This window comes from Magnolia sinica, chromosome 14, assembly GCF_029962835.1.
Source record: "Magnolia sinica isolate HGM2019 chromosome 14, MsV1, whole genome shotgun sequence".
Taxonomy (NCBI): domain Eukaryota; kingdom Viridiplantae; phylum Streptophyta; class Magnoliopsida; order Magnoliales; family Magnoliaceae; genus Magnolia; species Magnolia sinica.
The window spans coordinates 72918022-72990110 of NC_080586.1; the positions used below are offsets into that span (position 1 = coordinate 72918022).

General features: G+C 39.3%; 2 protein-coding genes and 1 non-coding gene across 5 annotated transcripts; 2 read left to right on the forward strand and 1 right to left on the reverse strand.

Moving 5' to 3' along the window:
• The first annotated feature begins 5457 nt into the window (after window positions 1-5457).
• Window positions 5458-39332, forward strand: LOC131226167 (pyruvate, phosphate dikinase 2). Of its 3 annotated transcripts, XM_058221893.1 has the most exons (20): window positions 5458-5742; window positions 7668-7724; window positions 7850-8083; window positions 13144-13281; window positions 14033-14195; window positions 16036-16271; window positions 28434-28562; window positions 28786-28965; window positions 29132-29269; window positions 29607-29771; window positions 29844-30005; window positions 30274-30363; window positions 30701-30839; window positions 31217-31394; window positions 33844-33973; window positions 35435-35563; window positions 35715-35852; window positions 38452-38529; window positions 38878-38969; window positions 39081-39332. In XM_058221893.1, exons 1-20 carry the CDS (start codon window positions 5488-5490, stop codon window positions 39121-39123), a joined length of 2874 nt encoding a protein of 957 aa, XP_058077876.1. In that variant the 5' UTR covers window positions 5458-5487; the 3' UTR covers window positions 39124-39332. The 3 variants fall into 3 exon arrangements, with proteins under 3 accessions (XP_058077876.1, XP_058077877.1, XP_058077878.1); XM_058221894.1 differs by lacking the exons at window positions 7668-7724; window positions 7850-8083; XM_058221895.1 differs by lacking the exons at window positions 35715-35852; window positions 38452-38529; window positions 38878-38969; window positions 39081-39332 and having other exon boundaries at window positions 35421-35525.
• Window positions 39333-44420: 5088 nt separating this feature from the next.
• On the forward strand, window positions 44421-44502 carry TRNAS-UGA (transfer RNA serine (anticodon UGA)). Its single transcript has one exon. It is a non-coding gene; the product is annotated as a tRNA-Ser (tRNA).
• A 2566-nt stretch (window positions 44503-47068) lies between these two features.
• On the reverse strand, window positions 47069-49409 carry LOC131225545 (protein DETOXIFICATION 48-like). The gene is made up of 2 exons (XM_058221082.1): window positions 49288-49409; window positions 47069-48741 (listed from the first exon to the last, which is right to left on the reverse strand). Exon 2 carries the CDS (start codon window positions 48736-48738, stop codon window positions 47341-47343), a length of 1398 nt encoding a protein of 465 aa, XP_058077065.1. The 5' UTR covers window positions 48739-48741; window positions 49288-49409; the 3' UTR covers window positions 47069-47340.
• Window positions 49410-72089: the final 22680 nt, after the last annotated feature.

Sequence of the window (72089 nt, forward strand, 5' to 3'; positions counted from 1 at the left end):
GTTTGATTGTATTATATGTTATTAATTAGATATGAATGCTCACATATTCGATGAAATGTCTAAGTGGTAGAATGTATTGATTTGTCAATGTTCATTTGTTTGATTTATTGCCTAAGTGATTGTGTTACTTTATGCATGCCCACATGTTTGATTTAATGCTTTAGTGAATGTAATATCCTATGGATGCTCATGTGTTCGATGAAATGCTTAAGTAGTTACGTAATGAAATTTATGCTATAACTATTGATATAAAGTTTAGTTCATATAAACACTTAAGATTGCTAAAATGTTGGGTCATTTGGTAAATCATCCAAATCAAGGGGTGACCCAAGTTAAGGCGGCCACCCTAGGTTTATTCGATCGGCCTGGGTTGAACACGGATGACTAACAGTAGCTGGACTACACGGGCTGCTTGCACCCAATGCCAGTTGTGTCGTGATTTTTCCAAGTAAGTCAAATTAGTCTACTAGCCGATTGATCATGTATGTTCACAATGTATGACACGACTAAATGAAATCTAAGATACCCCGTTCCTAATGGATGTGTTCATTCATAACCGTTAGTGTGATGCGATCCTACAAAGACTCATGAGTCGAGTATGGTGGTATGGGACACTGTGTCCGAGCTGTCGGCCTACGCTAGGGTGACGACCTTCCCTGTAGTGACCAGTGAACAACCAAGACTCATGAACAGGGCATGGTAGTGTGGGATATTGTGTCCGAGCTGTCGGCCTATGCTGGGGTAACGAGCCTCCCCATAGTGACCAGTGAGCACTAATGGAGGTGATAATCATTGTTCGAACGGCCCCCGTCAAATTACCTAGCCGATGGTTCCGTGCCAGAGTACCATTCGAATGACTTGGGCATTAATGGAATTGGGTAATGAGTCATTTTTTTATGTGTTTTTGATTTTATGTGACAAGCCCGCACATCAGAACTGAGTGATTATACTCAGTTTTGAGTAACGACCTCATACCGAATTGATTCTCATACATTTAGGTATCATACCGTATCTTTAGAATTGTTAATTTGTGAGATAAACGAGTGACACATAAATTTGGATCAAGGGATACCGGTAAGGAGTCGCTACATGGAGCAACGAGCCACGTGATCCGGATAAGGACTCGTGATATAATGTCGGTATCTTAGCTTCGCCAATATGCTGGATGAATTGAACTTAATAATTACTTGGCTAACATGACCATTCATCGCATTGCATTAGTTTAGAATGTGGTGAAATAGGTGTCGAAGTCGCATGTTGAGGAAGTGTTGTGATTTGCGAACCAGGTGGTTGGAGTTGCGTGTGAGGGAGTGTTGTTTGGAAAGGGCATGCATCATGTCATACCTTCATATGCACATTTAACAAGAGTATTTACGAATTGTTTGATTTCTTGTTTATCATTAACTGCACTGATTGTGTCGATAACATGTGTAACTTAGAACTAATGGAACCACTGAGTTAGCTACTCACTCCCACCTGGGACGGTGTTTTAAAACACCAACCGGGCATTGTTGTTGATGTAGGTTCTACCGAAGCCTCTAGTGGGTAGACTTTGGTCGGCTTGCACTTTTGCCGTGATGCCTTGGGAGCATCGGGCTAAGCTGAAAGTCTTTGCTTTTATTTTAGTTCTGTGCTTTATGTGTAAATTTTGTTACATGTTTGTTGTGCCTTGTATAATCTCCATCTTGGGTGATCATCACTATTGGAATTGTATTTTTGACCTTAACGCTATATTTCTGAATATTTCGTTATCTCTACATCGCTTTGGATCCGCTAAGCGAATTGCGTTACTCTGATTAGCCATGTGCAGAATGAATGTGAATCTGAATGAGGTTATATGTGTATTTTCATTAGATTAACACTCGGGAACTTGGGATCGGGGTCTTTGTACTCGAGTGCCGATTTTCGGGGCGTTACAAGAGTTGGCATAGGACACTCCCGTTAGTTATGAATTGAGCCCACCGTGGTCATATACCATCCAATCCGTTCATATTTCTCTTATCATAAGGATGAAGCTACTCTCTAAATCACACTATTATAAAACTCAGGTAGGCCAGGCCATGTGAATTTGAAGATTTTAGGCAGATTTCGCACTCTTTCCAAAGTTATGACCCATCTGAGTTTTGGGTACGTAAGATGAACAGCATGAGGGCCTAAGATGGTGTGGCGAGCCTGATGGACGGTGTGGATCTCATTCACATGAAGTCATCCATCCACGTCAGCGAATGATCACTCCTCGCATGGTCCCGCAAGCGTTTTAGAAATAAAAAGCAGTAGGAGCTGGCGGTCATTTCCTACATTGGGGATAATTTGGTAATTTAGACTTCCTTATCATCCCCTGTCCGAATTAAAACTGGAGCTGAAAAAAACCGACGCCATTTCCAAATTCCGAAACCTTCCAATATCGGAAGAAGAAGAGGAAAATATTGTTTTCGATTCAAATTCTCCCTCGTGAAAGGTACGATAATTCCGATTTCTCAATTGATGATTTTCATGTGCTTCTCTGTAAATAGAAAACGATCTCGAATCCGATTTCTCGGCTGCGAAAGTCGGTTTTTCTGAAGTGAAAAGATCGCAATCGATCGAAATTGCGATTTGTGAGCTTTTCCTGTAATTTATAATATTCATCTTCTGTCTTTTATTTTTTTTTTGGGTTTTGATTGTGTATTTTTAATCATCTCAGAGCACTGTAGGTTGTACGGACACGTGGACGGTCCAAGTAATTGATCTGGATTGTCCATTCGACGATTGATATCCACGTTTCGGATACAAATACAATCAAAACTCACTTGGATCAAGCTTGATCTGCTACCGTCGGATGTATCCCTGTAGATTATATGGACATGATGAAGGGTCCAGATTGGAATTTTGTGAATTTTTCAGTGCCAAAACGGATGTTCGTGTATAACGAAAAGACGTCGTTCCTTTTAGTGGCTGTTTGGATACACCAGCGACGTTTAAGTTAAAAAAAAGGTCAATTTAGTCTTTTTAACCATATTTAGTTCATAACCGAAAAATGGAAAAGTCTTTCCATTATAAATGCGTTTGGTTACACCAAATATCATGAAATTTTATGAGTTTTGCACCGAATTATTAATCATGATATTTCCCGCGACCAAAAATACCCAAACTAAAAACCGCCTCATTTTAATTTTTTTAAATTAAATTAACTTTCCTAGGCATGAAAGGCATTTTTAGGATGGATGAGCAATGATTGCTAGGCAATCTCTGTTGTATTTCATGGACGTGGATTAGGCATTATGTCTATCGGAACAGGGTGGATTTCATTGAATGATAGTTGTTGACACCGAAATCATGCTTGAAAGTTGTTCGGTAAAGCATGTATTTATTTGGCCCATATTTGATTATAGCCATTTAATCAAATCTCACCTTACCAGAGTCGAAGAGGAAGGTTAAAGTATTTAAATTGGAATTACATTGCAACAGGGATCAATGAAGTATGAACATGACCTAATGTACGGTTCAGATTGCTTGATTGCAATGTTCAGCTAGCTGGATACAATTACTAGCCCTGTAAATTGTGGACCGCTATATCATATCTGACTTGAGTATACCTGATCATTTTCTTGGGGTAGATGCTCTACAAACACTGTAGAGCAAGCTAAGGTGCAACGATCTAATTCACCTGTTTGGAAGGGGTATTAACATCCGGAAACTTATCCACCCCACGTGTGGATACTAATCAATTATTTTTATTTTTGAGGTGACCCGCTTTCATGATGGCATAAACCTTTTGAACCGGTTGGGTTTTGTATACAATCCATAAGGAATTTTCTGTGGTGTGGTCCATTTGAGCTTTGGATATGCTTCAATTTTGAGCTCATGCATTAAAATGAACTGGTAAAATTGATGGTCGGCATGGATAAAACACATGCATCATGGTCAGGGACCAAAGAGTCCTGACACCATGTAGCTACGTGGTGTAGGAGTCACAACCAGTCCATGTTCCATGCGTCCCTTTTGGATGCAGCATGGCCCAGTGTTCCAGACCATTGATCTGGTAGTGCGCCGGGTGACTGGGCCACATTCCAAAAAGAAAGGGAGTTTAGGTCTTGGTAACATGTCTTATCAGTGGAGCTGGGCATCAAGTCGAGTCCGACCCAGTTAGGGCTGACCCGATTCGGTTTTGAAATATGCTTGACCCAAACTCGAGCCAACTCAATACCGAGTCTAGCATCCCTAACCTAATCCAAGTCCAATGTGCCGTGGACTTATAGACTGAGTCCGAAGCAGTCAAAAGTACTGAGTCGAGTCAAGTTGGCACCGAGTCGTATTGAGAGAGAGAGAGAGAGAGAGAGAGAGAGAGAGGAGAAGGGTGGTGATGGTGGTGGGTGGCTGCCGGATTTGAAAGAGGAGGATGAGGGAGGGAGAAAGAGAGTTTGGGTTCGAATTGAGGTCGGGTGCGGTGGGTAGATTTAGAGATAAACTAGAGTTTATATATACAAACACCAAATCCGAATTGAGGTCGGGTGCGGTGGGTAGATTTAGAGATAAACTAGAGTTTATATATACAAACACCAAATCCGAATTGAGTCCGGTTTTGTATTGAGTCGAGTGTAACTGACTAAGTTTCAGTTCAAGTCGGCCGAGTTACTGGGTAACTTAGACTTGACTCAGTTTGAGTTAAGATTGGGTGAAGCCTACTCGATTCGGACTTACTCACCCATCCGGTTCGGATCGAGTTGGATTTAAATGAGTTGTACGAGTCGAGTTGAGTTGTCCTGTGCCCAGCTCTATCAGTGGCCTGGATTAGAAAAAACTCAGCCTGACCATAGGGAATACTGTAAAACCATGCATGCCTAAAACCGTCAGAATTCACCCTGTGTTGCCTACCTCAGATTTCAGGAGTCCTGATCTGTGGCCCCTCACTGCCTCCAGTCAGGACGCATTAGATGAATGAACTGGATGTCAGCTACACACCACGGTGGACCCACACAATATTTGAAAGGTTTTAATGGTGACCGTCCCCATGCCAACTATTCCCTGTGGTGTGGCCCACCTGAATTTTGGATCCACCTGCTTTTTGGGCTCAGAGCCGAAAACAAGGTGCCGGATTTGATGGACGGGTTAGATCTCATGCACATCAAGTCCTATACCTACTCGAGCCACGTCAGCATTCTCTTTCCCGCCAACTTATCAAGTGTGTAGAACATCCAAGCCGTACAAAATATGGGCCACACCAACAAAATCATCAGGAACGAAAACCAGGATTGTCCACTTGTGACTCTTGACTGGATCGGTCCAATTTTCTCCGGTGGTAATCTTTGTGGTGTGACCCACCTTTTGTACGGCGTGGATTTCTACGTACTCGTGCGGTTGTATTGTTCAACGTTATATAGGAGCATTTCTAAATGATTTTAATTTTAGCTTATTTTTAATAGTTGATTATCTTGGCTTAATTGCTATTATATATTGCTAATGATGCAATGATTTCTTTTTAAGGCAAGGGTTCGAAAGGGAAAAGAAATGCCTTCGGCAATAAAAGGTATTTTTATACGGCATACGCCGGATGTCTACATACAGAGACTGTTGAAGGAGAAATACGTAGACGAGGTTGGGCTCATTAGAGAAGGCCGCTTCTCCATTGGCCTCCGTCCGCTCGGCTCATACTCGTGTAAGAGCCGTATCCGAGCCGTGCAAAGTGGGCAAGAACCGCTAGCTCGGAGCCGGAGCACCTCCTCGTCGCGTGCCGTGGTCAGCCCCATGCCCACCACAAAAAAGGTAAGTGGCTTTTTTGAGTTGTTAGCGGGCCCTGTGTATATGTACACGTAGCAAACACGTATGAGATCTGGGTCGTTCATCTATTCTATGCAAATGGGTCAGATCGGGTTGAAGTAGTGGTGGGCCAAAATGTGATAGAATTTTAGACCTAGGCATAGCCGATCATATCAGATGTTGGATTTACACACAATTCAATATGTGGTCCTACAAATAATCTTCTGTAACATCCAATTAGTGGTGGCTATCAACTAACTGTGCATATTTTTTAGGTTAAAACCAAATGTTAAGTAGTTTAATTAATGCTCCTTTGACAATGGGAGCAGATGGTACTACTACAGCATCCGGTTGAATCCGTCCGGTTGAGGGTTGACCTAACTTGACCTAGTTTTGAAATATACCTTACCCGGACTCGATCCAACTCGTCCCGAGTCCAGCATGCTTAACACGATTTGAGTCCGAGCTTGGCGTGGACTAATTCAGACCAAATCTGACCCGGTCACAGGTACCACATCAGGTTGAATCGACACTGAGTTAAGCGACTGCAGCGGGTATCCACGAGCTGAAATCACAACTCAAAAACTAAGTGCACCTGCCAGAATTGCAGCCTCTCCATTAACTACATGGCATTTCATATTTGAAAAGTCAAATATGGGTTTATATATATGTATGTATGTATGAGTCAGGTTTTAGACTGAGTCGAGTTAAATACCAAGTTGGATTTCGGGTCGAGCCAAGTCAAGTTATTGGGTGACCCGAACTTGACTCAATTCGAGTTCGGATTGGATGAAGTCTACTTGGTTCAAATCGGCTCACCCACTCAATTCAAGTCAAGTTGGGTTTGAACAAGTCGACCGAGTCAAGTCGTCCCTCCCACAGCTCTAAGTACTGCCACACAGTCCCTATATTTGGAGCGGAGAGGAGCTATGAGGGGCCACTATGATGTATTGATTTTATGCACGCGGTCCATCCATTTTTTTTATATCATTTTATGGTATAAGCAAAAAAAAAATGAAGAAAATAACAGAGGCAATTCCACAGCTTAAGTGGACAACACAACGGGGATTAAATATTTGTTGTTGAAAACTTTTTGGAGTACAAAAGTTTTGGATCAGTGTGAACTTATGAACAGGTAGGATGGTAATCAACCATCACGGTGGACCCTACGAAGGTTTCAACGGTGGGTGTCATTATCACCTCTGCTTCCTGTGGTGTGGTCCAACTGTGCCTTGGATCTGCCTCATTTTTGGGCATATAACCTAAAATGATATAGCAAAAATGGATGGATGGTGTGGATAAAACCCACACATGAGGGTGGTCCCTCAAGTCCTTGTGCGTTGGATATGTGTCATTTTAGTGAGACTCAAATCGAATAATTTAAGAATGGAGTCTAAGAAGTTCGATTTAAGTTGATTTTGAGAGGACCCAAATCTGTTTCATTAGACTTGGACCCAGACCGGTCCATGAAATTAGATTTTCGACCCAGATCCATTAACTGTTGGCTCGGGTCTAGATCCATCTGGTCGGTGGGGCCATTTGCACGCCTATTACACTAGTTTGGATGATCCTATACTCTTGAATGGGGGCAACATGGATTTTAAGTTAGACTGTTGGAGGTTAGCATTTTACATGAAGTCCTCTGATCAGCTGCTACGATCATCCGACAACGGTAATTTTAGAGGTATGCCTCATCTATGGTAGTACCCACAAGATGAATGGTCTAGATCTCATACGTACTAGCCTATGGTGTGCTTGAAGTCAGAAACGCTGGATTGGGACCATCGACGTGCATCACGATGATCCGAACCATTCATCCAGTGGGGCTCATTCCAATTCCCCATTTTCAAATGGAGTTGTTATTTGGCACCCCCTCTTATTGAGAAAACCACCCATCATTTCTACTTTTGGTAATACCTTTTCATACGCAGAGAGTGTTTACGTTCGGCAAAGGAAAGAGCGAGGGAAACAAGGGCATGAAGTCTTTGGTAAGCAACGTGGCCTTCTTTATTTTATTGTGGGTGTGCGTAATACGCACCATGCGTATTATAGACAGTGCTATTGTATAACGCCTAATCCGTGCATGCATTTGTTGGGGTGGTGATGGATGTAGTTAGGCGGGAAGGGAGCAAACCTGGCAGAGATGTCGAGCATAGGGTTATCAGTGCCCCCCGGGCTCACGATATCAACAGAGGCGTGCCAAGAGTACCAGGAGAGCGGATGCCAGCTGCCAGATGGACTGTGGGAGGAGGTATTGGAAGGGTTACGGACGGTCGAGATGGAGATGGGAGCTTTCCTTGGGGACCATTCCAAGCCGCTCCTCCTGTCTGTCCGTTCCGGTGCTGCTGTGAGTATATTCTCATTCCTATAATCTTGCTAACATGCGCTGGTGGGGCTGCGGCGTATCATTTGTTTTTTTGGAGGTAGTTAACGAGAACGGATCGGCTACTCCCCTGTCACTAGCCAGTGGCTAGTGGTCGGTGCTTTGTGGACCCCACCATGATGTATGTGTTTCATCCATGCCGTCCATCTATTTTTCTAGATAATTTTATTATATGAGCCCAAAAATTAGATATATCCCAATCTCAAGTGGACCACATTACAGGAAAAAGTGTTGATTGAACGTCGACCATTAAAAACTTTTTGGGGCCATAAAAGTTTTGGATCAACCTGATATTTGTTTTTTCCCTTCATCTAGGTCTGTATGACCTAATCAACAGATTGGATGTCAAATAAACAGTACAGTGGGCCTTAGGAGGATTTTAATGGTGGATATCCAATCACTATTGTTTTCCTGTGGTGTGGTCCACCTGAGATTTATATCCCTCTCATTTTTGGGATCAAAACCTAAAATGATCCGTAAAAATGGATGAACGGCATGATAAAAGACATACTTCATGGTGGGGCCCGCAGAGCACCGACCACTAGCCACCAGGGGGAGTAGCCAATCCGTTTCCGTGGTTAACACTCGCTGCACCTGCTACTGCGGCACGTGTGAGTGAGATCCTATTCCTAGCCCTTCATCTTTTCTGCCAACTTGGTATGTGTGATCGGGTCCGGTCATCAGGTGGCCACAATTGTACGTAGGATGGAGACTATTAGTCTTTTTTAATATATATATATATAATTTTGAAAGCTCATGTATGTTTGGCCATGTGGGGCCCACCGTTACGTGTGAACGCCTTCAAACCGTTCCTTAGATGTGCATCCCCCATGTAATAGGGGCCCATTACCCCCTATTGGTCCATGCAAATCTAATAGGTACAAGCCCAGGGACGCGGATTTCCTGCGAAAGGCGCAGGAAGTTCCTGCGCTGGGAACCCATGTGGGACCCACTGCGATGTTTGTGCGAAATCCTCTCCGTCCATCCGTTTTGTGAGTTCATTTTAGGACATGGAGTTAAAAATGAACTGTATCCAATGCTCAAGTGGGCCAAAAAAGTGATAATTGAACGTCCGCAGTTGAAATATTCGTGGCACCACAGAAGTTTTGAATCATGCTAATATTAGTTTTTTCAGTTCATCCCAGTAAGAATGACGTTATTAACGGTATGGATGTCATGTAAACATCACTGTCGAACCCAGGGAGGTTTCAACGGTAGGAATTTACCTAACCACATTTTCCTTTAACACGGCCCACTTAAGTCTTGGATCCTGCTTGGTTTTGGTCTCATATTCTAAAATGATCTCAAAAAACGGATGAACGGAGTGGATTCCTGACAAAGATCACGGTGGGCCCCACCTAACCTACGATCCCAGCGCAAAAGAAATCCGCCTCCCAAGCCCAGTCCTAGCTGGGTCAGGTTCATTGGAAACGGATTGGCTACTCCCCCAGCCACCAGCCCGGTAGCTGATGGTCGGTGCTCTGTGGGCCCCACCATGATGTATGTGTTCATCCATTCCTTTCATCCATTTTTAAAGATCATTTTATGGCTTGATACCAAAAATGAGAGGGATATAAATATTACCTGGACCACACCACAGGAAAACAATAATGATTGGATATTGACCATTAAAATCCTCCCAAGGCTCATTGTACTTTTTGTTTGACATCCAATCTGTTGATTAGGTTATACAGACCCAGATGAAGGGAAAAAACAAAGATCAGCTTGATCCAAAACTTTTATGGCCGCCAAAAAGTTTTTAATGGTCGACGTTCATTCAACACTGTTTCCTGTAATGTGGTCCACTTGAGATTGGGATATATCTAATTTTTTGTCTCATTCAATAAAATGATCTAGAATAATATATGAACGGCATGGATGAAACACATACATCATGGTGGGGCCCACAGAGCAACGACCATCAGCCATTGGCTGGTGCCAGGGGGAGTAGCCAATCCGTTTCCAGGTTCATTGGGCTGGGTGGGTCCCACCCGGCCCACTGCTCATGTGGGGCCAGAGAGGGAGCAATGGGGGTATGGGGGAGGGGGATGCTCACCATAGGAGCTTCTGGTTGGAATGTGGGGTCCATTTTATTGTGTATATGTATCGTCCAATCCAACCCATTCATTGGTGCTGTCCACCAGGATGAAGGGACACGCCGAAAGTTAAGCCATTTCAAAATTTAGGTGGGCCATAACAAGTGAATATATCAGTTTTAGGCATGATTACACATTGCTGCCATGGTGTGGACCACCTAAGCTTTAGGTTGGGATGAAATTTTGAATGGACAGTGAACATGGGGAGATGCACCAGATGTACGGTTTGGATTCCACATTGACATCATGAATCCCCCACACGCATTCAAACATATTGCAGTTACCATACTTTTGGATCCTGATATTGTAATTGTCTTTTGTACATGTGTCAACCACCTGATGCCTGGAGCAGTATTATTTTCAGGACATGTCTTTTGTGGGGCCACTTTGATGAACAGATTAGATCTCGTCCCTGTGCTAAATCGGCACGTGTGGGAAATGAGGATGGTGATAGATGGGTTCATAGGGTCTACTGCTGTCAGAATATGTCAGTTTGGTGAGGCTCTGGACCCCATATATGTGGGACCCATGGATTTTAGTGACCTTAAACTGTTTCTCTGATGGGTCCCACTTAGAAACAGGATGCCCCAAAAATTTCCCAGATAGTTTGATCCTAATCCTTCAGTAAGTGCAACACAAACAGACGACGATGAATAAATATACACCACATATAAGGGAAAAGACCAAAGATTGAATATGTATATATATATATATATATATATATATATATATATATATATAAAATCTTCTGACTGAGATGATTTTATTGGATTTCCCATTCTGTAATAGTAAGGGTGGCTGTAATGGGCACCACTGTTACCATTACGATACGAGCAGTAACACCTGTTACAGTATTTTTTTTTTTTTTTGTGTGTGTGTGGAAAAAACCTGTATTAGTCCTATAATGGATTGTTACGGGGCCATTACAGCTGTTACGGAGGTGTAATGGGCCGTTTACGGGTCATTTTTACCGTAATGGCCATTACAGTCGTTACAACCCTGTAATCGGTAACGGTTGTCGTGTTATCGTTACATGTGGCCATTACAGGCTTATGATGCCATGTTTCGCATCCTCAGGCTAGCCCTTCAGATCAATGGTCTGGATCACTGGACAATATGCCCGAGCCAAGAGATTGTCATCATACGGACACAGGCTCCAATACTCTATGATGTCTCATATGTACTATTCAGGAACCATTTCATGTATGGCATACACTTAGTACCCGTATGGAATTGCACTTATAATATGGGTTTGTTAACATGAAGTTAGTGGCTGATTTGGACTATTGATGCGGGGCCACCTTACAATGGAATCTAAAAGCAGAAGCACTACAAAATATGCCAATTTAAAATTTTCAGGAATGAAATTACCTTGAATGCGTAACTATGACCATCTTCTTTAATAAAAAAAATGGTCTTGTTAAAAACAATAAAGCACCATCAATGGTCCGTGTTGTCATGTTTTTGTCTTTCGGCATTGCCAATGCTTTCCTAAAACAGAGCAAACACTAACTGTACCCTTTCCCAACAACCATGATACTAAGCTGTGAATTGAGCCGGATGGTACCTGCCACAAGGCTTTACCTTTAGACACATAGAAATGTTGATCACCATTTGGGCCTTGCAACTAGTCCAGTTTCTGGCCATTTTGGTGGGGCTAAAAGCATTGATGTTCTCAGTCTGTGGGCATATTTTGAGCAGTCCAAGCTTCAAATCCTGCCATTGACAACCTTAATTAAAGGACCCAATTCCTTCTACTAAGGTGTTGGGGCCAGACAAACAACTCAGTACATTGACCAAATGTGGGAAGTTTGACCTATACCTCATTACCACGAGTTCATTGTTGGGACTTGCAGAAGCACACGGAAAGGAATCAAGCAAAGTAATCACAATCACACAAACGAATCCAACCAAACAACAATCCGAATTTACGTGGAAAAACCTTGTAGGAAAAAAATCATGGCACAAAACAAGAATGCACTATGCAAAACGAAGTTACAAGAGATGAAACCTTATTGATCAAAGCCCCAAGAGGAAAAGCCCTATCCTTTTTATTTTTTCTCTCCAAAACCCTCTCAAACCCTTAAACGCGTCTTAGAGAACCCTTACCTTACCCTAATCCCAATTACACCTGATATATATACTACCGCAACTGGAATAGGAAACAAATCGCATACTTATGCAGTTTTGCGTGCGCCTTCAATGGAATCGACAACCATCGAGGACTAGTTGATGACATCGAAGCCACCTTCGATGCCATTGAGTGGTAACTCCAAAACTGTCTAACAATCAACTAGGGTTTTTTCGGATTTTCTCGATGGAACTGAGCATCTGTCGATGGCATTAACATCTGCTCGATGGAATCGAGTGGTCTATCGATGTCATTGACAGACCCTGTTACAGACAAATTTAAGACATTAGAGAACATTCATGGTGGTGAGTGGTATTTTACATGTTGGATCATTGCTTGAGCATTTAAAAGACGTTCCCGAGTAGATTCGCCTCAATCAAGACTGCAATCCTAGAAGAGCTTCATCTAGCACTTGGATAATCCAATCTTTCACTCGCATTAAAAAATCTCACTCAACTATTGCTTGAGCATTTTTTATCCTGAAAAACTAGATCAAGTACTTAAGACACTAGACCATTGACTCGAAATAGGGTCTGAGTCAAGCATCTGAGTTCTCAAACCTTGCTTCCCATTTACCATTTCCACTCTATAAGGCATATTCATGCATTGGATTTGTAGTGTAATAGTTGGTTTTGGTAAGGACCCATCACCTAAGGAAGCTCAGGAATGCCGACGGTAACTAGAAATGATGGATGCGAATGACTGATATATGTTTCTGTTTTCATGAAAATATAAGGACAGTCAAGTATTTCTACCATGAACTGTAAGCAACTGCTTTTAATTGGTTATGCTTGTAGATATCCATGCCTGGGATGATGGATACTGTCCTTAACTTGGGCCTAAATGATGAAGTGGTTGCTGGTTTAGCTGCAAAAAGTGGAGAACGCTTCGCTTATGATTCATATCGACGCTTCCTAGACATGTTTGGAGATGTTGTAAGTGGGCCTTTGTTAATTTCTTTAGGGACTTGATCTTTTTGAAGAAGTTATCCTCGATTTTCTCAATTTGTGATTTGATTGTATTTCTTTGGTTGTTCTTAAGTAAACAAAGCTACAAATACTATATTTTAATATTTCTATCGGAGAATGCTCCAGTGATCTGAGCATATGGGAACCTTCCCATGCCCGTAGTTGCAATTTGGACATGTGAGCTGTTCATATCATCATTGATCTCGACTAACCCTTTGGTGACCAACTTTTCATAGATCACCCTGTAAATACCACACTGATCTGATGATCCTATCTATTTAATCAACAGCATGTGAAAATGGATAGCCAAAATCATTTATAAAAGATAGGTCCAATCATCCATCTTGAACATCCATTTTTTGGGACCCCACCTTTGATTGCTTATGGCTCTAAGAATAACTTTGTTAGATGATGGTAGTCATCTGGTCCAAGGCTCAGAGAACTGGGGCTTGTATGAAAGTCTAATCCTCAAGTGGATAGAGCCATCTGATGTGCATGATTTTTCAAAGTGGCCTATGGAACGTGGGTTGTATATAATGGATGGTCCAGATCAATGATATGGATGCCCATGTGTCTAAATGCAACTAAGTGCATGGGAGCATTCTCCACTTCTAACCAGTTGTTATTGCCTTGGCTGTGAAATAATGCTGCAAATGATACAACCCATTGAAGTTATGAAGGCCTGGCTGCGAAATATGTTTATTTTGATGGTTTGAAGGTTATGGGCATACCACATTCATTGTTTGAGGAGAAACTAGAAGCACTGAAGGCTGCCAAAGGAGTGAGTCTTGATGCTGATTTAACATCTTCTGATCTCAAAGAGCTTGTTGCAGAATACAAGAAAGTATACTTGGAAGCTAAGGGTGAACAGTTTCCTTCAGGTACTAACCGTTCCCTCTCTCTCATCCCTGCCAAAAAAAAAAAGAAAAAAAATATATTATGCTTACGGCATGTTGGGATAGGGGGTAAACTAGGGGAAGGAAAGGGAAAAGAAAAAGTGTGACATACAGGGATGGTAAACCTTAGTTGCAGGATCCTACTTACTAGCTGCTGTTCTTTCTCCAAATTCCCATCTTGGATCTATCTCTCGCTCTTGCTTCCCACCCATTTATACTTGTCTACATTTTGAAAGAGATGCTTCCTTGCTCCTGCACTCGAATTTGTTGTCGCTTTGCTTCATACTTTATGCAACTATATGGTAAACTGACATTTGCACTAGGAGAAGGAAAGCCTTTGCACTTGTTTGTTTAGCTACACAAGAAGTCCTAAAAATGATTTCCTTTACATTTTCCGGTGTTTGGGTTACCATTTTCAAAGGGAAACCTCTTTTCCATTTAGTTTTACCATTTAAAACGTCACATATGAGGGAACCTCTTTTTCCACCAATTGACTTTTCGAAAAAAAAAAAAAAAGGTTTTACTTCCTTGCTAAGGAAAGAAATCAATTTCATTCTCTTTTTATGTTTATTAAACAATGGAAATGTCCCATCAAAAGAAAACTATTTGTTTTGCTTCATTCACCCTCAATCCAAACACACCCTTAAAAGAAATAGAGAAAAGGCCTAGCTACCATCAAGAATTGTATTGGTAAACGGATTTAGTTTAGCTAGCTTTTTGCTGAAGCTCCTTTTGAAAAGTTTCTGCCACCATATCAGGCACTACCACCAGTGAACAGAAACACATGGGAAACATTGTGGAGACACGGAGACCTTGGTCTGTGGAGTCAGAAGCCAGTACCTCTGTAGGGATCTTCTACTGGCATCACAAGAGGATGTTCACAAGCATGGACATGCAATCTCAGTTCATCATTAACATATTTTAAATGATTTCATGCATTTTTAGCTGAGAACATGTGTTAAATTCATAAGAATATTAATAAGAGTATAACAGGAAAAAGCAGATGAAAGTTTTTTTTTTAAAAGTAAGTAGGAGATAATAATGTCTTGATGAGCTGGCAAGTTGACTTAGTGAGTCAAGTGCTTCTAGACTTCTAGACTTCTAGACTTCTAGACTTTTTTTATTTTTTTATTATTTATTATTTTTTTATTTTCACACACGCACACACACCACCACACACTCACGCCGTAGTGGGATTTCACCACCCATGGATACTCGAACCCTTGACCGGGTGTTGAAACTCCTGAGAGTCTACCACCCGAGCAAGAGCAAGGATCCCACTCTAGACTTGGTTTATCAGTAAGTGGGTTGATTTGGTTGATTCCACTGTGATTTCTGAAACCATGCCTCAGGCCACCTAATCAAATCATAGAAGCATCTTAATTTTCTTCATTGCTTTTCAGTAGCTCCACCTAGACTTGAGCAAGCTTTCTTAATTTTTGCTAGAAAGGAGCTTATACAAAAATGAGGTAAATAAGTGGCATGCCCATCTCAAGAATAAAGTGACACCTTGGGATTGTGACTGTATGGTGGGCCCCATCTACAATCAACAAATACATATGACAATGAGTGGATCCCCTTTATGTTGCCACTGAGTGCACACCGTAACATTTTTTTCATTACTAGCACGTCCCATTATTGTTGCCCCTAGCCAATTTAAATGAGAAGGAGAAATTGGAAAATTTGGTAGTTAGGGAGATAATTACTTCCCTAACCTATTTTATTAAGACAATGGTATGGTGTCCTGAGGGAGCACCGAGAATAAAATACACAACATTTATTCCTCTCTAGCATCTCTAAACCCAGCTTTTATGATTCTTTGCAGATCCGAGAAAGCAGTTATATCTGGCTATTCTAGCAGTTTTCGATTCATGGGACAGTCCAAGAGCTATCAAGTATAGGAGCATCAACCAGATAAGTGGATTAAAGGGGACAGCAGTTAATATTCAATGCATGGTGTTTGGGAACATGGGAAACACTTCAGGGACTGGCGTTCTCTTCACAAGGAATCCAAGCACTGGTGAAAAGAAGCTCTATGGGGAGTTCCTTATCAATGCACAGGTGTGTTTAGATTTTTATTACGTTCTTAGAAGCATATAATCTGCATTGAGTTACATGGAAGATATCAGAACAGCAGCGCAAACTAGTTGCTTCCTACGAACAGAATGGAATGCCATGAGGCTTTTGGTCGCAGGTTTGGATGGGTTATGCTTGAATGGTTAGTACTTGAATTGTATGTTGTAATTTTTCTTCTTGTTACGTGACAGTGGAGTCTTTGATTTATAGAGGACTCACCACAACTGTTCGGATTTACCCTTCCTAAACCGGAGAAAACAACCCTTCATGGAAGGCGACAGTTTCTCAACAACTCAACAATGAGTCAGTTAAGAGAGGATAATGGGATATTTGATGGACTTTTTCAATGGAATTATGGAAGGCCATTGGCCACTCCACAGTGTGACTACACATGGCAATAGAAAAATGTACAAACTCACACAAGCACACGATGATCTCACCAAGGCAACATGAAGAGAAGAAAATTTTCTATGATAAATTCATTGAATGAGGAATAAGTGAAACTACCATTGACACCTCCAGTTGGCCTCTCTACCATTATTCTTATCTCTCCATGAAACAAACAAAGCCTCCCACTAAGCTTATGGCTCATGGCTTTACTAACTCTTTAAGTTTCCTTGGGTGTATTTGGATAGATGTATTGCATTGTGATGAATTGTAAAAGTGCAATAATTACAAATTACAATACCTGTCTCTTGGTCATTAGGTAATTTGACTGAGAATTCTTGATAGGAGTGGTAAAAATGCAATGATGATACTTTTACATTACTGAGATGTTAAATCAACATGAAAAATTCATTGATTCTTGTGTTTGGAAAGGAGATTTCTTCTGCAATGTATTGTAATTTTGTAATGATTACAAATTCCTTCTTCTCTCTCCTCTTACATTTGCATTTGACTATTGAATTACGTGTTTAAAAGAACACTACAAAATCATAATGATTGCTCTTTTACATTACAATACTCTTAAATCTTGTTATCCAAACAAGCCCTAAAACTGCCTCAACTATCTAAGTTCATGAAGGACTTGTTTGGTTTTCCGATTACAACAATAATTGGCTGGAAATGGGTAATGATTACTTACCCTTGTAATTGTGTGGTGACATCACTTACATTTTACTGTAGTGATTACATTATAACATTGTTTGTTTTATAGGAGCATTATTGTAAAAATGGGTCTTTTGGTATATTAAACTGTAATGATTATAATTTCCTTTACCTATTTACTTTACATGTGTATTTGACTTTCGTTTTTTGTGCCATAATTCTCTCTTAACCGAACACCCCGAAAAGATAAAGATGGCCCATTACTTTGACTTACACCGGAAATTGGAAAGCCAAACATGCCCTAAAGGAAACTCACATCTAAAACACTACTAACTTACATAAGCAAGCAATTGCTCCTAATTACAATATCAGCTCAAAACTGTGAATAACCATTGTAAATAATTCCAAGAAAAGGAAACCACTTAGTTCTAACAAACTCAATTATGTAGGCTCTTCTAGCCTTCTACATGTATTGTTAAAAAGGCAAAGAGGAGAAAATTATAGAAGAGAAGTAGACGATGCTAGAATTTCTTCTTAAATTGTATTCCTTCATGCTTATAAAATGAACCTCTCTAACCCATTTATAGATTTTCAGATGCATTCTTCTTCAACACTCGTGCATATATCTTCTCTTATCAACATTTAACATTTACTAATTCTAAGCAACTCTTTTATCTTCTGTATGTAACATACACTATTTTTAAAACGCTTCTTAATGCGTGTATTGAAACCTAAGAGACTCATGAACAATTTTCAACACTATCACAATTTTTTAAGCATGAACACTTGCATGCTCAAGACTCTAAACATCCTACACATGCAACAAATAATGTATGTGTTATTTCAAGGTACATGTGCATGAACGCATACAAAGTGCATTAATTCAACACTCCCCCTTAATGCACTTTCTGAATTACTAGCAATGTCTCTCAAAGGTAACAAAACCTTTCTTTAAGAGTGCCTTAGTGAAGATGTCAGCCATTTGTTCTTCCATCTTGCAATCTTCAACTCGATCTCACCATTCTCAACAGCTTTGTAAATTAAGTGATGCTTTGTCTTGTTGTGATATACAGGATTTTTTGCAATTGAAATGGCTAAGATGTCATTGCAATATACAACATTTTTTTTTTTTAATTTTCAATTTTCTTTTTGCACATATCTTTGTAGCCATGTTGCTTGAGAAACTCCAAGTGATATTGCCACATACTCTGCTTTTATTGAAAATTGAGCAACAATACTTTTCTTCTTTGACACCCATGAAAATATCCTATATCCAAGAGTAAAAGTGAATGCCCTTTTCATATCATCAATAGATCCCGCTCTTTCACTATCTGTAGACCCTACCCTACCAACTTTGAGTATGGAATGGAAGTATAATTGATTCAAAAGTCAAGCATTTCTTGGATGTATCGCAACACCCTTTATGCGACTCTTAAGTGAGTCTGTTTTGGGCAATTCATGAATCTTGAGTGTAAACGCATAGTAAACATGATATCTGGCCTCAAAGTAGTGAAATAAAAGAGTCTTCCCATGATACTTCTATAGGAGGATTTGTTCACTTTTTTTGAACCTGATTCTTTCATCAACTTCTTGTTTACTATAAGAGTATCAACGAGTTTGCAACCTCATATGCTAAAATTTTCCAAGAATAGGCTCAACATACTTTTTCTGAGAAATAAAGATGCCCTTTTCACCTTGAGAAGCTTCTATTCTAAACAAATAATGCATATGCCAAGATCACCGATCTCATGTCTTCATCATTATCGCATTTGAACTGATGGAGCATATTGTAATAATTTCCCATGAGTACCAAATCATCAACATAAGTGATAAGATGAGAAGAGATGTACATTCAAATTTTAGAGTATAAAGTAGGTTCACTCTTGCTTCGACGAAACTGCTTTTTGGCAAAATAACCATCAATTTGGCTATACCAAGTATGTGGTGCTTGCTTCGGCCCATACAATATTTTCTTCAACTGATAGACTTTATCTTCTTTGCCCTCCTCCACAAATCCTCGTGGTTGAGCAATATAAATTTCTTCATTGAGAACTCCATTTAAGAAGGCTGATTTAATATCAAGCTGAAACATAGACCACTTCTTTTGAGCTGCAAGTACAATAGGAGTTGTTTATAGTCTCTAATCGAGTTATAGGCACAAAGGTTTCATTGTCATTGACATTGGGTTGTTGTGTGAAGCTTTTGCAACAAGTCTTGACTTGTATTTGTGAACTGAGCCATCTGAGTTGAGTTTAGTGTTGTAAACCCATTTTACTCTAGTAACTTCTTTGTATTTCGGACGATCAATAAACTCTCAAGTGGAGTTTTTCTCAGTCATGTAGATTTCTTCTTCTATAGCTTTTACCCAAGTCTCTTTTTTGGAAGCAACTTTGAAGCTTTTTGGTTTCACAAGCGAAGAATTGCAATGCTCATAAATGTTTGCTAGAGTCTTCATTTTCCTCAAGGTTGATTCTAATGAAATACTTGATGTTGTTAATCGAGAACTTGATGGTGTCGATGGAGTAGCCCTTGGTGTTGAAATGGAGTTGCATGTCCATAATCTTCAACATTTTTTGCTTCAGTTCCTTCTTCCACATCTTGAGTGCTTTTGGGCTCATCTTCTTGTACAATAAATCTTTGTTCCTGCATCTTTTTGTTTCTCCAATCCCATGCTGCACTTTCATTAAAAATAACATCTCAACTAATCATTAGTTTTCCCATCTCAAGGTTGTACTCTTGATAACCTTTCGATTGTGTTCTTCTATAAACAATGAAAATGCAAATTTCACATTTTTCATCAAATTTTTAAGACTTTTGAGATGGGACATGAGCATAACAAATGCAATAAAAAACTTCAAGACACCTTACCGAAGGCTTGCAACTAGACATGCTTCAATAGGTATTTTGCCATCCATGGATTTTGTAGACTCTTATTAAGCAAGTAGATAGTTGTAGACACTACTTCAGCCCAAAAAGTACTTAGTATGCCTTCGTCCTTTAATATAAAACATGACATTTCAATAATCGTTCATTTATTCCGTTCTGCAACATCGTTTTTCTTAGGTGAGTAAGCAACAATTAGTTGCCTTTCAATTTCTACTTCTTCACAATGTGTCAAATTCCTTAGAGGCATACTTTCCACCTCGATCACTTCTCACTATCTTGATTTTAAGACCACTTTGTCTCTTAACCTTTGATTTGAATCCATTGAAGATGGAAAGAGCTTCTAACTTTTGCTTCATTAAGTACACCCATATCATTCTTGTCTAATCATCAACAAAAATGATAAAGCCAAGCTTGCATTGAGTGACGGAGTTTGCATTTTTTCACAAATATCAATGTGGATCAACTCCAAGGGTGCCTTTGCTCTCCACATGCTTCTTGAGAAAGGTGCAAGTTGATGCTTTCCCAATTTACTACCTGAGCATATATTGTTTTTAACTTCAATATATGGTCAACCATCCACCAAGTTCTTCTGGTTCGACAACTTCAAGCCATGAAAATTCAGATGTCCCAATCTTTTGTGCCAAGTCAAGATTCATCAACTGTCTCGGCTTTTAGTGCACGATTGACCAAATATCAAAAATTAATAGGAAAATGTTGATTTTTCTCCATACTCACTTTGGCAATCATTTGGTCTATGCAATTCTTTTCATTAGTCATGCAAAAATCATTTTGATAAGATTTAAAGTACCCATTTTGAACAAGCTGTCCAACACTGACAAGTTTTGATCCAAGTTAGAAATAAGATAGTCATCTTTTATATACTTGACCTCTTTCTTAGTTTCAATGACAATGGTTCCCTTTCCATTGGCTTGTACAATGACACCATTTCCCAAGCAGACTTGAGATCTGACAGATCAATTGATATTTGTGAATATCAAATCATCACCTATCATATGATTGCTTCATCCACTGTCCAAGTACCATTTGTCTTCATTTCAAGTGGGTGGGAATTAGCATGTTAAGAACATGTTTTCTTTAACCTTTTTGTTGGTGAATTTTGTGGCTTGTTAATTATCCTTGAGTTGACAATCCTTCACATGCCTAAATTTTTTACAGTTAAAACAATGAAATTTTCCTCGATTCCAACCCCAACTTTCTACTTGACCAGTCTTTTTGCAGAAATTATGGGTAACCTCAGGATATCTATCTTTAATTTTGCCATTTCGATTTTTCCCTTTTCCTTGCACTAGCTTTCCACCTCTCTTGTGATTGCCTTGGTTCTTTCTAGGACTGGCTTGTGTCTTCTTGGAAGAACTTTGCAAACCAATTAAAAACTTCGTATGAAATGCATTTTTAATTTATTTTTCTTCATGTCTTAACAATCTTTGCTCATGAGATTCTAAAGAACCTGTCAACTCAATCGAAGATAAGGTTGAGAGTCCTTAGATTCTGCTACAATAGCAACCATGACATCATATTTTGTAGAGAGGCTAATTAAGAGCTTTTGAACCACTTTTTTTTTTTTATCAGGTATAAAATCCCCATAGATTATAATAGAATTACCACTACCACAACTCAAGAAAGATAACCCTTCATTTTTATTTTTATTTTTTGAGTCTATCATCTTTAGATTTTCATACTCCCTCCGTAGAGTTGATAACTTGATGGCAATCACTTCAGACATATCTTTGAACTCATTTTGCAAGGTGTCCCAACCTTGCTTTGTGGTTTGAGATGGAATGATTCTAGAAAGGATAGAATCAAAGATGCCTTGCTGGATGCAGAAAAGGGCCTTTGCATCTTTCTTCTTATTCTCCTTCAATTGATCTTGTTTTGTAGGAATGCCAAATCGGTTACGTATCGGCCGGCCGATACGTAACGGTAACGGTACGCACCGTTACCCGATTCGGGGCCGAAACGGCCGATTCCAATTTTTGTACCTGTATCGGCCGATACGGGGCCGATACGGGCGTAACGGTCACCCGTAACGGTCAGCACCGTAACGGTCGAAAAACGGCCATTTTTTTTTGCATTTTAAGGTCCGTTTTTGATGTTTTTTCGAAACTTCTTGCTTCCAAACTCCTTCTCACTCCTTCTACTGCTAATTTCGACCAACCTTGGCTAGAAATTTGAGGAAAAAACACATTATATTGGCGGATTTTGTTGAATCAAAGCTTGGTCGGCCATTTTTCATAAATTTGTCAAAAATAGGTATTTATACTTTTTTTAATATGTTTTGCTGTTTTAATTATCTCATATAATGTGTTAATCATAGTAGAACATGTTAATATGCATTTTACAGATTTGGGGTGCCATTTAATATTTTTTTAATATTTTTTTCTATTTACGCATGAATTTTGCCCCTTTTTTTTAAAATTCAAAAAATCAATTTTTAATGATTGTTTTGCTGTTTCAATCACTCCATATGATGTGTTAATCATAGTAGAACATGTTAATGTGCATTTTACAGATTTGGGGACCCATTTTATATTTTTAAATATTTTTTTCTATTTACGCATGAATTTTGCCCCTTTTTTTTAAAATTCAAAAAATCAATTTTTAATGATTGTTTTGCTGTTTTAATCACTCCATATGATGTGTTAATCATAGTAGAACATGTTAATGTGCATTTTACAGATTTGGGGTCCCATTTTATATTTTTTAAATATTTTTTTCTATTTACGCATGAATTTTGCCCCTTTTTTTAAAAATTCAAAAAATCAATTTTTAATGATTGTTTTGCTGTTTTAATCACTCCATATGATGTGTTAATCATAGTAGAACATGTTAATGTGCATTTTACAGATTTGGGGTCCCACTTTATATTTTTTAAATATTTTTTTCTATTTACGCATGAATTTTGCCCCTTTTTTTAAAAATTCGAAAAATCAATTTTTAATACTTGTTTTGCTGTTTTAATCACTCCATATGATGTGTTAATCATAGTAGAACATGTTAATGTGCATTTTACAGATTTGGGGTCCCATTTTATTTTTTAAATATTTTTTTCTATTTACGCATGCATTTTGCCCCCTTTTTTTAAAATTCAAAAAATCAATTTTTAATGGTTGTATTGCTGTTTTAATCATGCCATATGATGTGTTAATCATAGTAGAATATGTTAATGTGCATTTTACAGATTTGGGGTGCCATTTTATAATTTTTTAATATTTTTTTCTATTTACGCATTAATTATGGCCCTTCTTTTTTAAATTTAAAATATAATTTTTTAATGATTGTTTTACTGTTTTAATCATGCCATGTGATATGTTAATCATAGTAGAACATGTTAATGTGTATTTTACAGATTTGGGGTGTCATTTTATAATTTTTTTCTATTTTCGAATTAGTGACTTTATGTTTTTATTTGCTTATATTGGACAGGTTTTGCCTTGGAGTTTCTTAGGGTTTAGTTAGAATATAAAATCATCTTTATTAACATAGGTCATACACTCATACTCAAATCTAATTATCTAGTGTCTACCTAAGCCTAAAGAAATGTCTGGGTCTGGCCAACAACAAGTAAGTGATGATATTGGATGGCAACATTGTGAGAGGGTTGGTGGTACTAGGCACCAAATGAAGTGCAAGTATTGTGATAGACTAGTGACTGGTGGAATTACCCGTCTCAAACAACATTTGGCACATCGAAAGGGTCAAGTTGCGCCATGTGGTAGAGTACCGAAAGAGATAATGCTTTTAATGCAAGCTAGTTTGGATGAGTCGAAGGGTAAACGTGCTGCTGTACAAAAGAAGAAAGATGATATTTTGGATGCAGCTCGACAGGAAGTGTTTGGTCCTGAATATATGGGCATTCGTGATGAAGATATTATTGATTCTGACGAAGATTCAGATCGAGAACTTACTATAGCTAGGAGAGAGAGCTTGCGTCTAGCTCGTGAAGAGGAAGAACGTCGCCGCATGTTTTGGCATGTACTGGCTTCATGAATGGGAGAATCACTTGCATGTCATATCGACCCAAAGGAGGGTTCACAATGATGCACAATGTTCTCTCCAAAGCTGATAACTTAGGCCCATTGTCACTACATCTTCACATGATGCCCCTATACGTTTGGATGAAGAAGTAAATAAGCCTAAAAGACCCTCTATTGATCCAATCATGTTTAGGAAAGAATCAACTAAACAAAAGAAGATAAAACAAATGTGGAGTAGAACTTCCGTTAAGAAATTAGGTAGAGCAGTAGCAAAGTTATTTATACATGCCAACATACCTCCTAACGCGGCCAATTCTCCATATTGGCAGGTGGTAATTGATACAGCAACAAAAGCAGGTGAAGGCATAAAAGCTCCCACGGCTAAGGAGATTAAGGGGAAATGGACAGATGTAGAGTATGCGGATGTGAAAGCATACGTGGCTACCTTTAAACCTGTATGGCAAGCCAGAGGATGCACAATCATGTGTGATGGTTGGACTGGCGCAGCATGATCAACTTCATGGTATACTACCACTTAGGAACTATATACCACAAGTCAATTGATGCCTCAGAGGCAACAAAAAATTCTACTTATATTAATGGACTAATGGATAAAGTTGTGGACGAGATTGGAGAGGAGAATATAGTGCAGATTGTGACAGATAATGAAGCAACATATAAGCTTGCAGGACATATGTTGATGGATAAGAGAAAACATCTTTTTTGGTCACCATGTGCTGCCCATTGTATTGATCTTATATTGGAAGATATTAGGAAGAAGAAGAATGTTAAGGAAATGGTCGAAAGGGCAAGGGAAGTGACGACGTTTATTTACAACCATAATCAAGTAGTTGCAATAATGAGAAAGTTTACGAAAGGACGAGAGTTGTTGAGGCCTGCGGCGACTAGATTCGCAACAAACTTTATAGCATTAGAGAGTTTATTCCAGCATAGAGAAGAGTTGAGTGAGATGTTCACTTCCCGAGAATGGCTCAACACAAAACATGGGAAGAAGACATCAGGAATACCGGTCGAAGTTGTAAACACCATACGGGACAAAAAATATTGGAAGAAGGTCAAGGCGATCCTAAAGGTGATGGAGCCACTAATGAGGGTACTCCGTCTTGTTGAATCCGATGAAGCACCTACCATGGGCTTCCTATATGATGCCATGGATAAGGTAAAGCTTGCAATTCAACGTGATTGTAGAAGTTGGCAGACTTATTGGAAGATGATCGACAAGAGATGGACAAACCAACTCCATCACGATCTTCATGCAGCAGGTTACTACCTAAATCCTAGGTATAGATATGCCCAATCATTTGTTGCGGATGATGAAGTTCGTGTCGGGCTAAAAAATGTGATAAAGAGATTAGAGCCTGACTTAGATCTGCAAATAAAGGCATTAAATGAATTAGATACATTTGGAAATCGCCTTGGTAGCTTTGGAGATGCTCTTGCACAGCATGCAGTATCTAGATTGCAACCAGCCGAATGGTGGATTAATTTCAGAGAGAGTACGAAGGCTCTCCAAAAAATTGCAGTAAAAGTTTTGAGCCAGACAACATCTTCCTCTAGCTGCGAAAGGAATTGGAGTTGTTTTGCGCTCATTCATTCAAAGAATAGGAATAGATTGCAGACTAGAACATTAGATAGACTTGTCTTCATGCACTACAATATAAAACTAAGAATGCGACGACATCATAGGAGCATTACAGCTACTGATGACGGAGACTACCGTCCAATAAACTTGGATAATTTTTATGATGAGGATGACCCACTTCTACCTTGGTTGGAAACAAGGAAAAAATAAATTGAAGAGGATAGTGAAGAATTGGAAATTGATGACCCAGAAATACGCAGAGCGCAACAAGAGAGTCGTGCAGATGTGTTGGACCCAGTAAGAGGGGCAGCGTTTATGCCACGTACAGATACGGCTTAAGATCAACAAAAGAGTACGAGCAGTGGTAGCGTGACCGTGTCGGATGAAGACGATGACCCCCCTGCCCCTGGTGCTGGCACTGGGTTGCTCAGCGCCCTATATAGCCGCCTACAGATCACGATGTCGATGAACATGACGAGGTGGTACACGAGGTCGGACTTATGAGTGTACCGAGTCACGATACAGCCAGCAGGAGGTGGGTACATCTAGTGGTGCACCAGGTCCGAGAGGTTCGGAACATCAACAGGCTCATGGTCTTGGTTATTATGATGGATATTCTTATGGTGAATTGAATTATGATGGTTATACTGAGCCTGTTCCATCACATTCATGTTGGAGTAGCCCTCTTGATCAATATCCATATGATTATAGATATCCAGATCCAAATCCAAGTTACTCATCACAGCAGACGCACTCTCAATCTCAAGATTCTCAACAGCCTGAGTATGGGCACCAGTATGACTATTCGACGGGCACTGGTGGATATCCTTATTCCGGGTCAGAGTCGTTGCCTAGTCAGGATCAGTCATCCTCTAGTTTCGTTGATCTAGTATTTCCTTCTGGCACTGGATATTATGGATATGTAACACCTACACCTATTGGACAGCCTCAGCCTGATGGTGACGATGACGATGATGTGGAGGTCGAGCAACCACAAAAAAACAGATTTTCATTTTGGTGGTGACTTGTAATTGTGACTTGTGAGTATATATTTGTGTTAAGGAAAGTATTTGTTGCAGCAGACAGCTCACAACAGTATTATTGCAAGAAGCCATGCACACACTTGACACTGCCGAACTTGTATTTAAAATAGCTCCCCTGACAACCAATCAAGTAATCCTTAATCAAGTTCCAGGGGAGTATATCAGACACAACTAATTATTTTTTTTTAACATTCTTGACTTGAGGATGACAGGTCATAGACAGGAATTACACTATCACAGTCACGTGCATGGTGCACCACACTGCACAAGACCACAGGTATGTTCGAGAAATTCCTCAAAAATAATTGCAAACACCTGATGTAAGATATTTTCATTTTACATTCATTCTAATATATCTATCATTGATAGTAGATAGTTAGAAAATTAAATATATGAATTTTGTAGTCAAATTCAGGTTATCTGGTTCATAAATTCATCAGACAGTCCGATACAACTTCTCACCAAAGAGTGGACCGTTACACCACCATAAACATATTCCAATTTATAAATGAATACATATTTGGAATGCTTAGAATATTCTGGATTTAATCCATATTTTTTCATATTTTTTTGGCAAAAAAAAAATTTTGCGCCGTTACGGGCCGTTACGCCCTCGTATCCGTATCGGTTTTGGAGGACACCGTTACGCCAACCGATACCGATACGGGATACCTTGAGATGTGAGATCAGTTAAACTTGATAACTGGTTGCGATCATCTCCCACAACCCTTGAGCTTGGAACAAGTCTTCATTTTAATGCTTCAGTGATCAAAATTATCCCCTCCAAAAATGGGAATTGCAGGCTGAATCGTTCTGCTGTTTATAGCCATGGATTCTACTTCCTTAGAAGTTTCTAACACCCAGTCAAGACCCAAAACATGGCTCTAATACCACTTTGGAGGCTCTTCTAGCCTTCTACTTATAGTGTTTAAAAGGAAAAGGAGAGAAAATTATAGATGAGAAGAAGATGATGCTCGGAGAACTTAAGTTGCATACTTGCGTTCATTATTCATGCTTACAAAATGAGCCTCTCCAACCCATTTATCAACATTTAACACCTACTATTTTGTAAGCAACTATTTTATTTTTCCTATGCAACATACACTATTTTCAAAAAAATTCTTAATGTGTGCACCAAAACCTAAGAGACTAATGCTCAATTTTCAATGCTATCAAATACATGCATGCTCAAGACCCTAAACATCCTACACGTGCAATGAATAATGCATGTACTATTTCAAGGTACATGTACATGTATGCATATAAAGTGCATCAATTCAACAAATTAAACACAGACTCGTACACATCTAGGCAAAATCCTAGAATTGTCTTCCAACAAGATGAAATTGTCAGTAGATAACAAGAGTGATATTTATGTTATTGTTTAAAGATCTATATGGTCAGCAGGGATATCTGATCTTGTGAGTATGTGTTAACGCCATTTCAATCTGCCATAGATGGTGTAATTAGTTTTGTGGGTGACACTGTAGATATCAAAGCCTTCATACTCGTGTATTTTCTCCCATTGTTGTGTTGAAACAATATTAATGGATTTAAACGTGTATTTAAAAAGGGGGAGGATGTAGTTGCCGGAATTAGAACGCCAGAGGACTTGGATGTCATGAAGCAATGCATGCCAGAAGCCTATAGAGAGCTAGTGGAGAACTGTGAAATTCTTGAAAGGCATTATAAAGATATGATGGTGAGACTTCCTAATTTACAATTCATTTGTATTAGAGAGTTTCTTTTGATTAATGCTCTTGTAGCATGTTCTCTCTTCATGATTTTGTATATTCTGTAACTCATAATAGTACTTTCTATACTTGATGAAAAGCATGGCTCCCCTAGAAAAGTCAGGGTTTATCATGTAATTGACTTGTAATGTTACAAATAAAGTTTTATATAGGTTTTTCTTGTGATTGCAGGACATTGAATTCACCATTCAGGAAAATCGGCTGTGGATGTTGCAATGCAGATCAGGGAAGCGCACTGGAAAAGGTGCAGTGAAGATTGCTGTGGACATGGTGAAGGAAGGGCTTGTCGATATTCGTTCTGCCATCAAGATGGTGGAGCCCCAGCATCTGGACCAACTTCTCCACCCACAGGTATTGTACAAAAGAAAATACCAAAAGATCCATACTGTTAAAATATATAGATGGCCCCTCATTTGGCTATCTATGAATCTACTTATAAATATATGCATGTCTCTGTCTTTACATATTTATTGATATATAGCTTTGGATGATCTCCCGTCATTTTCTTTTGAAATAGTTTGAGGACCCATCTGCATATAAAGACAAAGTCATTGCAACGGGCTTGCCTGCATCACCTGGGGCTGCAGTGGGTCAGATTGTTTTCGGTGCTGACGATGCCGAAGAATGGCACGCACAAGGAAAGAGTGCCATCTTGGTATGTTCTATTTCTGTTATTTCTGTAAGTTGGATGGCTTTCCTTCATAAATTCCTAAGACCAATTTGTGTAAGTGGCATTGAATGTTGATCAAAATAAGAAGAATTCCTCAGTTATCTTCACCGAACTCAAAATTTCTGTACCTACTATCATTATATTCAAGGAAGATGTAATTTAATTGCTTCTGCTGCCATTTTCGACACCTACTAACAGGGTTTATTCTTTCATTATGAGAAAAAAGGGGGCATGTTAGTCATTTGTTACTTTTTTTTTCTTTCTTTCTTTCGATTCCTATTATCCACTGCTCGAGTTTGATTATGGTCTGTCATGGATGAAGGTGAGAACAGAGACTAGTCCGGAGGACGTCGGTGGCATGCACGCAGCCACCGGAATTCTGACTGCAAGAGGTGGCATGACCTCTCATGCAGCTGTGGTTGCCCGTGGCTGGGGAAAATGTTGTGTTTCTGGATGCTCAGAGATCCGTGTAAATGATGCGGACAAGGTAAGATGATGACATGATTTTTTGATATGGGAACTTGCAACATTTACATGGGTGGTTCTATTAATGTTGCAGGTTGTTGTGATTGGGGGGAAAGTGCTTAGGGAAGGTGAGTGGCTATCACTTAATGGGTCGACAGGAGAAGTGATCATGGGGAAGCAACCGCTCTCACCTCCAGCTCTAAGTGGCGATTTGGGGACCTTCATGTCTTGGGTTGATGAACTAAGGTATCTCAAGGTATCACACTCATTCAAAACTTTCCTACAACTTCTGATAAATTTTGTTTTATTTATTAATTGGATCATGGTCTAGTGTGTAGCACATATGCTAAATAACCACCATTTGATCATGATTAGATGGAGGTAGATTCTGGGGACCACCACCTGTGATGAGTGCATGCGCTGGTTATTCGGCATGTTCTAGACAAATTGTATCCTATACTCATACTTGTAGAGAGAAATGTATGGTTCCTCCAGGTCTTACATGAATTGGGTTGTCCTGATAGGTTATGGCAAATGCTGACACACCTGGGGATGCACTAACGGCAAGAAACAATGGTGCACAAGGGATCGGACTTTGTAGGACAGAGCACATGGTAAATAGAAAAGATATTCGTTCATTTGAAACCTCCAAATTTTTAATTATGGAAAGTATATCGGACTTTCTAATAATTACATGACTTAAACAGGAAATTCTAATACACATACACCTTCAAGGTTAAAGGATGTCTTTCAAAAGTGTATTTTCATCTTTATGGAACAACAAACATATGAACTTCAATGCGTCTGTTTCGTGAATTTACTTGAGTGCATTCTTATACTACAACTGAAATCTTCAAGACCAATTTCTGTAATTTTTATTTGAAGGTTATGAGCTTTTTTATGCAACCCAAGTTGTAAATCAATGGTTGTTTTCATGTGTTGGGATCTCAGTTCTTTGCTTCAGATGAAAGGCTAAAAGCTGTGAGACAGATGATAATGGCAGCGACTCTTGAACAGAGAAAAGCAGCATTAGACCTCCTCTTGCCCTATCAAAGATCCGACTTTGAAGGCATATTTCGGGCAATGGATGGTATATTTCTTATTCTTATCAAGTTAACTGATTTTTAATACATGGATAAATATCTAATGCATAATATATGCCTCATTGTCTTTTGGGAATTATAATTTCAGAACTGTTTAACCAAAAAATGCCTAGATGTTCTTTCATTGACACTGTAAAGTGGGACCCACCAAATGAAAATCTGATGTAACGTTAGTGGGCCCTGTTGTATGGATTGGTTTGATCCTGTCTATTGTGTTTTTGCCACTTTGTCTTAGAACTTACACGAAAAAAGTGCATCAACTGAAATATCCTGTTCAGGGAGTTCTTTCTACAAGTGCTTGGTGATACAATACTTTTAAACTGTATTGCTGTTTTTGAATACCTCAATATTGTTGGAATTTCAGGTCTTCCAGTGACGATCCGTCTATTGGACCCTCCACTCCATGAGTTTCTGCCAGAAGGTGAAATTGACGAGATTGTTTCTGAACTATCTTCTGATACTGGGATGACTGAAGATGAAGTTTTTTCAAGAATTGAAAAGCTGTCTGAAGTAAATCCGATGCTTGGTTTCCGCGGTTGCAGGTTTGGTACTTGTATACATGCATGCATGTTCTCAAAATTTTTATATAGTTTTTAGGGAAAAGAAGGTCAATGATCTGGCATGAACACTCATAATTAAATTTCACTATGGGTAATATGATTGCCATCTGATCTCTGGTGGCGATGGAAGTGTGCCTCACTTTATACCAGCACATCACAAAAAGTTCACTGTCCTGTCTTGATCTGAGGATTGCTATCAGGATTTCACATTGCACCATTCCCCACAAATCAAGGTATTCCGTATTGGTAATGGTGGCTGTAACGGTCACCACCATTACCGATACGGGGGCGTACCGACCATTATGATCTCCGTAATGGTTGAGAATATTTTTGCCGTGAAAAATTCTGAAAAAAATATTTAAAAAATTCAGAATAATGTAAATATTCCAAATATGTATTCATTTTTTGTTTTGAACATGTTTATGATAGCGTAACGGTCCACTCTTTGGTAAGAGTGTTGTATCTAGTTGTCTGGTGAATTTATGAACATGATTATGTGTCTCTAATATTTACACATCACAGTCAAGCATCAGAACTAGAAATTGAAAGAAAGAAGAAGCATAAATACCACTTTTTTGATTTTTTGAAAAAATGGCCCTCCAAGCTTTTATTCGCCCAAATCACTTCAATATATGATTTAAACCCTAAAAACTATAGTAAAAGTGGTCAAAATTTGTTGTAGAATAACCTAAAAAAGTTTTTGGAATGAGAAAAGTGAAAAATTGAGGAGAAAAATGAATTTAAATAGAAAAAAGCGACCGTTTTTTGACCATTACAGGAGTAATGGTCATTATGCCCTGTAACGACCAATACGGTCCCAAAAAATCAACTGCTCTGTTTCACCCCCATATCGTGTAACAACCACAGCTGTTACCTCTACGTATTGGCCTTTGCAGCCGTATCGTAATGGATACAGAACACCTTGCCGCAAATTAATAGGACCATGCCTTATTTATTTGGGAAGTGCTCACTTCCAATTAGTTGGACGATAAAGTCACTGCCCAACTGGTGGATAAGTTCCAAACCATCACCATGAAGATCATCTAGTGCTAAAATCAGCCACATTCATTCATTAGGTGTGCCACAACATAGAAAACAATTGATAGTGGCTAATACAATTAGAGAAGCAGGCGTGGCTCACTTGATGAGGGATCAAACTAATTATTTTTTTTCTCAAGGTGATCCTCACGGTGGGGCCAACTTTTTTGGATGGGTTGGATGTTGTACACATATGAAAGGATGGGAATTATCTGCTGGTTGGATGTGATCTTCTCTCTATGTATTTATGAGGGATTATCCTGTGTGTCATGTGCTTCATGTTAAGCCGGAGATCACCTATATTCAATGTTCGAAATATTGGTATCATGTTACGTATCTCACCCTTGGGATATAGATACGTATCGGTTATCGCATATGATATATCGTTTGTATCGAGTAATTTATCGCACTTTTTGGGAAACATGGGGAAACATTGGGGAAATGGTTAAGTTTTTTAATGAAACTTCAGGGATTGTTAAAAAAGACTATAATATACACTTTTAAATCATAACATCTTAAAAAAGAAGTGCAATTAATAGGTTTCCTTTGTACAGGGTCCTAAGCTATGCGTTGTCTGATTGAACTAATGCAACTATATTCAAATTAAATGCATAACATTTAGAGTATATGTAATGATTATTTCATCAAACACTTCCAAATATTTCTAAATTAGTCACAATTGACAGCTGGTTGAAGGGAAATTTTGAAAAAAAAATAAATCAATATTTTTAATTAAAAATGATATTTATTTTTTGAAAATTGACAAGGACTTAACAAATCAGTAAATCAGCCCTCATAGATGCTTGATTTCATGTTTGGAGTGCAACATTGCAAGCAATTTTGGAAAAATTAGGAAAATTTTGAAATTTCTCCAATTTTTCCCAAATTGGACCACCTAGACTAAAATTTCGGAATTAGAGCGTATGTGATGATCATTTCATCGAATACTCCTAAATACTTCGAAATTAGTCTCAATTGGCAGCTAGTTGAAGGATTTTTATTTTATTTTATTTTATTTTTATTTTATTTTATTTTTAATTTTTAAACATGGAGAACATGAATAACCAATGGATATCAAAATCAAAGCTCCAACTCAATGATTTTTCATGCAAAACAAGAACAACCAATGGATTTGTAATCATTTGACACTGATTTAACATAATTTCAATAAAAAAAGGATCTGAAATTGAAAATGCTCTCTAGATCAAACATGTGAGATATTTCGGCACTACCTATGTGTTTCGTATCGCATAGGTGGGATACAATATTTATCGTGGGATATATCGGCCGATACCGTTGATATTTAAAACATGGCCTGTATTGTATAGGTGCAGCAATGCTGCATTGGACTATTCCCCTTTATTTGTATACTAATTTATACCCATGATGTTAGGCTTGGTATTTCATATCCGGAGCTGACTGAAATGCAAGCATGTGCTGTCTTTGAGGCTGCAATTTCTATGACCAATCAGGGTGTTAAAGTTCTTCCAGAGATAATGGTCCCTCTTGTTGGAACACCACAGGCATGTTCTTCTTTCCTTTATTTTTCATGATCAATGGTTTTCACGTGATCAATGGTTTTCGATATAACTTTGAATTTTACTTTATTCAGTTTAGATGCTCTTTACCCTTTGCAATGATCAAAACTTTTCAGCTACATAGATTTTGTAAGAAGGAAAATAAATGAATTAATGAAATAATCATGTTTACAAATAAAAGGGGGAAAGAAAGAGAAAGAAACGCCTCTCATTTTTAGTTGAATGGAAACATATCTCCAGTTCCCAAAACTGAATAAAAATGGATGGCACTGTGAATGAAGAATAGTGCATCAAAAAACATATATACCTTCTCTGATTTTCCCATGGTGCACATGCCCATCTGATTATTCATTCTATTGGCCACCTCATGGATGTGTCATAGCTTGAAATTGTACCACTCTGATTTTCACAACATATTAGAAGTTTGCGGTTTGGAATGTCAGCACAAGTTTTATGTAACAATCCACAGAGTAAGGAAGCCCTAGTGATTGAATGATTTGGGTTGCTTGATCATGGTCTATGGCCCATCCAAGTGGTCCTCTAATCAGAGTTTTGGACTGATAAATGTGTGCAAATCATGTAATAGAGAGGTTTTATATACATTTTCTCTATCTCTGCAGGAGATTGTTCCTCTCTAAGAAAAGAAAATTGCCAGGTGTGAAAATTATAGCATATTTCAGTCACCAGTTTTGAATGTTGGCCACAATTTCCTTTGGGCTTAAAACCAACATTGCCTTTGTGGAGACATAAAAATGTTGGACGCTTGTTTTTGCTTAAATTATTAGTGATTTTCTCCCCTTTTACATGGATTTACATGGAAGAGCCACAGGACAACTCACACTGATTGGCCAGAATCATACGACCCTATGATATTTTTTGCACTGGTTCATCTGTGGTGGGGCATCTCAGGAGTTGGCTTGGATCTTGTTAAACTCGAGACTACACTGTGGAAGGTGGAGAGGAAGAAATGAGAGAAGAAGAGACTACTTTCTTCCTATCTCTCTCCCTCCACTAGCTGTTATTTATAGACCACTTCTTACAAAAGATAAGCTCAAAATAAATGTTAATCAAACATAAATGATACACCATTATATCCGAGGATATGGTTCACCAAAGGACAACTGAATATACATGTAATCTCAAGCTCAAATACAGTGCAGCGCACATACCCTGAGGACTGTGTACTCTAACAATCTCGTGCAAACATGCCACCTGTAAAAAATCCAGTTACTGATAAATAAATTGGAGATGCATGTTTAAAACCATAGTCTGCCTTAGACCCTTGTGGCCCAGCATGAGTTGCTAGGCTTTATCAGCTACTTTTAAATTTCTACACATTTCCTTCTTCGAAGGCAATCTCCGAAGACATGAATTGGTTTTTCTCGAATAAATATTGTTAGGCACTTATATTTGTATTTTTTGATTATTGAAGTTATTGAGTGGCAGGAATTAGGGCATCAAGTGAGCCTGATACGAAGTATCGCTGATAAAGTGTTCTCTGAGATGGGCACCTCCTTAAACTATAAGGTCGGGACCATGATTGAGATCCCCAGAGCTGCCCTTGTTGCTGATGAGGTATGTTATGGAGCTACAAAGTCTTCTTTGGATCATCATCGTCAATGTCTTTGTGGTGCCAGTTCTTTAGTGATATTTGCAGCTATTGGCTTCCGCTAATGTGCACCACAGGGACACATTTCATTGTATTGTAAATGTTTATATTTGGCAGATTGCAGGACAAGCGGAGTTCTTCTCATTTGGGACTAACGACCTCACACAGATGACATTCGGATACAGTAGAGATGATGTTGGCAAGTTTCTTCCTATTTACCTAGCCAAGGGTTTGCTCCAAAGTGATCCCTTTGAGGTGAGAATTTGAGATTGGTAACATGAATAACATGTGGAATTTGCACTGATGGGCTTCATTGGAGCTACATTAAAATAGCTGTTGGATCAAACTGCCAGAGAATTTTGGTCTATTGAATTCTTAAAAAAAGAAAAAAAGAAGAAGGGTCACTTGATATCAATAGTCTTTCTACATCAATGCAGCCAATGAAACCAATGGCTAAGATACGTTGGGTCCATGGCTTAGTGGGATGTGTGGATAAAGGAAGAAGATCACTGTCTTCTCGTAGTTGATGACACTTATCCATAAAGATAGAAAAATCTCTAAAACGAGAAATAAATTAAATGAAAAATGTTTTCCACAACATACTGGTTTATATAAGTAAAAGAAGCCCTAGACTCCTATTCCCAATAAGACTAGGAAACTTTCCTGAAATAGTAAAATTACTAAAAATAATAAAGATGTTTGATCCTACCCAAACTCTTAAACAACCCTTAAATGACCAACTTAAAGACTTTGGTCCACAACAGGATTCTTAAGAACTTGAAAGAACAAAACAGAAACTTACTAAAAATAGTAAGTTTTGAATGAAAAGGCAATTTTGATACCCCCCATATTATTATTTTTGAGAATTCCCTCAGGGCCAACTGACTCTGTCATTTTCCACACTGCAGGGCTTGTCAATAGCTTTCCAACAACATACAAAACTCACAAATCTGATAATCGGATGCAAACTTATGGCCGTTTGAAGCTATAGTGCACTTTTAGGTGTTTTAAAAAAAAAAAAAAAAAAATTTACCCTAGATCGAGCTTTTCTGCCTAATTTGTTTCAATCATGGCTGTCCATGAAGCTGTCAAAAACCTGTTCTACATCAGTCCATTAAAGCTAGTCAGCCGCCCTTTGTAGCATGTACATGGGACATGCCTTTGAAATAAGTGTTGGGACATGCTTCATTGGTTATTCTAAAATACAGGTTAATGAGAGTTTTGATGTAGGGATATGTGATAACCTAACTATAAATGCATGTATAATCAGGTTAAAGAATATTCAAATAAATATACCAATTAACTAATTGTTTCCAAACAAAATGATTAGATAAATCTCAACACGAAGATGAGGTTATTCTATCAAGATCATACGCCTTAGCATAAGATCACGTAAACAGTAAAAAGGGAGGACTTCGGGATATGAGGATATCTTAGATCTAGCATAAGTTAGTCCACGAGTAAGCTTGGATTTGATTCTACTGACTAACCATCCCTCTTTTCCGTTCGACTAGAAAGGGATATCCAGAGAGAAACGAAATGGGTGAAGGATGAGGGGTTCGAGATGAAGAAGGTTTAGGTCCTTTGTAATCAAAAGAAAAGGAGGAGGATGATTTTTACCTTTTCCTACACCTCGAAGATCTTAGAAAGAGGAAAACCCGAAATCGGGGTGGAATTCTCAACACCAAAGGGCCAATCTTGAAACCCTAATCTCTTAAATAAAGAGGAAGAAAATAGACGAATTCTTATTCATTCAATAATAATGAAAATAAGGTTCCTCACAACGTATATATAAGCTATGGAAAAAATAAAAGTGCACTAAAGCCCCTAGAAACAAGAAAAATAACAAAAAAATGAAAAATAAAGAAAGTTACAATAAAGCCCCTGAAACAAGAAAAATAACATAAAAGTTCAAAACTAAAACACCCATATGGTAGGGTGTGAAATCTAATCCATGGATCTATGGTCGGGGTGAACACCTGTGTGGTAGAGTGTGAAATCCGACTCATGGATCTATGGTTGAGGTGCGGTCATGCCGCTCCTGCACTCGTAGCGCGTCAGAAAGTGGGTCCGATGGACCCGTCGTCCATCCACATCAACTCCTCCGCTGTGGTACTTTATCGGCGACGCCTCTTTCTCTGGTACACTTTAAAGGGCGCACCACTAATGTACACATCAAGTTTATTCCCTAACTTTATGGAGTACAATCTGCTTGATTAGACATGCAAATGCTTCCAGAAATGCTATAGCCATTTGTGCAAGGAGAGATTGAAGAGGTGAATTGTGGCACATGTGCAATAGCCTAGCCAGTCTATAAGAGGTGATTACCTTTAACAAGCCCCGGCCCGTAAATCATGCCAATCCACTAAGTAGGTGGACCACACATCTATGATGAGAATGGGATGGCTTAGAAAGAAAACCACCAAGTCTGCATTCAACATACAGGTGTAGCACCTGATGAATGGACCGACCTGGGCAGAGCAAGTTAATGATTCATCTCTTCAATGCTTGCACAAACTGCTCTAGCATTTGTCATTGCCTTTAGATATTATTATAAACATCAGCTAACCAAACAAAATAGTGAGACAATACACTTACATCCACACTGCCAAATAAACAAGACCCTGTGGATCACCTATCACCTTCATCATCAGTAAGCTTTCCTGCCTGCCTTTGCTGGTGGAATCATAACCACACCGCCCCCCTTTCTTTTATGTGTGTGCTGGATTTTAACACATGACCTCAAAACAGTGATCTTTAAATTTAAATAATTAAGCAGGATGCTTCATCTGGGCACAAAAAACTATTTGGCTAGATTGCGCCAACCATTTAGATTTTACTTGGTCTACTTCAGGTGCTTGATCAAAAAGGCGTCGGTCAGCTCATTAAGATGGCAACTGAGAGAGGACGTAGGGCAAGACCTGACTTGAAGGTTTGTGGCCCTTGAGACTTGGTGCTTTCTGCTTCACTACTGCTAAGAATATTTGCCTGGAGAGGATTGCACACAGGCCAGTTCACTCATCACGTGGATCACACGTCTGCTAAAAAAAACACTTCCAGAATAAATTGACCAACGGGGTCTACATTCAAGGTAGTCTGGTCCAACTGTCAAACTCACTGGCCGATTTTGGGGACAAGGCAGGACCTGCGTGGCATGTGTGCTATGAAGAGAAATTTCAATCCTCTTCACATAAATATCCTATCTTTCTACCATGTTTTCTTTGATAGATGATGATGATGATGGTCATGATGCATATATGAAATTAAACAATTAAAATAGGTCGGAATATGTGGAGAACACGGCGGAGAGCCTTCCTCTGTCGCATTTTTTGCTGAGGCTGGATTGGACTATGTTTCTTGTTCCCCATTCAGGTTGCTAAATATTTAAGAAATTCAATGTTATTTTATTTTATTTGATTGAACTAAGCTTCTGTATGTATTCTAGTAGTTTGATAGTGGCCTATCCATGCTTTTTGCTTGCAGGGTCCCCATAGCTAGGCTTGCAGCAGCTCAAGTGGCAGTTTGAGAAGAGAGACTTCAACAAGGAAGAGTGGTAGGATGAAGGACGCCACCATTGGATTGGCAATTGTATGTTACCTCCCTCCCCCATCATGATTATCTGTAAATGGACCATCTTCATAATCATAATCATTACTACAAAATGATTCTACAATGTGATTATCGAATGTAATAATCAGTCACAGAAATGTCTATAAAAGGTGAAAATTTCCAGCATACATACATTTTAAGCCTTCCTATTTGATTATAACTGGCATGATGTGATCATCGATTGTAGTAATCACTAATGAAAATGTTTGTACAAGGTAAAATTTCACCATACATACACTTTAAAACCTGCCCATTTGAGATGAATCGAATCGTGCCTCAATTCCATGCATGTAGGCCGATGGATCTAGATGGTCCATTAGATGGGGGATTCTCAAAAAACTTTCTAGATTGGAATATCCTAACCTTTCAATCTTTGGAACATTTTCAGTTGAAACAATACAAGTTGATGGCATGGTTCGATGTTCGACTTCAACACTTGATTTGACTCATGAATTTCTTTTTATGGATGACAAGCACTTTATTGAAGTACCCTCATTGTCTCTAAGCAAACCTCCTAATCTGGCCTGAACTCCAGTAACCAACCTAGTTTCTCAAAGTTTAGCTTCCATGTACCTCCTGGTGGCTTCGTCTGCTGCTTTATCAACCGTAGATGAAGTGGTGCTAGATCAAATCACAGACTTCCAATAGGAGACTTTCCAAATCACAGACTTTCAACTGGAGATTATCTTGGAAATCGAGATACTAATAAATTCCTTATAGACCAAGGTCCTTCAAAGAAGATTACCTTATATCATACTAGCCACCTTTGTCGTTGATTAATTTTTATCATTGAAATGTGTTTGTTGCTTTCCTTCCAAATAACCCCGACCAACACAAATTGGAGTAATTTCCATAAGATATTGCCTCTTTTCTTGAAGCGCCTACCTTCCCACCCTAAAAAAATCTCTGCTGCCAACTTTTTAAAGGTCTAAACGGCATGAAAGAGCTGAAAAAAATGGCACCAATCTCATGAGCTACCTTGTTGTATTTTGTTTCAAAATTTATCTTAAAATTGGAATTTCAAATATTTTGGTTTCCCTCGTCATTTGAAATTTCTGATGTTTTTGAGTTGTGGGTTTTGTCCCCCACCAGATTTACCAAAGAAAATCTTCTTGTATATAAGATAGGCTTTTTGCCTTGGGGCTTAAGCCCCATTCAGGGGGCATGTGAATTTGAAAATAACGAAAATTCCTTTCTCCTCTTACAAAACTCTCTTTGTTCTGGTATACGAATTTTTTGTTGTTGCTGAGTTCGTTGCAGAGTTAATTCAACACTTTCGGATTAAACTGCAAGTGGTTCGAGCCTGCGTACAGTGAGTACACCGCTGGGACTGGGTCATAGTCGTTGTATCCTGGAGGTCGATTGCTCTGGAAACTTGTTACACTTGGGACGCTATCCAAGGGGAGCAAATTCAATTTCAAGCCGAGTGATTCACGTCACGCCTCGACTCAATTCAATAAGTCTTCTATCTTTATTTATTTATTTTTTTTTTTTTGCTTTTCGGTTCTCGATTTTTTAATAGTCTATTTGATTCAACCAAAATATTCCAACACACCTTCCATTTGATGAAGAGATGGTGAACAGACTATGTTCCTGCTTCCTTGCGAGAGAGGATGATTTCGATGTTGCAGATCAATGAGTAAGAAATTTTTGTCATGCACAGACATGCAGTAAAATGCTGCAAAACTATCAACACGACTCACCTATCTTAGACGAACCCAAGAGGGAGAGGCATCACTTGACTTTGTCAACACCTCAAAGAAGGATTTCAAAGAAAACCTACCATCTGTGCCCAATTCCATGGTCTTTCCTTTCTCTTGATGATTGTAGTAGACATCTCAAGGTTCATTGAATGCTCTCAAATGCCACCTTTTCCTCCTCCCTTAAGTTCCCTTAAATGTAGTTGCCTGAAGCTTCAGAAGAGTCCACCCCCAAAAAAAAAAGACCTTTCTTCTAGATGCACCATACACATAAGGGAAAGACAAAGTGAATGAATGATCTCTCCACCGCCATAAATCTTCCCAGAACCTCACTAGCATCACTCTCACAGGAATCCCTTAGAAGCGATGTTAACCTTAGCTTAACATGTAACTGAAAGGCCCAGATGGGTGGCTCACAAAATCTAACATTATTTATATGATTTTAGGGACCTTCACACAAAGCCAAAGATGGATAACCCAAGTCTAACTATCGGCCTAACTACTACATGAGCGGAAAGGAGCTAATGACCTCTATGTTCCTATGCTTGGGATGGCCACTGGACATGATCAATAATTTAGATCATCTAGAGGCAGCCTAATTGATAATTGACGTCTTTTTGGAGGGAATGCCAAGAGAATTAGGAGTTCAAATACGATATGGCGTATTCTTATCACATCTGAACTCTCTCTTATCACTATCATCTTTTTCTAGTGTAGATTCAAATTTGAAATTCGAGAGAAAAATGGATATCCACCTAGAAATATTTTGAGGAAAAATTATGTGTGACCTACTAACTATTGATTGCCTACAAGTGGGCCTCACAGGCTCATATCCAACATCTCCTACTCAATCACATTGTAGAGGGGAACAATTTAGGTTGTTCATTTAGCTCGTCTTATAATAATCAAAACTAAAATAGTGTGAAAAAAAAGGAAGAAGAAGAAGCATGGGTCTAGCTTGATCATCGTTGTCTTTTCCAGAGGTATTTGAGTACTAGCGCTTAACCAAAACCAAACCGATTGTCCTAGTCTGCATGATCACGTTCAAAGTAGTCAACTTCCAATTTCGAATCTTCGGTCAGCATATGCACTTATCCAACTTAATGAGTTTATTTAGAAAACTCACTTTTTCACAAACATCAACTTAAAACCACTTTTAAAACAATAGTATTCTACATATATATTTTAGAAGAAATATTGTTTGTAAAATCTTATCAAAACTAGATACTTATACACAAGTAAGTCTTCGAGTGTGTGTTAATAGCTTAAAAACTTGGTATAGCTAACATAATTTTTTTTTTTCCACATAGATTTGTAATTCAGAATTGATTAAGCCGATTTCCAAGCGTAACCAAGTTCTTCCAATCTAGGGACCTTCGCCATCGTACATTAAAATAGCAATATTCAATCTCATCCTCTTATATACAAAAGGAGGGTAGCTAAGGATATAAGAGTGGCTATTCGCGCAATGCAATGATTAGACCAAATCAAAATATTTTATGCGTAAAGGTTTAGCTACGGTTCACACCGTAAAATAGACAATACTAGGTATATATTAGGTTCACGCCATGACGTAGACAATAGTAGGTATATATTAGGTCTACAATACACCATTAATCACACATGAGGTATGACTTATCTCATTTCCTTGTAACTCGGCATTTTAATCATGCTTTCATCTATCCATGGATGATGGGCATGAAAAAAATCAGTCCATTTTGCACATCAGTGTCAGCCTTAGAGAAATCAAGGGTGAGTGTTCCTTTCCAACTATTTCCCTTAATGTGACCCACTTGAATCATGAATCAGCTTAATTTTGGGGCATTAGTCCAAACCTGATGCAATCCACCCAATGGTCGGAGTGGATGTCAAAAAACAGATCAAATAATCAGGCCTACTTAGATGAATCACAAACCAAAATTTACTACTAATGCGATGACTTACCTAGTTGACCATGGAACATCTATTAGACCGTTGAGATTAAAATATCAAGCTTTTAAAACTCATCAATCAAGTTTCACGAGTCAGAGGTTAAGGTGTTTCAAACAATCTAGTTTTGGGATGAAGACCTATCTACAGCGGGCCCCACAAATTGGACGGTCTAATTTGATTTCATACATGTCACGTCCAATTTCTGAGTGCCTGTACATCCACCACATACACCCCCAAATGCTCGGCACCAATGCTTGGACCGTAACTTTCGGTCTTTAGGCTTGTAGAAGGGCCAATGGTTTACTCATCCAAATGAGGGGTGCACATGGAACCGGTAAACTGGACTGGATCGATCAAACCGCACGGTTTGGTCCAGTTATGAAGTGCACCGGTTCCGAAAATCAAAAAATTGATTAGTTCGGTTTGATTCTCGGTTTGGAGTTATGTAGAACCGGACCGAACCATAGAACTGAACCTTAGAACCAAACCGTGGAACTGACCATGGAACCAAACCTGGAACCGGACCATTCCAAGTAATAAAAAAAATAAAATCCTAATCTATTCAGTCTCTCTTCATGCCTCAAACCGATCCGGAACCAAACTGGTTTTTCCGGTCCGGTTCTGGTTTGGTTCAAGGGTGCAAACGGTCCGGTTCTGGTTCGGTTCTAGGGTGCAAACGGTCCGGTTCAGTTCCAATTTTCCTAGAATCGTTAGGAACGGTTCGATTATGGTTTCACCTCATAACCGGACCAAATCGGCCTATGTGCACCCCTAATCCAAATGGGTTCCACCTTTAATTGCCCAGGTACAAAAAATAAAAATAAAAATTCTCCCTGTTGGAAAAAAATTCTAACCCTTCAACAGGTGGCCCAAGAAGAAGACGGTTAGGAAAGAAAATGCAGCAACGGTTTCCCCGTGGTCAAATATTCGACAGCTGGGATCTTCGCATCTAAAGGATTTTTGGTGCATTTGTCCATTGAGGATGCGTCCAATCACATCAACGGTTTAGATCACATAGTTAGAATTAACAGATTGAGGAATTTCTTTTCTTTTCTTTTTAGGCATAGTCGATCCACGGTGGGATACAACACACCTACGGTCTGCTATGAAGCTATGGGTCCCACCCATTTGTAGTATACGAAAATGGAAGGCATATATCATATAGTTCCACTTATACTACATGAATTACGACCTCTAATACAAGTATTATGAAATGCTTAAGCAAAGAACATGTGAAGTTTGCTCCAGTTTTCTCTATTCACGCAAGTGGGTCCCATGGTTCACTAATCCAAACCGTTGATGTGGGTGGACCCCATTTTTGGATGATCCGTGCACCAAAAGTTCCCCTGATGTGAAAAATCTTTACACTTCAATCTTTATGGCGAGGGTTCAATTTCCAATGAAAAAGGCCATATATTTTGAGCCTATAATCTTAAAATATAAGAAAATTTTGATCCATCATTCTTCAGTGGTAGTGATCGTCATATGAACGGTTCAGATCCATGAACCATAGGCCATAGTTATATGAAATAATGAACTATATTAATTAATAAATAATGAAAATGAGTTAATCTCAACAAAGGTCGATATGTCCGAGTGGTTAAGGAGACAGACTTGAAATCTGTTGGGCTACGCCCGCGCAGGTTCGAACCCTGCTGTCGACGATTAGCCTTTTTTTTTTTTTTTTTTCCGATTGATCTTGGCCGTTGGCGTGATGAGCATGTCCCATGGCTCCGTTCCGGACCATTGACATGTTGACCATGCCCCACCATCCTATCCAGCAACTTTGAGCTTTTCTCTTTGGGCAGCTATTTGATACTCTGACGTCATACGATGCTTGATACACATGCACTTGGAAATGGTACACGTGGCAGATATTAACTCAGATCAAACCGTAAAAATTGTATGACCCAATGTCTCTAAAAGTTAGATTCCAAGATCAGACCCGGAACTCTGATACATGGACACTTTTCTGTTGAAATAAGACCATTGGATATTTTTCATTTTCAACCCTCCAGTAGCTGTCCACAATTGATATCTACACAGAGGGTAATATCGTCTTTTTCCCAAAAGCTACAGTAGTGAGAGTTTTACTTGCAATTGACAATTGCCCTTAATCATTACGTTTATTACAGTTATAGTCCTAATTTTTGAAAACGGCCATACAAGCATGAAATGGGGCCCACCTTCATCAACTTCATCGATCAACACCGTTCATCCTATTTCTCGTCCTTTTTGGTCACGGTAAAAAAAAAATGAGATAGATATGAGAAGTAGGTTGGTCCCAATAGTGGATATTTTTGGACCATTAAATGAAATGACAGGGAATCATGCTGTTGCGGTCCACCTGATCATTATATATGTTCAATTTTTTTATACACATTACGACTATATACGTGCAGTTGAATGGACGGGACGGATCATCAGGAAAAAAACTGTGGGCCATACATGCCTTGAATCCAGGGACTTGACTAGTTACGTACCCACATCTCATTTTATGACCCAACCTCAAAGATTAAGTACGTCCAAATCTTTGATGGACCACATCGTTGGAAACAATTGTTAGGGGCCATTAAAAACTTCTCTTGACACCACCTTAACGGGACCCACCTTCGTCAAGCTCATTGATCAACACCGTCCATCTGTTTATTTGTGTCCTTTTTTTTCACGGGAGCAAAAATGAGGTTGATATGAGTAGTAGGTTGGTCCCAACTAGGGGTGTACATCGAGTTGAACCGAGTCGAGCTGGCCTCAGCTTGACTCGGCTCGGCCACTTGCTGACCACAGCTCAAACTCGGCTCGGTCCTTGAGCCTAACTGGCCAGATCGGCTTGGTTCGGTCAACTGCTTGGGCTAGCTCAGGCCAAGTTTGAGCCGAGTTCACCTACACAGCATTTTCACAAACACCTGGACTCACCTTCAAAATCCCATTGTATGTAAAATAATAATGATGGTTTTACAGGTATTTTATCAAACACTTTCTAAGCGATATACACATCAAGAAAAAAAAAGCTTGTTTCATACACATACCTTCCTTGCTACCAGCTACATTTGGTTGAGTCATTTCATCAAATACTTGGTGAGCAACATCAAAATCAAAGTAACCAAGTCAACAAACCGGTTCAATCTGAGTTTGATTTGAGCTAGGTTCGATCCGAGTTGAGTCAAGCTGGGGCAGCTCAAACTCGCTCGAACTCATTTTCGAGCTCTAAAAATCAGCTCGACTCGGCTTGAACTCAGCTTAGAACCGAGTTGAATTGAGTCGAGCGAACTAACCGAGTTAGCTCGGTTTGTGTACACCCCTAGTCCCAACGGTGGATAATTTTTGGACCATTAAGTGAACTATATTAAATCATGCTATTGCGGTCCACCTGATCATTATATATGTCCATTTTTTCGTACATGTCGCAATTAAATCCGTACAGTTAAAAGGACGGCACGGATCACTAGAAGAAAACTGTGGGTCATATGTGCCTTAAACCCAGTGACTCGGCCAGTTAGTGGGGCTACCGTGATGCATTCATCCACTTTTCCGTATCATTGAGGGCATAAGATAAAACAGGGATAGATATAAGACTCAAGTGTGACCTTATGAAGAGGTTATATGGGAAATAAATGTCACATTGAACCCTACGAAAGTTTCAACAATAGTTATTTAATTTCTATTGGTTTTTACGGTGTGGTCCACTAGAGCTTTATATATGCCTCGTTTTTGCGCTCATGCTCTAAAATGATCCAAAAAAGTTGATGGACAGTGTGGATCTAACACATAAATCATGATGGGGCCTAAAGAAGTTCCACATGTTAAAAGTTTGGTTTGGTATTATGCAAAATTTTATTAATAGAAGAATTCCTGAAGCGCATTCCATATTCACCATTAAGCCCAGACTCTGCTTTCTGATTTATACATTAACAAACAACACTTAACACAAATCATTTTCTCAATTTCACATTAACTAATATTTTTCAGAGTTAACAAACAGGCCTTTAGTTACCACTCTTGAATTAATCCAGTGATTAATTCAGGATACCTTCTAATGTAATAATTATGAAAGTAAAAAAACACATAAAGGGAAAATGGAGATATGGAAAGGAATATTCAAATAAAAGTATATTTACAGTTAAAATACATCGACCATCCATTCCGGGTCCACATATTAGAATGGATCAACGATACAGATAATTACAAAAGATACATTTAAGCACCAAATCCACAGCGCGACATGGACACTTACACCGACGGCTGGATTTCTCACCGTACATGCCCAATGACATACACTGACTCTGAAAACTGACTAACTAGACAACCCCAAAACGGAAAGTCATATATAATACAAAGAAGTTTTGAATCAAGACAACATACGTATGACAGAAAATCTCCCTCCAATCTCAAAATCCACAAGGCCCCAATCACCACTAGAAAATCGACACGTGTCCACCACTTGTGTGGACCATGACACTGCAAATAACCAACATCTAACCATATGTTTTGGACACACCTGGCTAGCACTCACTAGCCTTCTGATCTGTTTCATAATGAAGAATTAAAGGCCCACCATCACAAGCGCCAGTCAACTTGCAAGCTCTCCTAGCTTCTACAATCCAATCCGTTTGAAACAGCACATACACCATAGAAAACAAACAACAGACCTCAGCAACTAGCAAGCCCAGCCACAGGCCCAAAAACCCAAGTCCAAGATAAAAGCCCAATACAACAGCCACAGGCATTCCCAACAGATAAAATGAAATGAAGTTTACATTAGCTACTAAGCTGGGCCTAGCACATCCTCTAAGTATGCCACAACCTGTTGTCTGTGGGCAATTGAAGATCTCGCATAGGCCGATGATCGGCAAAACCGCACACGTTAGATCGAGAGTTTCCTGATCATGGCTGAACATCTTCCCCCAAACTGAGCGGACCCCAATCGCGAACACCATTGAAAGAAAACCCAACAAGGATGAGGCCCAGAGTGCGACGATCATGACCTTTCTGGCCTTTTGAGGCATGTTTGCACCGAGCTCATTCCCGATGCGCGTAGAGGCTCCTAAGCTAATGGAGGTTGGTATTATGTAGAGGAGAGACGTCGTTTGGATCAACGCACCCATGGCCGCAACCTTGGGCCTGGGATTCGGGAGAAGCCCACATAAGAGTATCATGAATTCATACCACCACCATTCCAAACACACTGAAAAACAACTTGGGATAGCCAGGCGCAACAATGTCTGCCACCCTCTAAGGCACTCTGGTGAAAACATGCGTAACGTTTTCTTATACGGCCCCCACGAGCACATGTACACAAGCAAGAAGAAAACCAAGTTGAAATTAGTCCAAACAGATGCCAATGCAGCCCCCTTGATGCCCATGTCCATGTGAACCACTAGTAGAAAATTTATGGGTACCTGAAGAATCAAAGCCATAAAAGCGCAAATCATTAATGGCAGTGTAATGCTTTGTGCCCTTAAATAGACTCTGAGTGGGTGAAAAACCGCTTGCGCAAAAAGGTCCGGAATAGAAAATGTAATGTACGTCGATGCCATCGAAGTGACCCTTGGATCTTGTCCACACCAAAGTAGCAATTTCTCCATGGCTAGCCATAGAAGGCTAAGGGGAAGACATGAGAGGAAGAGTATGAGTAGTGTTCTTTGGAGTGTAACACCCAAAAGTTTCAATCTCTTGGCTCCAAAAGCTTGGCCACATATGGGTTCCATTCCCATGGACAAGCCAGTGATAATGGAATAGCCTGTGATGTTTGCGAAGCCGATCGAGAGGGAGGCGGCCGCCAGCTCCAATTCGCCGATGTAGCCCACAAAGAGCATTGAGATCATGGCCCTTGAGTAGAGGATGAGGCCCGTTAGGGCTGTGGGCCCCGCGATTTTGCTAATGGATTTCATCTCATCCATGGCCTAGTTACAATCAAGCTGTGGAATGAGAAGGAAAGCTAAAGAAGCATGGAGAAGGAGGAAGTAAACAAACTGGGTGACATGTAAGATTGATCAGTGGACAACAGATCTGTCTTGATGGTACGTGTGGCAAACATGTCTGGTGATCGGGACCATCATTTTGGTGGGCCAGCATGTGGATTGTGGATGTGCCAAAAATAAAAGGGGGTTGGACTCTGATAGCCATTTGGTCAGTGGCCTGTGAAGGAATGGCTAAGCCCATTTTTTACACTTACAACTCAGAAAAACTTGCACCTGGATAATTAGAGTTGTCCAATCGCAGCATATCCTTACTGTGGCCACTTGATCAACAGCCCTGACCACTAGAAATGTTTGCCACGTGTACCGGGGTGTGTATGTGTGTGTGTGTGTGTGTGTGTGTGTGTGTGTGTGTGTGTGAGAGAGAGAGAGAGAGAGAGAGAGAGAGAGAGAGAGAGAGAGAGAGAGAGAGAGGTCCATGTGGGTAGGGATGGAGGACGATGTCCATGTGGGTGGGGATGGAGGACGTACCTTACCATGTGAGGAGGCATGGAGAACGTGGAGAATGAGATTGCTTTAGATAAGAGCTAGTACCCTTGTCTTTACTTCATTTGGGAGGTTGAAATAAGATAGTTGTTATTGCTTTCCTCCCCTCTCTCATTCTCTCTCTCAAAGAAAGGCAAGAAAACAGAGTCCATGATATATCATATATCAGAATTAATCCTTGCATTCATAGAAATCTCTGGAAGAATACTAAAGATGACCTTATAAATACTAGAAAATAGATATGAGAGAGGAGAGAGATCTTAAGGGTCAGAAATCTCCTCGGAAATAACTGATATGTTGTTCCCAAGAGATATCATAAGCTATCAAAGGAAATAAACATGCAAGGGGATGTACAAAGAAAGATCATTTCCAAGGACCCTACGACTTCTTGTCCCCTCCCTGTAAACATGTTGGATTTTTGAGATTTAAAAAAAAAAAAAAAAAATCATATCTAGAGATTTCCTTACACGGGCTGATTTGGGTTTCAGTTTTTTTTTTTTTTTCAATAATAATAATAATAATAATTTATTTATTTGGGTTTCTAAAGGTGCGCATCTCAATTAGAGGTGGGCATCGAGTCGAGTCAGACAGGATTGGGCCCAACTCGACTCGGTCGGAAGTTTTCAATGCCTGGCCCGAACTCAATCTGATCCGAGACTGAGCCTGGGTCCTCTGACTTGATCCGATCCATTGTACTGCTGGCCTGACCCGAACCGAGTCTGACTCGGTCAGGGAAATCGAGTCGGATCGGGTTAGGTATGGTTCAGATTGAATCTTCTTGACCCTAAAAGAGTTTCAATAGTAGAGATTCAATCCCCACTGCTTTTTGCAGTGTGGTCCACTTGATCTTTAGATCTATCTTATTTTTTAGCTCAAGCCTTAAGATGAGCCCGCCGAGTGGATGGATGGTTTAGATATAACACATACCTCATGATGGGACCCACAGAATTTGCTGACGGCAACACGCTAAACTAGCTGGGCTGGTACGTGGTACACCTGCCAATCCGCGACCAAAGATTTTTCTTGGGACGAGGATTTTCTGTAGCCATGCATTGGGATGATATGTGGGCCCACAGTGATATTTGTAAGAAATCCACACCGTCCATCAGTTGTGAGAGCTCATTTTAGGACATGATACCAAAAAATAGGTGGATCCAAAGCTCAAGTGTGCTGGACGAGAGGGAAAACTGAGGAAGGTGGTCATTGAATTTACATTGTTTCCTCTCTTAAGGGTCACTTGAGTTTTAGATATACTTCATTTTTGGCCGCATGTCCTAAAATGAGCTCCCAAAAAGGATGGACGGTGTGGATTTATCACAAACATCATGGTGGGGTCCACCTAACATCCAATGCTGGAACTTCACGTGAAAGGCTTTGGTTTGAAATCCGCTTCTCTCGTCATGGAGCTCAGTGCTCAAGGCACCTTGAGCCGCGGGTGAGAAGATGGATTGGCTACTCCCCATGCCACCAGTCAATGGATGGTAAGTCGGTGCTCTATGGACCCCACCATGATGTATTTATTTCATCCATGCCGTCCATCTATTTTTCCAGATCATTTTATGGTATTAAAAAAATGAGGTATATCTCAATCTCAAGTATACAACATTAAAGGAAATAGTGTTTAGTAAACACTGTGTAGATCGAATTGGATTGGATCCAATCGGATCAGATTGGTTCGGATTGACCATTGATCCGAACTCAATCCGATTTATGGTTAGATCTAACTGGGCCAACTCGATCCTGGCCTTCGGATCGGGTCGGATCCGTCGAATCGGTCCCGTTTCTGCCTAGCTCTAATCATAATGAGAGATTGTGTGAAGTTGTAATTGAATAAGTTGAGTGGAGTACTCTAAGGTTTTGATTATAGTGGAGATTTATGTTGTTTTATATTGTGGTTTTTTTTTTTCTACAAGGTTGTCCATGTTAAAATATCATCTATTTATGGTTAATTGATTTTTATTTAGTTATCTACTTTATTATATTGTTCTATTTTCATTTATCGTGCTTCCACAAAGTGCACGGATAGATGGTGGTGTTAGATCCGAATTTTTAATACCTAAGGTTTGATTCTAGTTTGTTGTGCCTCTGGTTTACATCGTTGTGGTGTGATATAAAGTTGGTTTACTCCAAGAAAGTGATGTCAGAGCATCAGGTTGGACGTTTGGGTTTAAGCGAAAATGTCAGGATCAAAATTTGATATACTAAAGTTTGATGGGAAGAAGAATTTTAATTTGTGGTAGCAGAAGGTCAATGATATTCTAGTTTCATAAGGGTTGAGTAAAGCGTTGTTGGAAACAAAATCTGAGAAGATGTCGGATGATGACTAAAGCAATCTCGAGGAGAAAACTATAAGCATCATCCATTTCCATTTGTGTTTATCAGATGAGGTTATGTACAATATCATGAATGAGCAATCTCTCCGGGAGATGTAGAAGAAGCTAGATGACTTGTACATGTTGAAGTCCCTGACAAATAAGTTGTTTGTGAACAAACAACGTTTTAGGTTGAAATTGAAGTAAGGATTGGATCTCCTGAAGCACATGAACATGTTTACAAAGGTTTGTAGCTAGTTGGTAAGGCTCAGAGAGATGATCAAGAAAGAAGATAAAGCAGTGTCACTTTTAGCATTGCTTCCTACATCATATGATTATCTCATTACTAGTCTATTGTATGGGAAGAATATAGTGAAGCTTGAAAATATCACCATGGATCTCGATTCCAATGAGATAAGGAAGAAATCGGCAGATAAGGAATCTTAGGTGGAAGGGTTAGGGACATGGGTGATCCATGGAGTGATCTCGGTTTGACAAGAAAAAGTCTATATCAAAATCGAAGGCAAATGACTGATACTTCTATTGCGGCATTAAGGGGCATTTCTCTAGAGACTGCTAGAAACAAAAGGATGACCTAGAAGCTAAAGGAAAAAATGGAGCATTGGTGAATCAACGAGTGTAGCAGAAGAGAACTCAAAAGAACACCTCCTCTCGTCTCTTCATATATGAGTTGTCTCTTAAATACTAGTATTGTAGATTTAGAATGTTTGTATTACATATTCCCGAATAGGACTTGGTTTCATTCCAATAAGTCCTATGATGGTGGAAGTGTTATGATGAGAAATGATGCGACATGTAAGGCCATCGAAATAGAGGCCATCAAGGTAAGGATGTTTGACAGAGTCATTTGAACTCTAGTTGATGTTAAGCATGTCCCAAAGCTAAAGAAAAATTTAATATCCTTGGAGGTTTTAAATACGAATGGTTGCACGTTCACTACATCCAGTGGTGTATTAAAGGTCATCAGAGGTGCAATGCTATTGATGAAGGAAAATAAGATTAGAAATTTATACAAGTTGGTCGGGAGCACAGTTATGGGTGGGATAATTACCACCTTACACACAAAATTACATAGATGATATAAATTTGTGGCATATGTTTAGGGCATATGAGTGAGAGGGGCATGATGAAACTCTAAAAATGAAAATTGTTAAATAGATTTAAGATGTGTAATGTGAATTTCTATGAGCATTACATCCTAGGAAAGTGGTGCAGACTAAGGTTCAAGTCTGTACACACACTAGTAGTGGGATGCTCCACTATATTCATTTCAATATTTGGGGGCTAGTGACAATACCGTCTAAGGGAAGGGCATGATACTTTATGACCTTTATAGACTATTACTTGAGGAAAGTTTGGGTCTACTTCATGAACATAAGTTTGATGACTTCACCAGGTTCAAGTAATGGAAGACAAAAGTAAAGAAGAAATGGAGAGACGGGTTAAGTGTCTCAGGTTAGGCAATGATAATGAGCATAGAGAGGCGAAATTCAATGAATTCTATAAAGATCAAGGCATCACGAGGCACTTATCAACTTCAGGAACCCCATAATAGAATGTGATAGTAGAGAGAATGAATAAAACTATATTGGAGAAGGTAAGAAGTATGTGGTTGCATACGGGGGTGCCTAAAAGCTTCTGAGCTTAAGCGATGAATATGCCATGCTAGATAGTAAATCGATTACCATCTACAATGCTAAACTCTAAGATTGTAGAGGAAGTCTAGACAAGCAAGAGGATTGAGAATCTTTGGGTGTCCGATATATGTTCACATGCAGAGTGAACAAAGGTCGAAGTTGGATCCAAAGTATAAGAAATGTATCTTTGTTGGGTATGAAAAAAGTGTCAAGGGCTACAAGCTTTGGGATCCAGTTGTTCAGATGGTGGTTATTAGCAAAAATGTCATCTTTGATGAGGCATCAATGCTAAAGACCAACAAGGACATTGTAATAGAGAAGTAAAAAACATAAGGTGACACCAAGAATTGTCAGTGCAGGTGGATCTAATTAACCCAGTTACTGAAGGTGAAAATCAGAAGGGGCAAATATTAAGAAAAATAATTAACAGGAAACTCAAGAAAGTATAGCTAGGTACTGGGAGAAAAGAACCATTAGAGCCTTGGTTTGGTGTGGGTTCAGGGACATGGTGTATTTTGCATTGTTTACAGGGAGCGAGGGTCCCTCCACCTTTTAATAGGTAATATTTGAAAAGGATAGTGACATGTGGATATCAGCTATGGAGGAGTGTAACACCCCATACTTTTTAGTACTTGGGTGTTACTGGGTAACCGAATTTAGAATAAGTACAAATCTAATTCACCTAAACGTTCACACGTTCTAGTCCAAATCTGACCATTAGGAGCAATATTCAACTCTAGAACAAGTGATACATTCATTGATTTTTGAGACGGATCACCACATCATCAAGTCACCCTATTTTTAAGACTTCGATCACCCAAGCTTTGGATCTACCCGATCTTTAGGCAAGAACACTAATTTGGGCCCTTCAAAGTAAATGGAAGGGGTAGATTGGAGCATACATCAATGTGGGCTCCAATTTAAACCGACATTCCATTTGGGTTGAATTAGGGCCCACTATTTGAACACACTTGAGAAATCCAAACCGTCCATCTAGAAGATAAGAGAACAAGTGTTCGGCCTAGATCACACTGCTCATCGCATGGACCCCACTTTTAGAACGGCACTAGCACTAGAACAACCATCAATTCTACTATGATCTACATTTTCAACGAAAATCCCCCTAGGATGGCCCACCTAACCTTTTGAACATACAAATTCCTAATCAAGAGGGATTAGTGGACCTCCCAAAAACAAATGGGTGGCATCGATTGGTTCAGATAATCACGTGGACCCCACATTTCATCGGTGCGTGTACACAAATAAGGTGCACACGCCATACACCACGGCTAAATATCGGGTCAAACAATCGTTGACCCGATAAAAACCAAAACTCCAACGGAGATTTGAAAATTCTCCCGCCCGACGCTCGTTTAAATCGGACCGTCCGTTTGACGGTGCAAACGGCTGTCCTTCAGAATACGGAAACTAGATCCAGACCGTCCATCTGATAGACAGGGCCCCACTGACCTCGACACGTTTCCATCTAGGATTGAAAGATCCTTGCAACAGCACGACCTGCGTCCGATCTTGCGTTGCAAAGGAAATGCAATGACGAGGAATAGGGCCACGTACGCCACTCTTCTGGTAGATTCGACCGTTGAAAACCTACGGACGGAATCCACGTACGCAACCAGATCCCCGTCAGCCCTATGGTTTCCAAAAACACGCCCCTACTCGACAGAAAGCGGAAAGAATCTTTCCTTATTGGGGAAAGATGTATCTCGTCCGTTCATTGGCACCGAGAAGCTTCTATCAAGCTAATCCTGAGGGTCGAGATTAGGATTCTATGAAAATATCCTAGCAAATGAGATAAAGAGGAGCTATTGGGGTGGCGGTGAGTTTTTCACTCGTTGAGTGGCTGTCTTAATCAACAGCCCTCCTTGCATCGTGAGATGGACCCCACATTAATTTTATGCCATATCAGGACCGTCCAAACGGCCCTGATCTATGGATAAACTACCCAGCCAAAAAACACCATTAATCGTCCTTCATCTTCTTTAATCCGACCGTGAAACACACACCTTGCATAAGTGGCCCGTTCACACATCCAAACCGCTCATTGGGTGGCCCACCCCACTTATTACCCATCAGGGATAAACGTTTAAACCCGTGCATAAGGATTGATGCTTTAGGAGATCCGTTCGATTGGCTATTATTGGCTAACTCGCGACCTCTCCTCGCTAATCCTCGTGATTAGTGATGGAAACCTCCAGAAACGGAAATGGCTATAAATAGATGGGTTTTAGGGCGAATCCTAAGGCAGGATAAGAATGGGAAAGGAGAGAGTCCGTGAGAGTGTGGGGCGCCGCATCTGGTGCGCTGGGTCATAACTCGGTCCGAGTTGCTGCATGTTCGGGCGAGTCCGGATCCAGTCCCATTCAACAGAAGAAGAGAATCAGAAAGAAAAGAAAAGAAGAGGAGAAAGAGAAGAGGAAAGAGAGAAAGAGGAAGGGATGCTTGCATTCGGGCCGTACCGAGCTACTGCACCAGGAGAATCGGATCTGGTCGAGTTATGCAAAGTTCTGCTACTGCTCGTGAAAGAAGCAGAGAAGGAAGAAGGAATTAAAGGAAGAAGAAGAAAAGTAAAGAAAGGAAGAAGTAGAGGATGGAGGCACTATCCCGGTGACTCGGTCCGAGCCTGGAATGTTGCTAGGTCGACTCTTCTATCTGAATCCGGCCCACTTTATGGATGTCCAGATCTGGACAATCCAAAGGAAGAGATAGAGAAAGAAAGGGGAGAGAAACAAAGGAAGAAGAAAAGAGAAGGAAAGAAGGAAGTCAGAGAGGAGAATGTTGTTGTCGAGTCAGTTGGCAGAGTCTGACTCGCTAACTAGCGAGTTGTGATGAGTCAACTCATTAGATGTTGACTTGGGCACACGGCCCAGTTGGTTGTTCAGCTGTAACTATCTGCATGGGACATTTGAGACTTGAACTTTAACTAGATTTTGCTGATTGGGTCCTGGTTTGACTCGATGAGGAACTGAGTCAAATCGGTTCAAGTTGCACAACTAGGTGAGTCGACTCTCTATAGGCATTTTATCAGTGTTAGTTAAATTTATTTAAATTATTGACTACTTGTGTAAATGTCAAAGTTTCATAACACCACCTTATATATCCATTTAGCTGAGCTCAAGTTGAATCCAAGTTGAGGGAAGTCAAGGTCGGGTTGGAGAATTCGATTGAGTTTGATTTAACATCGAGTCGTCCTACGATTTATCTAAGTAAGTCGATTTTAGAGTGTTAGCTTAAATTTCAACATAGAATTCATTTAACTATATTATTCTTATATTGGAATTCGAATCACTTTCTCTAAGTCATAGATACATCTGATCTTTAGGATTGATCATAATAATTGGTGTTGCGATCTAACTAACTAAACAGTTTAAAGTGTGGTTGGAATTGGGTTCATGGTCATGCGCAAACGATTCCAACAACATAGGAAGCAAATTCAGCTCTGGAAAGGTGAGGATTACCCTTCAAGCTTTTCTACGTCATGATAGTTAGCTTAGTTCATTCAGTTTGTTGATTCCTTAATATGGTGCAATGTGGAAATAATTATGAATGTTAATTTCATTTGAGTAATCTTTTATAAATCCAACATGTTTAGATTTAAATTCAAGTAATTTAACATGCTATGGATCTCTAGTATCTTCATTCTGATTTAAGATGTGTACTTAATATGTGTGAGTGCTAATAACATTATATGTGGCTTGTTCTACCACTTGTGCTTGATGGTGTTTTTAGGAAATCCTCAAACTAGTGGCCACCTATATTGTGAATTAAATAAATTTACGTTGTGGACTTATCATCTTGTGGACCGTTTGTGCCAATGTAGCTTTTGGGGGAATAATCCCTACTTATCGCACCATTAATAAATGGAATATTTGGCCCATGCGGCTTTTTAAGAATAATTGCCTCATGTCGTTTTAATCGATTGGCTCTATATAACTTTACAATGGTAAGTCCCACTTGTAGAACTGTAATTGGCCACTAGTTGAGTAAGTTACCTTTAAAATATCCTGTTTGTTAGTCTCATGAGTCAGAGATGGTGGAATGAGACATTATGCCGAAGTTGTTGGCCTATGTTGGGTGACTAACCCCCCATAGTGATCTTTGAACTTTCTTAGATTGATTGTTTGAAATTGAAATAATAATGGTTGAGCTAATCATGCATTCTTATGGCATACGGTCTTTTCCGGGTGACTAGTTCTCCTTGGGCGTACCTCGAGTACTTTTCCAGGTGGCTAGATCTCCTTGGGCGATCTATATATCATAGTCTTTTCCAGGTGGGTTCTCCTTGGGCGTACCTTTAAGTACTTTTTCGGGTGGCTAGTTCTCCTTGTGCGACTTTTTACCAGCTGGATGTACATCCCTAGGTCTGTGAGCATGTGCATGCATCTATGAATTTAAATAAGATCATCTTTGTGAAATTTATTTAATGAATGTGTTCCTGATGAACCTTAGCTGACTTCTATGATAATCATTGTATAATATTTGTTATACACTGCTTTTGTTAACTATGCTTAATTATTTTGATGATACGATAAATCTTGGGGGTATACCTCACTATGGTAGCCATTAACGCTATCGAACCGTATTCAGTGTGCAGGAGACACAGCTGATACACATACTGACATTCATGTGGATTAGGAGGAGCCAGAGGACCTTACGACCCCCTTTCCTAACTTCATTTCTTTTTTATTTATAATGTATGTTTTATAATAAGTTAAGACATTGGTTTGTATAAGTTTTTGGGTAACCATTTGAAACTTTGGCTATGTATATTTGGAGTCCCTCCTATACTTGATTTGTTTTTATCCCCCTAGTTTATTAACTCTGATAATAAAATAAAAAAAATGTATTTGAAATTTAGGATATTTAAAGGTTAACACTCAGGTTTTTGGAAAACGAGTAGTATACTCGGGTTTTGGTAACTGGGGTGTTACAAGGAGATAAAATCTCTACACAAGAATAAGACATGAGAGTTGATGGAACTTCCTACAGGTTTGTGGGCTATAGGGTGCAAATTGGTCTACAGGAAGAAAGAAACATTAACAGAAAAGGATGGTGAAAAGTACAATGCAATGATCATAGCGAAAGGGTACTTGTAGAGGGAATGAATAGATTACAATGACGTTTTCTCTCCGGCTATAAAACATACCTTATTCAGGGTGCTACCAATGATGGTAGTGAAATCCAATTTGGAATTTGAGTAGTTTGATATGAAGATGATAATCCTTCATGGGAATTTGGAGGAAGTCATTTACATGAGGCGTTCTGAAGGTTTCGTTGAGTTTGGTAAGGAAGGCCACGTGTGTAGGCTGAGGAAGTCATTGTATGGGCTTAAGCAATCTTTAAGTCAGTGGTACAAGTGGTTCGATTCTTATATGGTAGATATTGAGTATAACATGTGAGAGTATGATTGCTACGTATACTACAAGGTACTTGACGACAGCTCCTACAATAACGACTAGGATTGAGAAAGATTTCATAAGAATCTTACCAGGTTAAACACAATCTCTAGATCACTATATAGGAAATCAATGAATTTCATCACGAAGACCCCACACTCATTCCCAACAATATGTTTTAAGATCCTGCTTACCATTTCAAACTTTCAATCAACTTTCCACTATGCATTCCCTACGCCTCATAGATGGAATAACCATCTCAATCCTTCTATGAACCTAACCAATTCCTCATCATACTTCCCCATCCATTCAGTATGAAGGCTATCAAGGAATCAAACTAGTCTTTGGGGGTATACAACGAACAAAATCTTATGTTATCTTAGGACATTAAATATAAAATATATGCTTACAAGACATATATTGTTGGGGATTTGTGCTGCAGAATCATACAGATATGGATCTAGGATAGCAATCCAAGAGCACCAAGCAATCACAAGAGAACACAAAGATTTAATGTGGAAAACCTTTTCGAGAAAAAACCACGTACGGCACAAAGCGATAGAAATCCATTATGAAAATAGAAATTACAAAGAGAGAAGACTTAAACAACCTCGAATCTCACCCTTGCTACACCCTTTGATAACCCTAGAACCCTTTTAGAAACCCTTAGAAAACTTTTAGGAAGCCTTAGAATACCTTAGAATGGCCTTAGGGATCCCTATTTATAATTTAAGAAACTTCACTTACGTATCGACTTTGAAAAGTCCAGAAATCGCCTCAAATTTACGCAGTGCGCGTGCAGTTTGCGTAACCTCGACTAGTCAAGCTAGGGCTTCGACTGGTCGAAGGACCCCTTCGACTGGTCAAGCTTGTCCCTCGACTGGTCGAGCATCCCGAATATCCAAAATACATAGATGCTGGACTTTGAGTCGAGCGGGCTTCGACTAGTTAAAGGGACCTTCGACTAGTTGAGCCAGTCTCTCAACTGGTCTAGCAGCACGAAGATAAAAAGAAGATTTGAAGATATCTTCTGACAACAATCTCCACAATGTCTTTAATCTTCAATCGTGTAGCTTTTTGACCTCCTCTTATATCTGCATCGCATCATAGCTTTAATTAACGCTTCTCGTGCACACTCCGTCCTTCTGTTATACCATCACTAAGTCTAGAGAAGTTGCACAGAACTTGAACTTCTCTATATGAATGACCTTGGTGAGCATGTCTGCTGGATTCAAACTGGTGTGAATCTTCTCCAGTGTTACGCCTCCTTCCTCAAGCACCGTCGAATAAAGTGGTGACGAACATTAATGTGTTTAGTACGTGAGTGATAAATAAAATTTTTAGCCAAATCGATAGTGCTCTCGCTATCACAGTTAATCAGCACGGCCTCCTGCCGAAGTCCCAACTGATTTATCATGCCTCTGAGCCAAACAACTTCTTTAAACGCTTCCGTCACTGTCATATATTCTGTTTTGGTCGTAGAAAGAGCCACCACGGACTGAAGCTTTGACATCCAACTAACTGCTCCACTTACTAGTACAAATGAGTATCTTGAAGTAAACTTTCTGGAATCCACACTGCCTGCGTAGTCGAAATCTACATACCCTACCAACTTTGTCCCTGTCTTCTCAAAAGTTAAGACATAGTTTTTCGTATCTCGAATGTATCGAAGTAGCCATTTCACTACTTCCTAATGTTACTTGCTGAGGTTTGACATGTATCTTCTCACATCACCAACCACCTGTGAAATATCTAGTCTCGTACAGACTATGACATATATTAAACTGCCAACTGCATTCGAATAAAGTATATGAGACATAACTTACTTTTTCTCATTTGATTTAGGACATTATTCTAAGGAAAGCTTGAAGTGAGCCACTTGGGGAACCCTCACTGGCTTTGCTTGGTCCATCTCATACTTAATTAACACATTTTCAAGGTATTATGCCTGTGATAACCAAATCCTACTCTTCTTCCCGTCTCTATGAATATCTATACCAAGAATCCTCTTTGCAGCCCCCAGATCTTTAATTTCGAATGTCCCTGATAATTGAGTCTTTAGTACATTGATTTCAAACATATCATGACCGATGATCAATATATCATCAACATACAATACTAAGATGATGAATTTGCCATCACTCAATGTCTTATAATAGACACAGTGACCGTATTCACTTTGAGTAAATTCCTGACTTACCATGAAAGAATCAAATTTTTTATACCACTGCCTAAGCGGCTATTTCAGGCCGTACAACGACCTTATTAACCTACAAACCTTTTTCTCTACTCCTTTAACTTCGTAGCCCCCTGATTGCTTTATGTATATCTACTCTTCTAACTCCCCATGCAGGATGCAGTCTTGACATCCATTTGTTCCAGCTCGAGATCGTATTGAGCAACCAGTGCCAACACGAATCTGATAGACACCTGCTTAACCACCGACGCGAATATCTTTGTAAAGTCGATTCATTCTCTTTTAGCATAAACCTTCACTACCAACCTCTCTTTGTATCTATCTTGTTTTCTTTTGAATAACCACTTGCATTCGATCTCTTTTCGGCTCACTGGAAGCTCCACCAACTCTCATGTGTGATTTTTATGCAACGAGTCCATCTCATCATCCATAACCGCATTCCACTTTTCTACATTAGGCTCACTGAGAGCCTTCTGAATAGTAGACGGGTTCCCCTCATCCGTAACGAGGGTATATGCAATATTAGAGTCGTCCCTGTATCTTACCGGTAACCCGCGATCATGCGGTGGGTTTCTTCTCATAGGTGGCTGCTCTACCTGATCTTGTACCTCTGTCTACATATTTGTCTCTGCCTGAGTATCGTCTATGTCAATCTGCATGTCTACGATTAACCTTTCAGGTTCCTTTTGCTCCTCATGATCATTTTTACAGAATATGGAGCTTTCATCAAATCTGACGTTATGGCTAGTGATGACATTGCGTGTGACCTTGTTGAATAACCTGTAACCTTTCACACAAATACCAAATACCATAACCAACAAAAATATACTTTTTGGCTCTATGGTCTAACTTATCTTTCTCAACTGACGGTACATGAGAGTAAGCCTCACAACCAAATATGCACAAATTTGAGTAGTCGATCTTAAATCAGAAATTTTAAAAGATGGAATCAAACAACGATCAGATAGCACCTTCATGCCTCGCTCGCTCATGTGGCTTAGATGAGCATGCCACATATATAGAGACGTAGAATCTATAATAGCTGCTGTTGCTCCACCTGCTGAAGTGCTCCTGATCAACTTGTAAAGGTTTCCGTACCTTTATGCTCTCATAACCACGAGTGCCCCTTTTGAAACTTTAAGGAAACCATCAATACTAGTGAACTTGCACCTTATAGCTTCGAGTGCATCAAGAGAAATCAGACTTTTTTTTATATCAAGAGCGTGCCTGACATCAATCAAGGTATGCTCCATCCCATCAAACATCTTGATGCTCATTGTACCAATAGCCACAACATTACAGGCATTGTCATTGCCCATAAAAATCTGTCTACCATCACATTTCTTGTAATTGGCAAACCAACTCCGATGAGGAGTCATGTGATAAGATGCTCTTGTGTCAAGTATCCACTCGTCTTTATAATTCGTGTAAGTGACCAATCATGGAAACAGACAGAACATCACCACCACTTGTTTCTTCATTAGATGCGACAACATTTGTTTCCTTAGGAGAAGCCGCTGAATTTTCTTTCTTCACTTTGAGATTTCTACAATCCTTCTTCATGTGCCCAGAGATCTCACTGTTCTAACACTTTAATTTTCCTTTGCTCTTGCCCTTAGATTTGGATCTAGTTCTTGAAGATCCTGTACCTTACTAAGATGCCCCCATGTCGCCGTTTAGCTTTCTCATAGCCTTCCCTTGAAGGGGTGAGATAACAATATTGACACATAGGGTTTTATTTGCAGTATACATTGTGTCCCTAAATGACTCATATGATGAAGGAAGAGAATTCAACAATATACATGCCTGTTCCTCATCTTTGACCACTTCCTCTATATCCAGCAATTTATATATTAATTTATTAAAGTTGCTGATGTGGGCTTCTAGATCTCTACTCTCTGCTAGCTTGAAGGTATTACACTGTAGCTTCAAGTGTAGGTGATTTTCATAGGAGTTCTTGGCATAGATGTTCTCTAACTTCGCTTACAAACTAGCCGCCGTTTTCTCCCTCAAAACATTATAGAGAACCTCATCCGTGAGACATAAATGGATAGAGGCTAAAGCATTACTATCAAGGTTTTTCCATTCTTCATCTTTCATGGTAGATTTTTGCTCCTCAAAAGTCTTAATCTCGCCTTGCTTGGTTAATAGGCTAATCATCATAACCTTCCATAACTCAAAATTATTTTTGCTTGATTACTTCTCAATATCAAACTTGCTATTTTTCATTATTACTAATCCTAAAGATTCAGATCTGTGCCCCAACGATATCTCTAATACCACTTATTGGGGATTTGTGCTGTGGAATCACACAGATATGAATCTATAATAGCAATCCAAGAGCACTAAGCAATCACAAGAGAACACAAAGGTTTAACGTGAAAAATCCTTTCAGGAAAAAATCACAGCATAAAGCGACAGAAATCCACTATGAAAATAAAAATTACAAAGAGAGAGGACTTACTCGATTTGAACAACCTCGAATCTCACCCTTGCTACACCCTTTGATAACCTTTGAACCCTTTTAGAAACCTTTAGAAAATCTTTAGGAAGCCTTAGAATGACCCTAGAGACCCCTATTTATAGTTTAGGAAACTTCACTTACGCACCGACTTTGGAAAAGTCCAAAAACCACCTTAAATTTACGCAATCCGGGTGTAGTCTGCGTTACCTCGACTAGTCGAGTCAGGGTTTCGATTGGTCGAAAGACGCCTTTGACTGGTCGAGCGTCCCGGACATCCGAAATACATAGACACTGGACTTCAAGTCAAGTGGGCTTCGACCAGTCAAAGGGATCTTTGATTAGTCGAGCCAGTCCCTTGATTGGTCGAGCAACGCGGAGATAAAAAGAAAATTGAAGATATCTTCTGACAACATATATAGTATTATAAGTACATCTAAAGTAAAAAACAACTTATAACATTAAGTCAATTATGTAGAAATGTAATGACAAACTTACACAATCGAAGTTCTACATATGCCTTTGGAAGTGATCTCCGCTAATAATATACAAAACCACATTATTAATATCCTTCTTAATGTCATCTCTATATCTATTTTGATGCTCACTGACACCATATTCCCATAGAAGCTTAACATTAAAAATAAAATAAAATCCTATCATAGATGAATCAAAATATTGTTAGTTAGATAACTACAATATAAGTTGAATGTGCATATCATTAAGTGGACATTATATATAAAAGAATGTCATCACGAACATACAGTCTTGAGAATACGCTTCAGTATGTTGTAGGCGACGATCCATAAAAAATAAATCTATATACAAGTTGATTTCCTGTATAAGCCTTGAATTATTAATAAACATGTACAACATAAAATTAAGTACTTACAAAACTTTTGTGCCATAATCTTACCCAGTCATCAACCTATGCATTCTCCCATAGATATGAAAGCCACATATGATCTTAGCCTTAACAATTTCATATTCCTCGGGGCTAAGCATTCTTAATGGGTCCATAAATGTGGATTTATCAGTGAAAATGGGTTCTTGCTCGGAGTGAGGAGCCATATATGGACAAAAGCAACTACTATAGATAAGCCTCAATTATTGTAAAAGATTACTATTGTAATCCAATAATGTAGTAGACTACTATTGTGTCAACAACACTATAGAAAACAGTGCTACTGTGTTGTACTATAGTTGTTTGTCTTTTATGAGTAACTGTAGCGTACTGTAGTAGAATTGAAACTTTCTGAAATCCGGATCCTTATTCGCAATGGATTTTTCGAACCGTATAAAATCCAGTGTTCCGCATCTACAAAAGGGAGTTCCCTTTCATCAATCATCAATTGAGTAGAGTAAGTCCCAATAAGAGGTATTATAAGTTCTAGGTCCTGAAGTTTGCATGTACTAATCTTATTTAGTAATCTGGATTCTTACATTGTGATCGTTCTTTGTGGTGGATCATTCTTTCTTTTATTTCCCGCTTATATTTTTTTATCAGTAGTTTATAGTGAATATCAGTGGTCTACTGTTAATATCGGTAATCTACAGTGAGTATCAACGGTCCAGTGTTAACATTAGTGGTTCACTGTTAATATCGGCAGGCCATTGTTAATATCGATGGTCCACAATGAATATTATCAGACCACTGTTAATATTAGCGGTCCGCAATGAAAACCCATAGTAACTCCCACCATTCTTCCAACAAAAAACCTATAACAACTCCCACCATTCATAGAACAAAAAGGCCCACAAACTCCCACCATTCATATAACAAAAAAAAAAAAAAAAAAAAAAAAAACCCCACAAATTCCCACCATTTATACAATAAACAAAACCACAACAACTCCCACCATTCATAGAATAAAAAGGCCCACAAACTCCCACCATTCATATAACAAAAAAAAAAAAAAAAAAAACCCCCACAAATTCCCACCATTTATACGATAAACAAAACCACAACAACTATAAGCAACCATACTAAGAAACACAAAAAGAAACTTGCCTTTTGCCACCATAGCTTCCACGTCAAAATTGTGGCTAGAAAACTTTAAAAGAAAAGAAGAGAGAGAAAGAGAAAACCTGGTTTAGCACCCGGAGTGTGTTTTGAGCTTCACCGAGCCTTCATCGGAGCTTGGCCAGAGTTTTTTTATTGTTAGCTGGAGAGTACGACGTCCGATCGTATAACTATCAACCATCGAAGAAGCTTCGACTTTGTGTCGTCTCAGGAAGTGAAAAAAGAAAAAAGGACAAGAAAAAAAGAAAGAAAAACCTAATGGCCAAATGACCCTTGTATGACGAGGGCTTCATGTTTTGAACCCATTCACATCTTATGTGGGGGTCATTAGTTTGCTTTGAAGCAAATCCATTCCATCTACATGTAAAGGGTTTTAATTTCATGTTATTAAGTCAAGTTTGAGGGCAAAACTCATCATAAATGGATCAGATTGAAGGAAGCAATTTAAAATTAATGCATAATGTAAGTGTAGATATGTAACACATACAACTCAAACAAAAAACTAGAAAAATCTTCTACCAGTTCACATTTGTCCCATTAAAATGAATGAATCATATTGCCCAATGGATGGGCCGAAAGAGAGTTTTTGGCGGGGGCATACTTCTTCAAAAAACGTTCTCCTTTCAGATGAATTAATACTATAGAAAGGAGCCATCATAGAGGGGCATTTTCATCCCTAAAAGGTGAAAAAGTGACTAAAAGACTAAAAACCTTAAGTTTGAATAAGACGGACTAATGCAGCGACCACATCATAGAATTACCATGTGGATATTCCATAAAAAGGAGTGGATTAGGTGTGGCTTGTGCTCACACAACACATTGTGTTCCTGACCTTAGGGCATACCTTGATGTATGTGTTGTATATCCATGCAGTACATTCATATTTTTAGCAAACGTTAGGACATAATTCGAAAAAATGAAGTAGATACAGATCTCATGTACTTCACAGCCCGAGAAACAATGATGATTGGCTATTAAAAACTTTTTGTGAGATACATCATGGCACAGGAAACAATGATGATTGGTTATTAATTTTTTTTTTTTGTTTTGGATCAAGTTGAAATTTATTTATTATTTATATTGTTCTTTTTCCAGATCTTGGCAAATATTAAAAAATTACAGTGGGTCTTGGGAAGTTTTTAATAGATTTATATCTACTTCATTCTTTTTTATTTTTTTTAATAATGTTATAACATGAGCCGAAAAAATGAATGGATCGATGGTGTACATACATCAAGGCAGACCATACGATCAGGGACACACCTTAATGTATAAGGAAAAAGCCTACACCTAATCTGCTCTCTCTCTTTAAGAAAAGAGGAATGGACCATTGTAGATGCTACCTTTTACCCAGTGTCTTTTCTGAGCCATCTCAAACTTAGATTCCCAGTCTAAACCTTTCACGTACGGATAGACTAATTGAGGACGAAAATACCCCTACTTTTCAAAGTCATTACTCGTTTTTATAGACATGGCTACGGATTATAACTGTAGCTAGAGGAAGTGTATCCATGGCAGGCAGCTGGGCCACTGCCAGTTTGGCGCGACCCCACCAGGGCTTGAGTTTTGTGAGGCCCTCTACACATGTGTGGGGTCCTCTTGTAGCACTTTTAGCCATTTTTTAAGCCCCCAGACACCCCCATTTTGAAATTTTCCTAATCCCTCTCCCTCAAAACCCAAAAACCTTCCTTCAAGCTCATTCCCTGCATCCAATCCTCCCCACCAAACCCCATTTCCCTAAATACTCTTCATCTTTAGGCCCTCTATTTACAAAAATTCTTCATTTCAAACCTAATTCCCTCAAAACCCCTCATTCCCTAAACCCGTCTTGCTCAATGAGGCGTTTGGCGCATGGTATTAAATGGGATTAAGTGGGATATAATTGTATTTAGTCCTGTGCAATTCCATCCATCATTTGGAGAGGATGGGAAAGGTTGGGATTAGTTGGGATGGAATTACATTTAGTCCTATAGAATTGTATTTGGTCTATGCAGGATTTCTGTGGATTTTGAAATCCATTACACATGTGGGCCCCACATTGATGCATGTATTTATCTATGCCGTTCATCTATATACATCGTTTACATGTGACATTTTAGTTATATATGTGTATAAGTTTACAACATCTGTTATGAATTTGGTCCATTAATTACAATTCCATCATCCACCAAACATGATTTTAATTAATCCGATGTTTTCTAGTAGCAAAATTTTTATCCCAAACATGGGATTGGATGGCTACAATACTATAGTATTTCTAGACATGCAATCATTGTGCAATAATGGTATTAATCCCTTCTAATACAATTCAATACCATTTAAATCCATGGGCCAAACACGCCCCAAGGGGATAATTACTTCGAATCCACGGAGCTGGAAATTCAATAAGACAAACTTGAAATTGAGCGAGGCAAATTAGAAATTGAGTGAAGCTAACATGAAATTGAGTGAGGCAAACTGGAAATTGAGCGAGGCAAAGAAGAATTTGAGCAAGGCAAATTGGACATTGTGCGAGGCAAATAGAAAATTTAGCGAGGCAAACTGAAAATTAAGCGAGGCAAACTGGAAATTGAGATAGACAAAGATGAAATTGAGCAAGGCAAACTAGAAATTGAGCGAGGCAAACATGAAATTGAGTGGGGCAAATTGGAAGTTAAGCGAGGCAAACTATAAATTGAGCGAGGTAAGCATGAAATTGAGCAAGGCAAAGAGGAAATTGAGCGAGGCAAAAATGTAATTCAAAGAGCATCAAAGAAAATTGAGCAATGAAAACAGCAAATCGAGCGAGGCAAACTAGAATTTGAATGAGGCAAAACTGAAAATTCAGTGAGGGAAACTAAAAATTCAGTGAGGCAAGTTGGGAATTTAATGAGGCAAATTAGAAATTGAGCAAGGTAAACTAGAAATTGAGTGAGGGATGATGGAAATTCAGGAGGAAAATTGAAAATTCAACAAGGGAAACTGAAAATTCAACGAGGGAAGCTAGAAATTCAGTGAGGCAAACTAAAAATTCAACGAGGCAAACTAGAAATTGAGCGAGTGAGATTGAAAATTGAGTGAGGCAAGCTGGAAATTGAGCGAGGCAAGCAAGAAATTCAATGATGCAAATTGAAAATTGAGCGAGGCAAGCTGAAAATTGAGTGAGGCTACCTAGAAATTTAACGAGACAAATTAGAAATTGAGCGAGGCAAACTGAAAATTGAGTGAGGTAAGTAGGAAATTGAGTGAGTCGAACTAAATATTCAGCGAGGCAAACTAGAAATTTAGCGAGGTATACTGAGAATTGAGCGAGGAAAGCTGAAAATTGAGTGAGGCAAAATAGAAATTTAGCGAAGTAAACTGAGAATTGAGCGAGACAAGCTGGAAATTGAGCGAGTCAAACTAAATATTCAGCGAGGCAAACTTGAAATTCAGCGAGGCAAACTGAGAATTGAGCGAGGGAAGCTAACAATTAAGCGAGGCAAATTACAAATTCAGTAAGGCAAACTAAGAATTGAGCAAAGAAAGTTGGAAATTGAGCGAGTGAAGCTAGAAATTTAACAAGGTAAACATGAACTTGAGCAAGGCAAACTAGAAATTGAGCGAGGGGAGCTGAAAATTGAGCGAGGCAAACTAGAAATTGAGTGAGGCAAGCTTAAAATTCAGCGAGGGAACATTTATATGTTATAAATTTTCATTCAGTATAAATTGTATAGGGTATATTAAACACTGTATATAATACAACATTTCATAAAAATTCCATCTTTCTCCCATGCCTGCGATAATTATTATTTACAGGTTACAAATAAATAATCATATGCTATTGACTTCTTCCAAACGGTAGTGAATTTTTACATGTCTGTTCTCGCCAATGTGCGATCGGTGTACCAAAAAGAAAATGACGATTGTTTAAACAGATTTAGCCTACTATCATGTTCTTTAATCCACCCTTCATCGTGTCAAACCACCATTTCAGTGAACACTTAGATGATGAGTTTGGGAATCCAGTAGAAGAATCGTCACATACAAACATGAATTGCAAAAAATATCAAAATTAAAGTTCATTATATATTTAGTGACTCATAGCGTAAAAAATCAGACATAATTGAAAACAATCAAGCACTTAATGAATTGAACGAGCTTCAGATGAAATCGAATAAGCCTCAACTGAAATTGATCGAGGCAAACATGCAATTCAACGAGGCAAACATGCAATTCAACAAGCATCAAAGGAAATTAAGCGAGGCAAACTGGAAGTTCAGCGAGATGAATTGGAAATTGAGCAAGGGAAACATGAAATTGAGTGAGGCGAACTGAAAATTCAATGAGGGAAACATGAAATGGAGAGAAGGAAGTTGGAATTTGAGTGAGACAAACTGGAATTTAAGCGAGGCAAAACTAGGAATTGAGTGAGGCAAACTACAAATTGAGTAAGGGAAGCATGAAAATTCAGTGAGGAAATCTAGAAACTCGGTGAGGGAAACATGAAATCGAGCGAGGCAAACTGTGTTACGCCCCAAACTTGGAAAACGGGCTCATAAAATTTTTGATCGTTGAATCCGGCGCTGACAGCCTTCGTAGTGCCCCATTCTCGAATCCTGGCACTCGCATGCCGGATTTCGATCCTGGGATCCTACGAGGAGGATTTTCAGTATGATTTTTTTTTTGTAATGGAGCATAACCATAAGCATAACCAAGTCACAAAATAACATCACCACATATTTACTATATCAAAACTTTAAGTACAATGCGAAAAAGGAAAAACAGGGTGATTAAAAACTTCAAAATAATCTGTTGTGCGCTCCTGCCTCAGCGCTGCTGCAATCCAATGCCACCTGCATGCAACGGTTGTGCATAAGCTTACAAAAGCTTAGAGGGTGGTATAAGTGTCTGCGTAAGGCAAGCGTCAAGTTTACAATATCAGAGTAATACGAAAATATGCAGTAAGTTCATGAATACAACCAGCCATACCAAGGCTATGTGATGCAAGACATGAATGCTATCGGCCATACTAAGGCCATGCGATGCGAGGCCTATGTAGCCAAATGTCATATGCGAGATGCAAAATAAGCATGCTAGTCCTCATTAAGTACACATATCAGTACAGTTCCTCTCTGGATATCACCAAGGTCTAATACACTTCACACTGACTGCCTCCTTCCTAGCTGTGCAGCCAAGTAAGTGGAAGAGACCGCACTATCTGCTTGACCAATAGTCTGCCAATACCTACCCGGCTTGTCGATAGCGGACTCATTTCCGAGCTGGTCAAACTCAGCCTAGCTTATAGCCCCCTCACTCGGGTGGATAAGGCCACACCCCCTTCACACTGACCACGATATAGTGGGAGATGCGGCCTACTGGTATTCGGCACTCGGGCGCTCGTGTATCTACTCGGTTTAGACATTGGAGCATCTACTGATGCCAAAAAGGTTCTGGAATTTTCACCCAAGGACATCCTACGTGCCCATAATGCTAGATCCAATAATATTTGGTATCCAATACAGCCATCCACGATGTGTCTATGGAGCCACGACCCTGATGTCGCTAGGGCGTACAATGATCATGTCACACATATGCGAAATGCATGAGTCACACTATCCAGTCATGCAGCAATCCTGCGCATACCATGTGCTCATGTGGGTGACTCCTCTCAGTGAGTCTCATAAGTAATCTGACCAATGGTATATGCTATGATCAGTCATTACTTATATCAAGCATACATATGATGCGTATAGCATAAATCATGGAATTATACTAAGCATGTTATAAAAAGATGAATTATCCTTACAATGAAGATGGGCCTAGACGGCCAACGCACAACAAGTATGGGCCTACCAATGTGCCCTAAGGAGAGTTACAATGTGGACATTTAACCAACATTGTATTTGTAATATGGGCATCAAACCATCATTGCTCCCAAGGCATAGCCTGCCATTACACAAATCATGGTGGAATCACATATTGCAATGGGCCTTATGTACATCCCATTGGCCTCGACCCATGGGCCTCCAATACATCAAATGGGCCTCACAACATGGGCCTCATATATGTTAAGGTGGGCCTCAATGGATGGGCCATAACTACATCAAGATGGGCCTCCTCAAACGGGCCTTATAAATATCAAGGTGGGCCTCAACAACGGGCCACAAATAAATCAAGATGGGCCTAATCACATGGGCCTTATGTATATCAGATGGGCCATACCAATTAGGCCCCATATGTACATCAAATGGGCCACAACCAAATAGAAGCGGTGATAATGATTTCCACCATTTAAAGTTCCTAAGGCCCACCATAACATATGTTTCCCATCTAACCTATTCATAAATTAACATAGCGATAGTTGAAGTAGAAACAAATATCAGCTTAATAGGGAACTACTATGGCCCTTATAAATTTTGAATGGTGGACGTCATTGACCACTACTTTAAATGGTGGGGTCCACTTGAATTTAAGATCTGACTTATTTTTAGTCTCAAGCCTGTTAAGACAAGCTTGCCAAATGGTTAGACGGTTTGGATGCAACACATGCATCAAGGGTGGGGTCCACTGAACTATGGATCTGACTCATTCTTTAGCTCATGCCATCAAATGAGCTTTCAAAGGGGCTGGATGGCTTGGATGCATCACATGCATCATGGTGGGGTCTACAGGCAAGCTTGCCAAATGGTTGGACGGTTAGAATGCAACACATGCATCATGGTGGGGCCCACAAACATGGCCCACCAATTAAATGGACGGTG

Coding starts and splice junctions, on each gene's coding strand:
- LOC131225545 (XM_058221082.1), bottom strand. CDS start 48,738: ATGGATGAGATGAAATCCATTAGCAAAATCGCGGGGCCCACAGCCCTA.
- LOC131226167 (XM_058221893.1), top strand. CDS start 5,488: ATGCCTTCGGCAATAAAAGGTATTTTTATACGGCATACGCCGGATGTC. Junction 14,196..16,035: donor GGGTGAACAGTTTCCTTCAG/GTACTAACCGTT, acceptor GATTCTTTGCAG/ATCCGAGAAAGCAGTTATAT. Junction 30,840..31,216: donor CATATTTCGGGCAATGGATG/GTATATTTCTTA, acceptor TTGGAATTTCAG/GTCTTCCAGTGACGATCCGT.